The following is a 72,089-nucleotide window of genomic DNA, read 5'->3' as shown; positions in this document are numbered from 1 at the left end:
GCAAAGTTGACCCCTCCCACTACTCCGATTCAACATTGTACTTGAAGTACAATAAGATAAGAAAAACATTGAATGTATACAGATCTAGGAAGAAGAAATACAACTGTCTTTTGTCCACAGATAATATGATTACGCAACAATTCCTAGAAATTGACCAAAAAAAATCTCTGAAACAAGCAACTGATTATAGCAAGGTTGCAGAATACAAGGTTTATATACAAAATTCAACTGCTTTCCTATATACCAGCAATGAGCAATTGAAAATCTAAATTAGAAACAACACCATTTATATTAACACCAAAAATAAATACTTAGCCATAAATCTAACAAAATATGTATAGGATCTATATGAGGAAAACTATAAAACTCTGGTGAAAGAAATCAAACAAAATCTACATAAATGGAGAGATATTCCATGATCATGGATAGGAAAACTCAATATTGCTAAGATGTCAGTTCTTTCCAACTTGATCTATACATTCAACATAATCCCAGTCAAAATTCTAGCAAGTTATTTCGTGGTTATCAACAAACTATTCTAAAGCTTATATGGAAATGCAAGAGATCCTGAATAGCCAACACAATACTGAAGAAGAACAGCAAAGTCAGAGGTTGACACTACCTAACCTCAAGATTTACTGTGACTCTACAGTAATCAACATAGCATGGTATTGGTGACAGAATATTCAAATAGATCAATGTCACTGAATAGAGAGCCCAGAAATAGACCCACGTAAATGTAGTAAACTGATCTTTGACAAAAGAACAAAGGCAATCCAATGGAGAAATTCAATTAAAGGTACTGGAACAACTGGATATTCATAGGCCCTCCAAAAAAGAATCTAGAAACAGATATTACAGCTTTCACAAAAATTAACCCCAAATGGATCATGGACGTAAATGTAAAATGCAAAACTATAAAATTTCTGGGAGATAACATAGGAGAAAATCCAGGTAATCTTGGGTTTGGTGATGAGTTTTTAGATACAACCAAAAGCATAATCCATGAAAGAAAAGTTGATAAGTTGGACTTTACTAAAATTAAAAAATTCTGCTCTGCAAAAGAAAGAGAACAAAAAGACAGACCACAGACTGGGAGAAAATATTCGCAAAACACATGTCTTAAATGGACCTGTATTCAAAATTTTTTAAAAACTCAAGAAAACAAAAACCCAATTTAAAAAATGGGCAAAATATCTGAACAGGTACCTCAACAAAGAAAATATACAAAATGACAAATAAGTGTAGGAAAAGAGGCTCAACATGAAATGTCAGGAGGGCATTGTGCCCACCACAAAGAAGAAATGATAACTGTGTGATGGGATGGAGGTGGTAGTTAATATGATGGTGATAGCCATTTTGCAGTTTATAAAAGTATCAAATCAACATGTTGTACACCTTAAAATTACACAATGTTATGTGTCAATTACATCTCAGTAAAGTTGGAAAAAAATAAAACAAAATAGAACAAAAAGAAGGGAATTGCAAATTGAAACAACAAGATACCACCATACACCTATTAGAATGGCAAAAATCCAAACAACTTATAATACCAAGTGGTGGTGAGAATGTGCAACCAGAACTACTCTCATTCATTCCTGGTGGGAATGCAAAATAGTACAGCCAGTTTGGAAGATAATTTGGCAGTTTCTTATGAGGTGAAACACAGTTTTGCTATATAACTCAGCAATCACTCTCTTTGGTATTTACACAATTGAGTTGAAAATGTATATACACACAACAACCTGCACAAGATTTCTTACAGCAGCTTTATTCATAATTGGCAAAAACTGGAATCAATCAAGATGATCTTCAATAGGTTAATGAGTAAACAAACTGTGGTACATTTACACAATGGGATATTCTTCAGTGATAAAAAGAAATGTGCTATCGAGCCATGAAAATACACCCTAGAAGGAACCTTAAATGCATATTACTAAGTGAAAGAAGCCAGTCTAAAAAGGCTACATATGGGGTTGGCCCTGTGGCCAAGTGGTTAAGTTCGTGCACTCCGCCTCAGTGGCCCAAGGTTTCGCTGGTTCGGATCCTGGGCACGGATATGGCACTGCTCAACAGGCCATGCTGAGGTGGTGTCCCACATGCCACAACTAGAAGGACCCACAACTAAAAAAAATACACAACTAAGTGCCAGGGAGCTTTGGGGAGAAAAAGGAAAAATAAAATCTTCAAAAATAAAATAACATAAAAAGGCTACATACTATATGATTCCATATATATGGTGCTCTAGAAAAATCAAAACTATAAGTACAGTAAAAAGATCAGTAGTGGCCAGGGGTCTGGGAGGGACAAATAGGTGATACACCATGGATCTTTAGGATGTGAAACTACTCTGTATGATACCATAATAGGCAATATAAAACATACTTTTGTCAAACCCATGGACTGTACAACACAAAGAGTGAACCTTTATGTAAACAATGGATTTTACTTAATAGTAATGTACCGATATTGGATCATTAATTGTAAAAAATGTACCACACTAATGTTTCATGTTAATAGTAGGGTAAACTGGCAGGCGAGGGGATATATGGAATCTCTCTGTACTATCTGCTCAATTTTTCCGTGAATCTAGAACTGTTCTAAAAAAATAGTCTATTAATAAAAAATATATACGTAATTGAAATGAAGGGAATTGATGGGATTAATAGCAAATTAGAAACAGTTGAAAGAGAGAATTAGTGATCCAAAAGACAGATCCATAGAAAATATACAGAGTAAAGCAAGAGAGACAAAGAAATAAAAATACAGTTGGCAAACTTTTTTGTAAAGGCCAGATAGTAAACATTTTAGGCTTTGCGGGCTATATAATCTATATGGCAACTACTCAATCTCACCTTTACAGAGCAAAGGCAGCCACAGACAGTACATAAACAAATGAAGGCTGCTGTGTTCCAATAAATCTTTATTTATGAAAACAAGTGGTTGGCCCACAGGCCAGAGTTTGCTAACCTCTGATCTAGGATTGGCACTATGAGAAGGGTAAAATAATATAATTTAAAAGCTAATGTGTGAACAATATGAAATAAAAATACTTGTTTAATCAAACAGAGAAAAAGACAAGAAAGAAAGGAAAAGAAAACATAAAACAGATTGGCCAAATAGAAAGCAATGGTAAATTGGTAGACTTAAACACAAATATTTCCGTAACTAAACTAAATATAAGTGGAGTAAATAAAGTGAGGAGTAAATGAAAAAATTAAAGTAAATACTCCAATTAGAAGAAAAAGAGTGTCACACTGGACAAAAACAAAATCCAATTCTATTCTGCTAGCAAGAGATGCAACTCAAGTATAAGGACATATAAATATCTAAAGTAAATGAAGGGGAAAAAATACACTATACAAATATTAACCAAAAGAAAGATAAGAAGCATTAGTTGAGACAAAGGGAAGAATTTTATAATGATAAAAAGATCAATCAGCCAAGGAGGTATAATTCTAAATTTTTATGTAACTATCACACAGCTTCAAATACATGAATGGATAGAATTAAAGGTGAAATAGGCCAATTCACGATCATAATAGGGGATTTAATATACCTATCTCAGTAATTGATGGAGCAAGTAAACATTAAAAAAAGTGAAGATATAGAAGATTTGAAGAACATGATCAACAAACTTGACTAAATGGAAATATAAAGAACATTTCATTGAACAATCACGAGATATACATGATTTTTGACAGCATGTGGACATTTATAGAAATTAATCAAATACTGAATCATAAAGAATGTTTCAATTCAATTTAAAAGATAACAGAGTATGTTATCTGACTACAGTGGAATTAAAATAAAAATCAATAAGTAAAAGATAACTAGAAAATCCCCAAATACTGGAAAATTAAGCAACACACTTCTAAATAATCTATGGATTAAAGAAAAAGAGTCAATGTAAATTTAAAAATATTTTGAACTGAATGATAATGAAAATAAAAAATATCAAAATTTATGGATGCAACTAAAGCAGTGCATAGAGAGAAATTTATAGATATAATCTTTGTATAATGCATGTTTATAAAGGAGAAAAGTTAAAAATCAATCATCTTAGCAAAAGAACAACAAATTAAACCCAAATGAAAAAAAGAAGGAAGTAACTAGTGAAGATAAGAGCAGAAATTAATGAAATAGGAAACAAGTATATGACAGAGAAAATCAACAAAGCCAAAAGTTGGTTCTATAAAAAGGCTAAAAAATTGATAAGCCCCAGCAAGAGTGATTAAGGCAGAAAAAAGAGAGAAGCACAATATCAGGCATGAAAAAGTAGGCATTGCTACAGATCCCACAAATATTAAAAACTCAATATAAAAATAAATAGATGCAAGCAAAAATACAAAATTTGATTAGTCCTATACTTATTTTTTAAATTGAATCTGTAAAAAAATCTTCCCACAAAAAACACTCCAGCTACAGATGGCTTCACTGGTGAATACATCCAAATATTTAAAGAAAAAATCATACCAATTTTATACAAACTTTTCCAGAGAAGAGAAAAAAGGGAACAACTACCTGTATTAGAGTTCTCCAGCAAACAAAACCAATGGGAGATATCTATAGATATAGATTTGGATATATAGATATAGATATGTATATAAAGAGAGAGAGATTTTATTTTAAGGAATTGGCCCACACAGCTGTGGAGGGTGCCAAATCTAAAATCTATAGTGTAGGCCAGAAGGCTAGAGACTCAGGAAAAAGTTGATATTGCAGCTTGAGTCTGAAGACTGTCTGGAGATGGAATTCCCTCTTAGTCAAGGAACTTCAGTCTGTTTTTTCTCAAGGCCTGAAATTGATGGGATTAGGCTCATTCACATGGTGAGGAATTATCTGCTTTACTCAAAGTTTACTGACTTAAATGGTAATCTTACCTAAAAAATACCCTCACAACAACATCTAAACTGGTGTTTGGCCAAACATCTGAGTACTGTGGCCTAGCCAAGTTGACACATAAGATTATCCATCACACTACCCACCTTGTTTTACGATCCTGCCATAAATATGATACCAAACCTGAAAAAGATACTACCAAAAAGAATAAAATTACAGGTCAATCATTCTTATGAATATAAATGCAAAAAATTTAAACAAAATAAGAGCAAACCAAATTGAGAGATATAGGAAACAACACACAACAGTCATATGTAGTTTCTTCTATGAATGCAAAGTTGGATTAACATTTAAAAATTAATCAATGTAACTAGCCATGTTAATGTAACAGAGGAAAAAACTTACATAATCATCACAATAGATGCAGAAGAGGCATTTGATAAAATTCAACTTCCATGATTTAAAACTTTCAGCAAGCCAGGAATAAAACAGAGCTTCTGTAATCCGATAAACACTATCTACAAAAACAAACAAACCAACACTATAGTTAATGTTGAAGTATTGGGAGCTTTCACGTGAGATCGGCAACAAAAAAAGGATGGCCACTATCACCACTTTTATTCATCATCATACTGGGGATGCGAGACAGTGCGATAAGGGAACAAAAAGAGACCAAAGCTACAAGAATTGGAAAGGAAGAAAGATAATTATAATTCATATACAAAATGATTACATATGTAGAAAATCCAATAGAATCTATAAATAAACTATTACAATTAATAAATTATTTCAACAAGGTCGCTCGAGACGGTGGCAATATATTTTTAACAGTCAGCTCTATGCCTATATACCAGTAGCAAACAATTAGAAAATAAAATTTTAAAAACTAAGCCATTTAGAATAGCATTGAAAACCCACAATATTCTAGGGATAATTCCAAAAACATATGTGCAAGTCTGAAGATGAAAGTCCATACACTGTTGAAAGAAATTAAAGAAGACCTAAATAAATGAAGTGGTATACCACATTAATGAATTGGAGAACTCAGTATTATAAATATGTTAATTCTCTCCAAATTTATCCATGAATTCAGTGCAATCTCAATCAACATCCAAACAGGTAAGTGTGTATGTGTGTTTAAATTGGAAAGTTTATTTAAAAAATTATATGGAAATATAAAGGGCCAAGAATAAACAAGACAATCTTAAAAAAGGACAATAAAGAGGATTTATACTACCAAATACCAAGGTATATTATAAAGCTACAGTAATTATTCCAGGATTCAAAGACATTGGTGCAAGGATAAACAAATACACCAATGCACAGAATAGAAAGTCCAGAGATAGATCCACACATATATGGCAACATAATTTATCAGAAAGATGACATTGTAGTGTACTGGGGAAAGAATAGTCTTCTCAAGGAATGGTGTTGGGTCAACTGGATATCTATATGGGGAAAAAATGGAATCTTGACCCTTACTTCACACCACATACAAACATAAATTCTAGGTAATCATCTCACAATATATGTAAATCAAACCATCATGCTGTATGCCTTAAATTTATACAGTGATGTATGTCAATAATTTCTCAATAAAACTGGAAAAAAATAAATTCCAGGTGAATTGTATATCTAAATGTGAAAGTAAAACAACAAAGTTTCTAGCAGATAATGTAGATAATCTTCATGATCTTATAGTATGGGAAATTTTCTTTAAAAAGAATGCAATAAAATGAAGGAAAATATTGATAAATTTCTCTTTATCAAGACATCATTATGTAAGTGAAAAATCAAGCCACACAATCTTAATATCAAAACTTAAAGATGATATAAAAGAAAATTATAGATTAATTCCACCAATGAATGTACAAGCAAAAATTCTAAATATGAGAATAATAAATAGAATCTAGAATTATGGCAAAGAAATAACACACCATGACAAATCAATCAATTGCTACAATGAGAATTCAAACAATTGTCTCAGTCCCAATGTCCCTCTTCACTTGTATTTCATTTTATCCTTATATTATTTTCTCTATTTGTGCTCAAGAATTTTTTTTAAAGATTTTATTTTTTTCCATTTCCTCCCCAAAGCCCCCCGGTACATAGTTGTATATTCTTCGTTGTGGGTCCTTCTAGTTGTGGCATGTGGGACGCTGCCTCACGTGGTTTGATGAGCAGTGCCATGTCCGCGCCTAGGATTTGAACCAACGAAACACTGGGCCACCTGGAGCAGACCGCGTGAACTTAACCACTTGGCCACGGGGCCAGCCCCCTCAAGAATTTTTTAAAAGCTATATCTACATCTAACCCACTTTGCCAGACAAATTGTCACTTTCTCTTGCAGGTGCTGACAAAGATGTCTTGATTAGTACTGTTCATGTCTTCAAGATCTAATACTATGTTTTGTATTTGTAGGACACCAATGTCCTGTCCTTGGTCGCAAGGCACAAATGACAATACGTAACTTGGAGAACAGGATTAAGCAGCATATTTGAAAATGTTCAGATGCACTGCTTAGCTCATTCATTGTCAGGTATCCTGAGACTAAGTGTATTATGAGTACTTCACTTGCTGACTCAGAATTTTGGGTCCAGATCACCTTTTACAAATTATATAATTTTCATAGTCCAAAGTATATTGTATCTTATCCCCATGGTACTCTGGGGTCCTTCATAATAGACTCATAACACAATTATTACTATCACAACGTTTTCAGACTCTATGTGTCATCTCAAATCCACTTGGTCCAACTGCCACCCCACCCACCATCATGGGCCCTGCCAACTGCCTTACTTCCTAGCCAGAGGGAAACACAGCAATGATCCATGCTGTTTCTCCCACTGCCACTGCTGTATGAACCACAGCTTGAGGAATGACCTAACATACTGTCACCTAACAAGAAAAGCTTCAAACTAGCCAGACTAGACCCTCCAAAGTACAGTGGACTTAATGCTCTGGGTGAGGGGGTAGACTTTGACCAATGAAGACTGGCTACTCAAGAGAGCTGGCAGATAAACTCTTTTTCATTCATCCCACTTAGACAGACTGTTCTTAGCTGCAGTAATTTTATATGCCCTCACTGAAGGGATCATGTCACATAAAGTAATCCATTGTGTTTTGTTGAAAAGTTCTATCCGGATGGGAAACTCATACCCTTGTATTTTCTTACTCTCTTTTCTTACCTCACTTCCCTTTCCCCCTCACACACGCTTCCTTGTATTACACATCCCAATAGAGTATCACCAGGAAACTTTTGCCCTTGGCTCTCTTTCCTAGTCCTGAGCTAAGAAACCACCCAAACTATTAATTCTATTTTTAATAAAATGAGTTCTGTAATATAAGACATTACCAATAGTAGCTCAGTACACCATGCCTCAAAAGTAATAAACATAAAAATAATGTTTCTGAGAGTGATGTCAGCATTACGGCAGAGTGAGCTCTTCCCTTAGTCTCTCCCCCCATGAGCCAATGAAAAGGACATTCATAAACCAACAGAGGACATTCACCCAATACAATAGATGTCTGAGAGATCCACACAGTCATATGTCTCAAGGTGGAGTGCTGGACATCCCAGGAGGCATTGGAAGGAGGTAAAGGGATCTCCTCTCCCTCCCAAACAGCAGTGATCTAGGGTGCAAGACCTCACACGGCAGCTGTTGCTTGACTCTGAGAGGAGAGGGGGTAAAGGGCAGCCCTCCTCAAGAATGCCTTCACTCTTGGAGTTACCTCCTACCCCATGGGAACACTTCACTCTGAGGAAGCTAAGTAATCACAGGGGCATCTTCACCAAGCTGAGCAGCCCAGGAGGGCACACAGTGAATGCAGAGCAGAAGTGCCCAGGATCATGCACATGAGAGAAAGTGCCCCCCAAGTTGGTGCACCAGCTCAGTCAGTCGGTCAGAGCAGGGGATCCCCACCAGAGCATCTGTGTGCCTATAGGTGTAAAGCAGTGTCTGCCAGTGGGCAAACACAGACAGGCCCTGTCAGTACAGTTTCCAAAGGACAGGCACAGCTGCCAGTGATCACAGTGGGCTCAGAATACACAGCTCCTGCCCCCTGCTTCCCCCATGGCAGCAGGTGGAATCTGCAATCAGATACTACCACTATGCGATGGCACCCCATCAAATAGCATGAAGAGGTATATTAACACTCCGGATGAGAAGGAAAATGACACATACCCAGAAATCAATCCTGAAGTTACAGAAATTTACACTCTAAATGACAGAGAATTCAAAATAGGCATCATAAAAAAACTCAATGAGTTATAAGACTCAGAAAGATAGTTCAGGAATAAAATTAATGAACAGAGGGAATTCTTCACAAAAGAGATTGAAACTATAAAAAAAACAATCAGAAATGTTGGAGATGAAAAACACAATGGACAAGACAAAGAAAAATCTGGACTCCTTGAATAACAGAGCTGATATTATGGAGGACAGAATTAGTAATTTAGAGGACAGAAATTTGGAAATGCTTCAGATGGAGGTGGATGGAGAACCAAAACAAAAAAGAAATGAAGAAATTCTCCGAGAAATATCCCACTCAACTAGCAAATGCAACATAAGGATTACAGGTATTCAAGAGGGAGAAGTGAGGGAGAAAGGAGCAGAGAGCATGTTCAAAGAAATAATAGCTGAGAACTTCCAAAACCTGAAGGAGGAGCTGGAATTACAAGTAAATGAAGCTAACATAACTCCTAATTACATCAATGTAAAACGACATTTTCCAAGACATATAGTAGTAAAGCTGACAAAAGTCAATTACAAAGGAAAACTATTAAGGGTAGCAAGGCAGAAGAAAATAACCCACAAAGGAACCACTATCAGGCTTTCAGCGGATTTCTCAGCAGAAACCTTACAGGCTAGAACAAAGTGGAATGATATCTCAAAATTCTGAAAAACAAAAATTTTCAGCGAAGAATACCCTATACAGCGAAAATATCCTTCAGATATGATGGAGCAATAAAAACTTCCAGATAAACAAAAACTGAGGGAGTTCATTGCCACAAAACATCCCCTACAAGAAATGATCAAGAAGGCCCTTATACCTGAAAAAAAAGAAAGAGTTTACAAAGCCTTGAGCAAGGAGATAAATAGACAGACAAAATCAGAAAATTGCAATTCTCTATCAGAACAGATAAGCAAACACTTAATTATAACATTAAAGTTAAAGGGAAGAAAAACATCAAAAATAACTATAATTACTTCATTTGAACCACAAATTCACAACATAAAAAGGAATAAGTTGTGACAATAATAACTTAGACAGGGAAGAGGAAAAGAATGGAACCTGCTTAGACTAAGGAAATAAGAGGCTATGAGAAAATGGACTATCTCATCTACGAGATCTTTTATACAAACCTCACTAAACAAAAAATCAGAACAGAGACACTAATGATAAATAAGGAGAAAACCATCATAGAGAACCACCAAACTGAACTGGCAGTCAGAAATACATGGGACAAGAAATAAGGGAAATACAGAACAACCGGAAAACAAGTGATAAAATGGCAGTATTAAGTCATCATATAGCAGTAATCACTCTAAATGTAAATGGATTGGATTCTCCAATCAAAAGACACAGAGTGGCTGGATGGATTAAAAACAAGATCCAACAATATGCTGCCTCCAGGAAACACATCTCAGCTCTAAAGACAAACACAGTCTCAGAGTAAAGGGATGGAAGATGATACTTGAAGCTAATAGCAAACCAGAGAAAGCAGGTGTCACCATACTTAGATCAGACAAAGTAGACTTCAAAATAAAAAAGCAATGAGAGACAAAGAGAGGCAATATATAATGACAAAAGGGACATTCCACCAAGAGGTCATAACACTTATAAATATAGATGCACCTAACACAGGAGCACCAAGCAACTAACCATAAAGCAACTATTAACAGGCCTAAATGGAGAAATTAACAGCAAGACAATAATCGTAGGGGACCTCAACACCCCACTGATATTAATGGATAGATCATCCAGAAAGAAAGACAACAAGGAAGTAGTGGAATTAAATTAAAAAGTAGATCAGATGGACTTAATAGATATATATAGAATGCTCCATCCAAAAAGGGTAGAATACACATTCTGCTCAAGTACACATGGAACATTCTCAAAGATAGACCATATGCTGGGAAGGAAGGCAAGCCTCAATAAATTTAAGAAGATTGAAATCATATCAAGCATCTTTTGTGACCATAATGCTATGAAACTAGAAATCAATTACAACAAAAAAGCTGGGAAAGTGACAAATATGTGGAGACTGAACAACAGGTCACTGAACAACCAATGGATCAATGAAGAAATTAAAGGAGAAATCAAAAAATATCTGGAGACAGATGAAAATGAAAATACACCATATCAACTCATATGGGATGTAGCAAAAGTGATCCTAAGAGGGAAATCCACAGCAATCCAGGCCCACCTTAACAAACAAGAAAAATCTCAAATAAGCAATCTTCAGCTACACCTAACAGAACTAGAAAAAGAAGAACAAATAAAGCCCAAAGTCAACAGAAGGAGGGAAATAATTAAAATTAGAGCAGAAATAAATGAAATTGAAACCAAAAAGCAGTAGAAAGAATCAATGAAACTAAGAGCTGGTTCTTTGAGAAGATAAACAAAATTGACAAATCATTAGCTAGACTCACTAATAAAAAAAGAGAGAAGGCTCAAATAAGTAAAATTAGAAATGAAAGAGGACGAATTACAACAGATGCCACAAAAATACAAAGGATTATAAGAGAATGCTGTGAAAAACTATATGCCAAAAAATTGGACAATCTAGAAGAAATGGATAAATTCTTAGACTCATAAAGCCTTCCAAAAGTGAATCAAGAAGAAAGAGAATCCGAATAGACCAATCATAAATAAAGAGATTGAAACAGTAATCAAAAACTTCCCAAAAAGTAAAAGTCCAGGAGCAGATGGCTTCTCTGGAGAATTCTACCAAACATTCAAAGAAGATTTAATACCTATCCTTCTCAAACTATTCCAAAAAATTGAAGACGACAGAACACTTCCTAACACATTGTATGAGGCCAACATCACCCTGATCCCAAAGCCAAACAAGGACAACAAAAAGAAGGAAAATTACAGGCCAATATCACTGATGAACATAGATGCAAAAATCCTCAAAAAAATATTGGCAAACAGAATGAATCAATACATTAAAAGGATATACACCAAGATCAAATGGGACTTATACCAGGGATGCAGGGATGGCTCAACATCCTCAAATCAATCAATGTGGTACACCCTATTAACAAAATGAGGAACAAAAAACACATGATCATATCAATAGATGCAGAGAAAACATTTGACAAGATCCAACATCCATTTATGATAAAAAAAAAACTCTCAATAAAATGGGTATAGAAAGACAGTATTTCAACATAATAAAGGCCATGTATGACAGACCCACAGCTAACATCATACTCAATGGGAGAAAAATGAAAGCCATCCCTCTGAGAACAGGAACAAAACAAGGGTGCCCACTCTCACCACTCTTATTCAACATAGTACTGGAGGTTTTGGCCAGAGCAATTAGGCAAGAAAAAGAAATAAAAGGAATGCAAATTGGCAATGGAGAAGTGAAACTCTTGCTGTTTGCAGACAACATGATTTTATATATAGGAAACCCAAAAGAATCCCTCGGAAAACTATTAGAAATAATCAACAACTATAGAAAAGTGGCAGGGTACAAAATCAACATCCAAAAATCAGTTGCATTTCTATACTCTAATAATGAACTAATAGAAAGAGAACTCAAGAATACAATCCCATGTACAATCACAACAAAAAGAATAAAATATCTGGGAATAAATTTCACAAAGGAGGTGAAAGATCTATAAAATGAAAACTATAAGACATCATTGAATGAAATCTATGATGACACAAAGAAATGGAAAGATATCCCATGCACATGGGTTGGAAGACTAAATGTAGTTAAAATGTCCATACTACTTAAAGAAATCTACAGATTCAATGCAATCCCCTTCAGAATCCCAATGACATTCTTCATGGAAATAGAACAAAGAATCCTAAAATTCATATGGGGCAACAAAAGATCCTGAATAGCTAAAGCAATCCTGAGAAAAAAGAACAAAGCTGGAGGCATCACAATCCCTGACTTCAAAATATACTACAAAGCTATTGTAATCAAAACAGCATGGTACTGGTACAAAAACAGACACACAGATCAATGGAACAGAATTGAAAGCCCAGAAATAAAACCACACATCTACATACGGACAGCTAATCTTTCACAAAGAAGCTAAGAATGTACGGTGGAGGAAGGAAAGTCTCTTCAATAAATGGTGTTAGGAAAACTGGGCAGCCACATGCAAAAGAATTAAAGCAGACATTATCTTTCCCCACAGACAAAAATAAACTCAAAATGGATCAAAGACTCGAAGGTAAGACATGAAACCATAAAAATCCGAGAAGAAAATATAAGCAGTACGCTCTTTGACATCAGTCTTAGAAGGATCTGTTCGAATACCATGTCTACTCAGGCAAGGGAGACAAAAGAAAAAACAAACAAATGGGACTTCATCAAACTAAAGAGCTTCTTTTGCAAGGCAAAAGAAACCAGGATCAAAATGAAAAGACAACCCACCAACTGGGAGAAAATATTTGCAAATCATATATCTGACAGGGGATTAATCTCCAAAATATATAAAGAACTCATACAACTCAACAACAAGAAAAAACAAGCAACACGATCAAAAAGTGGGCAGAGGATATGAACATTTTTCCAAAGAAGATATACAGATGGCCAATAGGCACAGGAAAAGATGTTCAACATCACTAATCATTAGAGAAATGCAAATCAAAACTACAATGAGATATCACCTTACACCTGTTAGAATGGCTATACTTACCAAGACAACAAACAACAAGTGTGGGAGAGGATGTGAAGAAAGGGGAACCCTCACACACCGCTGGTGGAAATGCAATCTGGTGCAACTACTAGAGAAGACAGTATGGAGATTTCTCAAAAAATTAAAAATAGAAATACCACACGACCTAGCTCTCCCACCACTGGGTATTTATCCAAAGAACTTGAAATCAACAATTCAAAGAGACTTATGCATCCCTGTGTTCACTGCAGCATTATTCACAATAGCCAAGACGTGGAAGCAACCAAGTGCCCATCGACCGATGAATGGATAAAGCCATAAAAAAAGAGAACATCATCCCATTGGCAGCAAGATGGATGGACTTGAGGGTATTATGTTAAGCGACATAAGCCAGACAAAGACAAACACCATATGATTTCACTCATATGTGGAAGATAAACAAACACATGGACAAAGAGAAGAGATTCGTGGTTATCAGAGGTGAAGGGGTTTGGGGTGTGGGCATAAGGGGTAAAGTGGCACATATATATGGTGATTGACAAATAATAACGTACAACTGAAATTTCACAATGTTATAAACTATTATGACCTCAATAAAATTTTAAAAAAGAAAGAAGTTGGATCTCTATCTCATACCACCTACAAAAATTAACTCAAAATAGATCAAAAACCTAAATGTAAGAGCAAAAATTATAAGCCTCTTAGAAGAAAATATAGGCATAAGTCTTCATGACTTTGAATTAGGCAATTAGATTTCTTAGAAATAACAACAAAAATGGAAGCAACGATGACAACAAAAATAGATATATTAGATTTCACCAAAATTAAAAAACTTTTGAGCTTCAAAGGACACTACCAAGAAAGGGAAAAGACAGCCCACAGAATGGAAGAAAATATTTGCAAATCATATACCTGGTATGGGTCTAGTTTCTAGAATATTTAAAGAACACTTACAATTCAATAACAAAAAGACCATTAACCTAAAAAAATAATAATGTTTTTACTTATGGAGAAGAATAACATTTTGTAAGTAACCAAAGGTTAATAGAATATAAAAAGGCCTTCCACAAAGTACGCTGTTGGGGAAAAGATAAGTTTTGAGAATAGACATCTACTTCATAATGCACACAACTATATCTAACAGAAAAATAAAAAACATTGAAATGTGTTTATTAAAAGTTTGAAAGGAATAAGAGTTTATTTGTATAAACTAGAGGTAGGAAGGACTTTCCTCAGCATGACCAAAAACCTAGAAGCCATAAAGGAAAAAATATGAAAGATTTGCTAATCTATACCTGATCATCTATAAAGGAGGGGAAAAAAACATGAGCAATGCTAAATGAATTAGATATCCACCTACTTTGATGGCATGGACATCTAGTTAAGTCAGTTTGCCCTGATTCCCTGAGCTCTAAATAAACAATCTTCTGATGATAATTTGGTTTCTGATGTAGACTGAGCTTAAGGAGAGAATGTTCTCAGCAGCCAACATAATAATCTGGTCTACTGGGTATTACGTTTCTTATAGTAACATAAATTATCATTCTGGTTTTTTATCTTCAAAAAGAAATTCCACCCCATTTGATAACATGTCCTCTGCAAGCTTAGAAATGCTCAACAAGCAGGAGGCTCTAGGCCCAAACAAAGATGCTTGTGTTACACCTACTCTTTCACATTTTAAAATGCAAATGGTCAACAGGGCCAGAGAGTTACACTTAGCCCACTCTCAATGGTGGACTGAATTACATTTGCATGAATCTTTCAGGATAAAGTTACCCCTTCAACAAGGCTTCTTTCCCGACCCTTTCCTTCTCCCTCCCCCCAGGCCTGTCCCTAGACACACACATTGCCCAAGCTCTTCACACAAGACCCCAGAGGGACCCAATGGAGAGGCCAAGTGTGGAGCTATGGCACTCTGAAAGTAACTACACATTACCCTGCTTCACACATACCTCAGGGCAGGGCAGACCAGGGGCCATTCTCCTAGTTTTCTGCACCCCAGGATGGCAGCAAGATAGGTCTGGTGTAGAGGCAAGGAAGAGCCACAGTTTAAACAGAGAACCCAGACAAAACCTCCAGCCTGGGGTGTGATGTAAAAGGAATGTACAAAGACAGCATTGAAAATAGTCACAATCATTCCTAGAAAAGCCATTCTCAAGGGAGCTTAGCAGAGAAATTAACCAAACACAGGCATAAACACAAAATTTCCCTGAACCGCATCAATTTGCTAAACCTACACTTCGAATCTCTTTAGAAACAAGGCAAGTAAAATATGAGTTAAAAAAAAGTTTCCTGAACCTTGAAATATTATGCTTTGGGTGACAATTTATAAGAGAACTATACTCCATCTTTGTAAAATCGCCTTTGAACACATTTGCCTAGGATAGACCACTTATATTCCTAAAACCATTAGATAAGAAGAAAATCAAAAGAGCAAGATAACCTCCGACTTTCTAACTCCCTCAGTTTCCCAGGAGCTGCTGAAACCAGCAAACAGCCATTGATGATTAAGTATCTAGGTACTAAAGTTTTTTCCTTTCTGCAATTACTGATTATACCTTTTAGCTGTTTAACCCACCCATGGTTAACTGTGCTGCTTAAGCAATACGCCATCTGACTCCCACTAGGCTCCTATAGATAACATCTCCCTAGAGCCTGGGTCACCATGGTAATGGGTGTGTGAGCGGTTTTTCAGGAATTAGAACCCCTAGTCCACTTGAGGCCAGTTGAGACCACCAACTCATCAACTGGGCCCACGCAGATGTCCGATAGGTGACCTTTTGACGTCAAGAGGCTGAAAACTCCACCCTGAGATCATGCTAACGCCACCATTTTGTGAGCATGGGTCCTATGAAGAGGCATGGAGTCGGACTACACTTGCGCAGATCATCAACTACCTCACCTCTCCTCACCTCCAATCACCTCTCTCAGCATTTCAGACCACCTTGCCCCCATCCCGTAAATATCCCTGAGTCCTTATTTTCAGGGAAGTGAATTTGAGGCTCACGCTCTCGCTTCCTCACGTGGCTGCCTTGTGAGTAGACTCTCTCTCTACTGCAGTCTCATCTCAGTGTTTGGCTTTCTGGGCGGCGGGCAAAAATGAACCTGGTTCGGTAACACTGCCATCCTCTCTAAAGGGAGGACACTGCCTCCTCCCTGCCCCCATCAGCTACCACAATCACAGCCACAATCCTAGAACTGTGCCCTTCCCAAAATGATTGAGTGGCAACCTCCGATGTGAAAACATCGGGACATCAGCATGTGGCTTGCCTGGACCAGGAGTCACACATCTGTCTCACACTTCCCAACCTCCGGGTGATTCAGTTCTAAATAATACCAGGTGTGCGACATCAAAAGTGCATGCAGTGCACATAGGGCTGCGCCACGCTAAGACTGGTTCCTTCTCAGCCTCTGTTCAACAAGCGTTCCAAACAATCGTGGCATCCAGTCACATCCAGGGTCACCGTGTTACCACAGCAACAGCAATTATTATTCTGTACTAAATGCCCACTAGCAGATGACCTGGTGTTGTGGGAATTCAATGGCCACCCCAAAAGACACAGAAGCACAAAGACTACTGCCAAAGATCTCCCAGAAGGAGGAAATAAAGATAGAAGGGCGAGGGAGGGAGAGGGAAGAAGAATGGGAAGGAAGGAGAAGAGACCTGTGAGAGCAGATGGAGCTGGTCAGGCCTGGGCCCCTGCCACACGGAGGCTTTTTATTACTCAAAGTGAACCTCATTTTCACCCCAGGCATAAAAGTCACTCAGCACCCCGAGTTCAATATATCAATACAGAAGTTATTATTATTTGCTCCATACCCAAACTGCTTATCCTACCTGACACATAGGAATAGCAAGATAAATATCAGTTTGTCCATTGCTCACCTAAGCCTCACCTATTGGCAACTCCTAAGACTTTACTCCTTCTTCTGCACCTGGTTGTGTGGGTATCTATAAATTTATGGACTCAACATGAAGAATATCATTTCCATCACTGTCTTCATCAAGGGGAGTCTTGTGTTGAGTATATATGGAGGCATTAATACAGATGTTTGGCTCCATACTAAGCAATTTTAAAGCAACCAATTGCTCAAGTTTTCAAGGCCATTGGCACTGCCTCTTACTAATGGAGTGATCTTGGGAATCTTACCTTACTTCTCCAAATCTCATTTCTTCTGCAATAAAGGTATAATAATATTTACTTGACAGGAATGTTAAGGAGATTAACGGGGATGGGGGGAGGAAACTATGAAAAATGCCAAACACTGTCTGACAAATATTAGGTACCACCCACTTCTTTTCTTCTACAATATACATGTCTTTGGCATAAATACATTGATTATCTAACCTGAGTAATATTATTTAAAAAGAAGAAAACTCAAGGGCTTCTAATATTTTCTGAAGTTATTATTGTTATAATCTTACTTAAATATTTACACACCTAAAACTAGGCATAAACTTTGCTTATAGCTCTGGTAGGAGAGGAAAAATCTTTCCACTATCCATCTTGAGATATGGACTGAGACTGTGCCAAAAGACAGATTAACAAGAGAAAAGCACACAAATTTATCTAACGTAAGTTTTCCTTGGCTTCTATAAGTAAATGCTTATATATTAGGTTGAAGGAAGAGAGGTGATTGTATAAAGGTAACTCAAATATGGGGAGACTAAAAGAAGATAAAAGTTATTTTAATAAGATCTGTTCGTACAGAACTCTCTGAGTCTCAACTCCCTGTCTCTGGTGATAAGAATGTGTCTTTTCTCCTGGCATAGAGAGGACATCTTTCACTTGGGATCTTTATCTTCTGCCTTCAGGAAGAAAAGGGGAGATCAGAGCATCCTTCTATTTTTCAAGTGCTTTTAGCTCAAAATAATCCTTACATCAAAGTGGCATATTTTGGGGTGGCATATTCTGTGATCCCTCACTCTCATACAAAATATAAAACAAAAAAAGTCACAAACTAAAAATAAAACAATCAGAGGTTGGCTCCGTGGCCTAGTGGTTAAGTCCAGCATGCTCTGCTTTGGTGGCCTGAGTTTGCAGGTTTGGATCCTGGGCACAGACCTACACCATTTGTCAGCCATGCTGTGCTGGTGACCCACGTATAAAATAGATGAAGCTTGACACATATGTTAGCTCAGAGCTAATCTTCCTCAGAAAAAATAAAAATTAAAAAATTAAATAAATCAAGCTACAAAAGCAAGCAAATTTAATTTAACCTTAATTCCACAAGATTGATAATGTTGCTTTGGTGGCTCTAAATCACAATTTGCAACATGAATATGGTACTAATGGCAACAGGACAGGTCCTCTTGATTGAAACATTGCTTCAGTAGGGAGAGTGATGACTCCCCCTCAACCCTCTGCCAGTTTCCTAACTCAAACTACTGCAAAACTTCTATCAGGACAAAATTATGTACTTACTATGGAGCAAATGCATCCTTTATGTATTAAGTACATCTTCACATTTTTCTCATTGACTAGAAACAGAACTTTATTGATCTAAGATGCCTTTGATTATTAGATGCATGATTATTTTATATACCACTAAGAAAGAAAAAATATTTCTAGTTAAATTATGACACAATGCTAAGGTGCCATCGCCTGTAAGATGCATCATAACTTCAGAGATATTATAGTGCAGGAAAAAAGTCTACCTTATGATCAATGAATACAGTAGTGCTACTTAGTGCCTTGACAATATTTAACATAAACACAAAAAATTTGGCTCCCAAGTCATTGGGTGACACTTGAAAATACAGAATATATTTATAATGAATTTATTTAATGAAAACAAAACATTTATAGGGAATTTGTGGGACCCAAAAACATGTACCTGTATTCCTAGAATTCCACCACTCCTACTTTGAGAAATATTGGCTTAGGCTTCACGTCTAAACCACAGTAACATCACTTAGGCATCAGGAATGTTGTAAAAATTGATGAGATCACATCAAGGAAGCATTTTCCGGTTCTTAGAAGGGAACAAAGACTCTATTCCTCAGAGGAATTATTTTATCAGTTTATTAAATTCCACTAGGCTAACAGATACATGAAAAGGTGCTCAACATCACTTAGGGAAATGCAAATCAAAACCACAATGAGATACCACCTCACATCTGTTATAATGGGTATCATGAAAAAGAGAAGAGGTAACAAGTGTTGGCAAAGACATGGAGAAAAGGGAACTCGTGCACTGCTGGTGGGAATGCAAATTGGTGCAGCCACTGTGGAAAACAGTATGGAGTTTCCTCAAAAAATTAAGAATAGAACTACCATAAGATCCAGCTGTTCCAATTCTGAGTATTTATCTGAAGAACACAAAAACACTAATTTGAAAAGATATATGCACTCCTATGTTCATTTCAGTGTTATTCACAATAGCTCAAAAAATTTAAAAATAGAACTACCATATGATCCAGAAATTCTGCTTCTCGGTATATATACAAAGGATATGAAAACAGGATCTTGAAGAGATACCTGCACGCTCATGATTATTGCAGCGTTATTCACAATAGCCAAGATAAGGAAACAACCTAAGTGTCCATCAATGGATGAATGGATGAAGAAGATGTGGTACATATACATATAATACAATAGAATATCATTCAGCCATGAGAAAGAAGGAAATCCTGCCGTTTGTGACAACTTGGATAAACCTTTACGGCATTAGGCTAAGTGAAATAAATCGAACAGAGAAAGATAAATACTGTATGATATTACTTACATGTGGAATCTAAAAAAGCCGAACTCAGAGAAACAAAGAGTGGAGTGGTGGTTACCAGGGGCTGGGGGGCGAGGGGGTGGGAAATGAGGAGATATTGGTCAAAGGGTACAAACTTCCAGTTAGAAGATTAATAAGTTCTGAGGATCTCATGTACAGCATGATGACTATAGCTAATACTGTAGTGTATACTTGAATGCTGCTAGAGAGTAGATTTTTTTTTTTTCCTAAAGATTGGCACCTGAGCTAACATCTGTTTCCAATCTTCTTTTTTTTCTTTTTCTTCTTCTTCTCCCCAAAGCCCCCCAGTACATAGCTGTATATTCTAGTTGTAGGTCTTTCTGGTTGTGCTATGTGGGACACTGCCTCAGCATGGCCTGATGAGTGGTGCCATGTCCCCACCCAGGATCCTAACCAGCGAAACCCCGGGCCGCTGAAGCGGAGTACGTGAACTTAACCACTGGGCTACAGGTTCGGCTCCTACAGAGTAGATCTTAAACATTCTCACCACAAAGAAGAAATGGTAACTATGTGACAGCATGGAGGTGGTAGTTAATGCTATGGTGCTAGTAATTTTGACATATATAAATGCATCAAATCAATAGGTTGTATATCTTAAACGTACACAATGCTATATATCAATTATATCTCAATAAAACTGGGAGAAAAATCCACTAGCATATGGTAGAATGACACCTTAGAAAAAAGGTAAACCAAAAATTATCCACCTGTCTTTTAGCTAATTAAAGGTGTTCACTCATATTGATTAACTGCTACATTGCAGCACTATTTCAGCATTTTACATACATTACCTCATTTAATCACATAATATAAGGACTTTTTATTATCCACATCTTGACAACTCATCTATCATTTTAACACATCTCCCATTTTGGTCTAAATATTTTCCTGCTATGTGCTCCAAACATAGCCATATAAACCCCACCCACTCTCCCATTCTATCATCTCCCTCATTTCCAACCTAGCCTACACACATTTTTCTTTCCCAACAATTACACAAAAAATCAACACATATGTTACAGATAAGAAATCACAAATGAGGAAAAAGATTAGAATATTAAATTCATGCATTATTCTGTTACTCATAATCATTCTTATTTTAGTATATAGCCTTTCAGAAGTTTTAATGCACATAAATGTTTTGTATTTCACAAAAAGGGATATACTATGGCTACAGTCATGTAACTGGCTTTCCCATTTAAGATTACATGCTGAATTTTTTTCATGTAAATAAATGAAATGTCCATCAACATCTTCAAGAGCTGCACAATGTGTCGATGTGCAGACATACCTTACTTTGCTTAGCCAAGTGCCTATTCTGAGACGCTTAGGTCATTCACGATTTTTCAGTCTTCAAAACAGTGAAAAGATGCACAGCCTTGTATAAGCCAATTATTTGATTATTTCCTAAGGATCAATTTCTACAAGTGGAATTACTGAGTCGAACAGCATGCACATCTTGAAGGCTTTTGAAACGTGTGTCGAAGTGGACCTCGTCCTAGTGTAGGCTCCCACCAGCACAGTTTGAGAGTGCCCCTCCCCCCACACCCTCACCGCCCTCTGGGAGAGACATGGATCTTCTCCAGTAAGGTTACCAACAGCCCTCCTGATGGTTCCGTAAAAGTCCTGCCCCAACCAACCTTATGAAAGTAATCTGATAGAAGCACTAAAAATTATTCATTCTTCTAGTATATTTTATTATTTCAAAATAGTAACTAACGTATTCACTTACATGGACACCAGAGTTGGCCAAGAAAGAGGATGTTTTCCTATCAAATGCCCCCAGGACCCCAAAAGAAAATTGTCCCTCACTGTATGCCCCCAGAATAGGTTTCAGCACTTCTTCCTTCAAAGGGCCTCTCACCTCCTCCCTCCCCTTACCACTCCCATGGCCAGCACTCAAATTTCATGCCTTTATCATCTGGTAACTTCCTAACTGGTGTTCCACTCTCCAGTGGTCACTCCTGTCCCCACCCCAACTCCGACCCATCCTGCACACAAATCAACCACATCGTTTTCCTTTCATCCTGTCATTTCTCTGGTCACGAAAGCCTTTGGGGTCTCCCAGGGCTGGAGAATAACATGCAGACACCTCGGTTTAACAATCAGGGGTCCTCCACGAATGGGACTCACTCCAACTGCCAGACTGTATTTCCCACCACTCCCTTCCCCACACTTTGTGCTCCAGGCAGGCCAGCCTCCTCTCTGGAGCAGGATTCCCACCTCCATGCCTTTCTTCCCACCACTCCTCCCTCCTCCAATGCCCTTTTGCCCGTTATTCCCCAGTCCTTCAAGCCCAGCTTGCTTAAGTGTCCCCGCCTCTGTAAAACTTTCCCTGAGCCCTGTTGCCCACGGAAGTTTCTGCCACCCCTAAGCACTAATAGGAAGCAGCTGTCCGTGATCAGAGGCTCCTGGTTTTGTTGATATCTTCCTGTTTCCATACATCTTGTTTTCCCAAACAGATCATAAACTCAAGGACATGATAAAATTCTCTTTTTTTGCCAGTTAAAAGGCACAACTTTATTGATTAAACACAAGTCTAAGAGTAACAAATGTAAACTAATACAAAAGTGTAGCATATTCATGATTAGTTTGCTGTCCATTTAGTTAGAGGAAAGAGTAAAAATATCTCAATCTAGGTAGCAAGATGGAATCAATAAATGCTTTCTTTGTACAAGCTCTAGTATTCATTTGGCGTCTTTAGAATGGTCCAGCCTAAAACCAACCATCACAACCAGCATCACTGTTGATGATCTGTCATATTCATTATTCCAAAATAGAAGCTGAAAGGATCTCTGCCATATAAGCACAGTGAAAAACAAAGAATTTACAAAATGCGTTGTTCCCAAGTGCAAACTAAAAAAATAACCTCCATATTGTTTGCGACAGACCCCCAGTTAGAGTTTGGTCAATACTTTCAGGACTTTTACTTTCACCACCAGATCATTGTGATTTGCTAATGCCTTGATTTTCTTAACACACACTCCAGATTCTTTGAATAAGAAAAAAAGTGAACTTCTGCTGAATTCTTTCCTGGATGATGCAAGCCCTTCGTTTTTTATGTTGTCATTTATATTCTCAAATATGGTAAGGATATTAAGAAGAATCTCTCTGTCCCATTCTTTATTAAAGAGGGAAATCAATTCTGATGGTACTTTACAACTGACCAGCTCTCTTGTCATGGCTGGATTTTCAGTAAAGTTTATAATTAGTTTCATAATCTGAATCTTGGTGAAGTAATTCCCCAGGAATAACAAAGCAAAAAAGTCTGGAAAAGAATAGGAAAGCAAATGTTGGTAATGATTAGTGACAGTCATGTTGGTTAACAGTCTTAGTCCAGCCATCTGCACAGCTGAGTCCAGGCGACAGATCACGGTGTCATCACACACTTGACTGATATACGTCTTAATCTTGCCCTGATTTTCAGCATTCACACTCAAGTTATTAAGAGCATTGTAAGCCTTTTCCCTAATAATGGGATCTTTCGTCTTTATCATTTTTGCAATAATTGGGAGACCACCCAATTCCCGAATGGCATTTTGGTTAAATGAATATGCTGCATTGTTACCCAGAGTGACCAAGGCTACTTCTTGAATAAAAGGATCGTTTGATCTTTCCAGGATATTAAGGACCTTTTGAAGGTCAGTAGCACCCAGAATATCATCAATTTTATAGGGAAAGTTGAACTTGCCCCTGCGAACAGGCCAAGCTGTAGCTGGAGTCCTGGTGCTCTTACCTCGGGTCCTTCCCTTGGATTTCCCACTTGTCTTGCTCCCAGCCCTAGCCCCACTCCTGGTAGGGTGGCAGCCTCCACCCCGACCTCCTGGGCAGGGTAAACTCGGTGCAAGGAGCCTGGTCCCAAAGATGGTACCCAACCTGGTTCCTCTGCCCGCCCTTGCGCTTGCCTGTTCCTTCAGGGTGCTGAAAAGGGCCTTGGCCTTGGCCTCTAGACCACCTCCACTCTGGACCCCCAGATGGGCCTCCACCTTTACATCTGAACCTCTCTCAAGTTCCACGCCCACTTCAGCCTTGGCCTTTGAGTCACCCTGAACTCTAGCTCCGGCCCCTGCTCCAGCATTAGCCTTAGCTCCTTTCCCAGTCTGGACCCGAGTCTCTGCAATATCACTAGATTCCTCCTCATCGTCGTCTTCGTCGTCGTCCCAGATTTTGTCACTCTCATCTCTTCCCCAGGTCAGTTTGTATACGCAGTAGCAGGCACCAGCCCCAATCACCACACCAGCGGCCACACAGCCAGCTTCTCGAGTACGGCCCATTCTCGGGTGAAGGTCAGAACCGAATGTCTGAACTCAGGCAGAGAAGACTTGCTCTGGCCCAGAGGAGTGCTCCCACGTCAGAGAGGAGAGTCTTCAGCTACAGCTGGCAGGCTCAGCTGCAGCTGCAGATACAGCAGACCTAGGAATGAAAGAAAGATTTGAGGCTTCAGTCTCCTCCTTTTGTGCCTTTGCATGCAGACAGACTGAACTACAGATGGACGATCGGAGGGGAACATAGCGGGGACTCAGAGCATGGCATCTAGATCACTGATTCCTTTCCTCTATGGGGAAGGTAATTTTGAAAATTTTCCCCATCTTCAGATGCTCCAACCTCTTGTTCAACCACCCACCTGAGTATGTTAATTTAAGGTATCTAATCAGTTCCCCACCTCCCCTGCCCCTCCAGATGTCCTGGGGGCAGTGGCGTTCTCACATACACTGCCCGCGTCCAGGCAGCTTCTTGCTTTTCTTTTTGCCTTTAAGTGCAATGTTGCACTGCGTCCCGCAAACCTGCATATAAAGGGATGGGGAGGGGGATGCTGAGCGCTCAGGGGACAGAGGGTCCTCACCCAGGACAGGACACATGTCCCTATCCCAAATCCCTGGATCCCTGGCCCTCGTCCTGCACTGTGTAGCCCAATATTTCCCATCTTCAGTTACCCTCCTCTCCTAACAGAGCTGCGGCTTTGAAATTCATTATCTCCCTCCCCCGCCTCCTTTGATCGCCTCCAATCTTCCACCACATCCCCAACCCCCGAAAGTCACTTCCTCGAAGGTGACGCCATACCCCACTCCTTGTAACAAAATGGATGCTGGTGAAGAGTCTAGAAGCCTGAGAGGCATCATAAGCACAAAGGTCTCGAACTCCGCCCTTGCCTCCGCCACTCCCACCATCTCAGAGGTACCAGGACGCTCCTCCCCTGACCCGTTAGATCAACTTCCACTGCTCGGGAGCAATTTCCTTCCTCCCTCATCTCGGTTTCCGCCTCCACCAAACTTAAGGACTGACAACTCTGGGACTAAGCGCTTGATGGACGTATCAACACCGAGGACACTGTACCCCAAAGAGTAATCTGGAGCAAGGTCCTCCCTACTCCCACCCCAGGACTCTGGTGACACCCTCCTCCTCCCAGCCACTTCCCTCCCTGTCGTGTACCTACAGAGCACTTTCTTTTGCAAGCTCCAAAGTGGTATAGTGCAAGAGAAGGAGCAGGATGCGTAGGAGGTCCATAAGCCCGCTCGAGTTTGCAGTCTCCACCCCAGGGGAGCCCAAATCGTGCCACCACCCTCACTGTGACCTACTTGTTTCTGGACAATTTTCCCCTTCTTCCAGCTCCTAGGGTTGAATTGCCTTCAGGCGCAAGATCTACTGACACAGACAGGCGACACGGCAGAGACGGATGGCTGGGAGGATAGAACAGCACTTCGGAGAGTCCCGATACCAGCTTTTCTGAAGCAAGGTCCTGGTTGTCAAAGGGATTTCACCTTTTAGTCTCTCTCTCTACCCCCACATCTCAGGACTCCGCTGACATCAGCCCTCTTCCTGTATGGCGTCCACCCACCACTACCCCAGCCCCCACCACAGCCCCCACCCCCGGCGGTCGGCCATTTTCCAAGCAAAAACCACACCCCCTTCGAACTACTGGAAAGGGGGGAGGCGGGGCGAGGGAGTATGGAAAAACCAGAGGAGCGAAAGGAGACCAAATGATCTCTTCGATCCCCCTCCCCGACTCATTCCGACCCCTAAGGACCACCATTTTTCGTGCAGGAGCTGTCACATCCTTTTTCCTACATAAAATAGCAGGCAGATAACTGGAGAGTCAGTAATGGGCCCAAGTTAAAGCAAGGACCTCAGCCAACGCCCCGCTTCCAGGAGTGGCGGGGCAATCCCACCTTTACACTGCCCTGCAGAGATTTGGGGCAGATTCTTTATTCCTTTGCTCCGAGTGCTACAGCGCCCTACTGAGATACGTGGGGAATAACGGACAGACAGGCACACAGGCCCCAGATTCTGGATTGGTAGATGGACGAACACACAGGACCCGACTCCTAATTTCTGCCCTTCCCCCCTTCCCGCTACAAAGCCCTGGATGCCAAAGGTTTCGGGTTTCCCTTCTGGTCTGGGGTCGCCCCTGGAATCCGACCACCAACGTCCACCATTTTTGTTCTTGGAAGGGCCGGGGATAGTGCAAGAGTGTGGAGCTTTGTCCCTCTTCTGTCTCCACCCTCCTCTGCTACCCGCACCGCAGAGATCTCCCAGGCAGCGCCCAACCACACACAGACCTGCTGGGATCCGGGCAGCTACCACCTCCTCCTTTCCTGGCCACAGGCCCGCCCGCACTCGGGGCAATAGGGAGATGGCAACCGGACCGAACGAAGACCAGGATTAGAAGGACGTCTGCACACGTCGGCTCCCGCTCACGTGAAGGCCACGTCACCCGTGAGCTCAGGACCCCAATTACCACTCCCACCAGCAGTGCGGCAGGAGCCAGCCCACTCCTTTCCTTCCCCACCGCGTCGGGACCTGCCACTCATTTTCCTCTGCCAATCCCAGAGACCAGAAGTAGCTTCTCCTTGTGGTTAGGATATGCCTTTCTTTGGTTAACAGGGAGAGAGACTGATCTGCTCCCACGTCTACTGGTCTTTTCTTCCTATTTGAGGACTAATCTTTTTCCTTCTCCCGGTCCAACCATCTCTCCCTTTACGCTCTCACCGCCAGCCATGAAGGTCCAGCATTTCTCTTGCACCCCTATACGAAATGGGAGGAAAGATCTCAGAAAAGGATGTAGGTAGTGGGAGTGTCTTACTTTCTTAAACTTTTCTGTCCCTTTTTTAAAAAATCAGTAATGCATTACTTTTACATTGGGAAAATAAAATGATGCTATTTTCATTTGGATGAAGAAGAATGTAAGTGGGAGAGAGAAACCCAAAAGGCCTCATTAATTTCGTTATATTTATTTATATCACAGGGAAAATGTTTCTACTGGTTATAGCCAAACAGCAGCGTTCAAGACGTACTAACCTGTTTTAAAATTGAAAACTGGACTTTTTCATATGATCTATAAATCAGTTCACAAAGAGATGACTAGTCATGTAATCTTGGCCATTTTATGCAAATGATCTATTTCTTTTTCTACTTTTAGATCAAATTACAATTTGATAAAACAAAAGCAACACAATCCTGTCTTGATTAAAGAAAGACATGTATTTGATGTTTCAAAATCTTGGCTGACTGCCCTGCAAGCCTCTTGTGATTTGATAGCTGTTCTGAACACCTGCCCCTGGATTACATTGCAGTCTACTAAGCTGGAAGCAGCTGAGTGTGTGAGGGATGCGGAGATGGTCCAATGCTCCCTGCCCTGTGTCAAGAGGGGAGGGAGGAAGGTGCTGTCCCTCTACCCCCTCCCTCTCCCGGATCCCAGAACCTCTCATCGCCTGCAGTCAGGCACCTGACTCTGTTGCTCACTCCAAAAGTAGACACGGACAGGTGACCAGGGTGGGAAATGTCGCCTTTACTCAGGTGACCAACCTGGGTAAATGCCTTTGGCTTCTTTCCGCCCTCCCTCCCCCACATTCCCACAGAGGGAACTCAGGGGTGCACAGAGGGATTGCTGCTCCCACATAACACTGCAGCTGCGGGTTTCCAGGAAGCCTGGAGAAGTGATTGCTGGGGGAAGCACCCAGGTCAGCCCGCTCTGCCCTCATTCATGGTGCCCGAGTTAAGGTTGCTCCTAACACTGCTGCTACTACCACCTGGCCTGAGAGGTGCGGCCTGCTGAGCCTCTCAGCTCTGGCTTCCTTACCCAGGGCACTCAGAGAGAACCTAGCCTTGCTGCAGGGCCACTACCTGCAGCCCACGCCCGCCTCGGTGCCCGCTCAAATGTATGCTCTGAGCCACTGGACTCTCCCCACTGACCATAATGATTAACCTGGAGTAGGCGTGCTCAACTGGCCACCTCTGTGGTCTACCTGAAATTGTATCAAAGTTATGCACATACATAGTATGTTTATTTTAATGAGGAGAGAGGTCACAGCTCTCATCAGATTCTCACAGGCATCTATGACTTTAAAAAAATACTAAGAACTACTTGCCTGGAAAAAAAGATATATATTCCCTCAATAAAAATCTATCTCTGTCTGTCTCTCTCGCTCTCTTGCTATACATTCTCCTAATTTTTTTAAATGTGTAAACAATACAGAAATGTATAAAGTAGAATGTGAAAGTGCCCTGCAATGCCTGTTCCACCAGTAACCATTTTAACAATTTCCATCTTTCTTCATGCAAATACAAAGAGTGTCTGTATGCATATGTGTCAAGTTTCAAATTGAACAACAATATACAGAATGAAACGTGTGACATTTAGTGACATAAAGTGCAATGAATCTGCCCTTTAATTTGAGAACTGACATCTTTAAAAATTGAGTCTTTCTATCCATGTCAACTTTTATGATCTTCAACAAATTTTACATTTCTTTAGGTAGGTCATACTCATTACTTGTTAAATTTATTCCTAGGTATTTTATTGTTTTGTTGCTTTTGGGAATGACATTCCTTTTATGATTACATTTTCTACCAGGTTATTGCCTTCTAAGGAAAAATAATTAACTATGATATATTTATTTTTAGTGACCTTTCTTAATTTTTCTGATACTTTTTCACTTGATACCTTTGGTTTTTCTAGGTATGCATACATAATCATCTGCAAATAATGATTTTTTTATTTCTTCTTTTCCAATATTTATATCTCTTATTCTTTCATTTTCTGGATGTACTGCATTGACCAGCACCTCTAGGACTAGTTGAGTAATGGTGGTGGCTGAGGGCCTCCTGATCTTATTCTTGAAAGAAATGGGAACACGCTTCATATTTTACCATTTAGTAAGACATTTGCTGTTTGTTTCTAATGTGTTCTTTATCTGCATTTGTTTGATTGGCGGGGGGATGGTTAAAGGCTGCACTTTCGTAGCCCTTTATATAAGACTGAGAAAAATTCAGTTGTCCACATCATAATATTGGGAGGGGAGAAGACAGGGGGCAATTGCCACAATTGCTATGCTTATTGTGAATATGTTGGTGAGCAAAAACGCACTGACTCTGCTCTCATGGTGGAAAAAAGACCTTAATGAAATAATCACACAGACATACGAACCAGGAGAAATACTGTGAAGGAAAGGAACACTGTTAATAGAGAAAAAGAAGCGGCAGAGTCTGGGGATCAGAAAAGGCTTCCTTTGAGAGGGGAAAGGAAGTAAAGTTTTGAGCTGAGATGAAGAAAAGTAGGTCTTAACTAGGAAATGAGAGGAGTAGAAAATAAAAATGTTCAAATTCTCCACCCTTCTGATAACCACCATGATAACCCATCTACCTCAGTCCTAGGATGATTCCTGTGAAAACCAGTGCTAACTTTTCAATGGACTCTTTCCAGGTTTTGTTGTTGTTTTATATATACCAACAAAAAAATACATATGTAGATACATTATATGGGAGTGTGGGTACATATGTATCTTTTAAAAATAATTTGGGATCATAGTATGCATACTATTGTGCAAACTATTTTTTCACCTGATATATTGATATCATGTACATTGTTTTATCAAAGACAATAATATTCTCTAGTGTGGATTTACCAAAAATTTAACCAATCTATTACTGATTGATATTTAGCCTCCTTGCAATCTTTGTCTATCACAAAAATGCTACAACGGAGACCTCTGTACACATATATGTTGGCAATTGTGGCATTATTTCCTTAGGATAAATTCCTAGAAGTGAAATCACTGGGTCAAAGTGGATGTTCATTTTAAATTTTATCCGTGCTGCCAACTTTCAACTCTTAAATTTTGATATATATTAATTCCATGTTGTTCTCTAAATTAAAAAATTTAGATTTCTTTAATTACAAGTGAGATGAAGCATCTTCTCACAGGTTTGTTAACCATTTGTATTTCTCATTTTTCCACTAGGTTTTCATCCTTGCCTTATTAATATATAAAAACATTCTGTAAATTGAGGAAATGACTGCTTTGTCATAAGTGTTATATTTTCCCAGTTTATAATTTTCTTAGGATTTCTGCTATAGAGAATTTTTTAAACTTTATGATACAAAATTTATCAATTCTGTCTTAACATTTTTGGGGGTTTGTGTCCTGCTTAGGAAGGCCTGTATTTTGATAAATTTTTGGTCCATATGAAATTTGTGTGTGTGTGTGTCACTGCTTTTATTATCAGTAAGGTGCCAGCAGTTTTACACACCATTGTTTTTGTACCATTTGTATGAATGTTAACATAGTATTAAAAGCAAATAACATCTCAGTGTTATTATGAATACATTTTTTTCCCAGCTTTATTGAGCATATGGAATTATTCTTTTCTAAATAGTTAGCAAATTGTCCTAGTGCCAATTATCAAATAATCCCTCTCTAGCTCTTTGATTTAAAATGCCACCTTTATCATAAGCTAAATATCCACATACATTTGGATCTATTTCTCAGTTTTCTATTATATTCCTTTTGTCTGTTATTTTTATTTCTTTTTATGTATCAAACTGTTTTAGTTATATTATCTTCACAATATCTTTACTATCAGGGAAGATAAGGCCTCTCTAATTACTCTTCTTTTTCATAATTTATCTGCCTCTTCACATGTGTTTATTTAGAGATAAAATGTATTATTTTGTTAAATTCCTCTCTAAATCCTGTTTTTATTTCAATTTGGATTACATCTAATTTATAAGTTAATTGAGGAATAATTGGCATCTTTACAAGAATATCTTACCACCTCACACCTGTGAGAACGGCTATTATCAAAAAGATAACAAAGAACAAGTGCTGGTGACGATGTGGAGAAAAGGGAACCCTTGTGCACTGTTGAGGGGAATGTAAACTTGTGAAGCCACCTTGGAAAACAGTATGGATATTCCTCCAAAAAACAAAAATAGAACTTCTACAAGATGCAGCAATCTCGCTTCTGGGTACATGTCCAAAGGAAATGAAATCCGGATCTCAAAGTGATATCTGCACCCCGATGCTCATTGCAGCATTATTCACAACAGCCAAGAAGCACCAAAGTATCCATCAAAAGATGAATGGATAAAAAAATGTGATGTGATATATAGACAGACAAAAAGATAATGGAATATTATTCAGCCATAAAAAAGAAGGAAATCTTGCCATTTGTGACAACATGGATGGACCTTGAGGGCATTATTCTAAGTGAAGTAAGTCAGACAGAGAAAGACAAATACTGTACGACATCACTTATATGTGGAATAAAAAAAGCCAAACTCATAGAAATAGAGAGTAGAGTGGTGGTTGCCAGGGGCTGGGGGGAGGGAAAAATTAGATGTTGGTCAAAGGGTACAAACTTCCAGTTAGAAGATGAAAAAGTTCTGGGGATCCAATGTACAGCATGGTGACTATAGTTAACAGTACTGTATGGTATATTTGAAAGTTGCTAAGAGAGTAGATCTTAAATGTTCTCACCACAACAACTACAACAAAAAACTTAATTATGTGATATGATGGATGTGTTATTGTGATAATCATTTCATGATATGTATGTGTAACAAATCATCATGCTGTACACCTTAAACTTACACAGTTATATGTCAATTATATTCCAGTAAAGCTGAGAAAAAAAGAATATCTACCTATCCAAAAACCCAGTTTTTCTAATTATTTGTCTTCATTTATTTTTCTCAGCAGAATTTCTAAATTTTTAAAAAATAACTCCTAGGCCATTGCCTGGCACACTCTAGGTTATCAACAAATATTTGTTGAGGGAACAAATATGTCTTGCAGACTTTTTGTTAAGTTTATACTTAAGTAGCTTACCCTTTCCCATGGCTGTTGTAAGATGAACATTTTCTTTATCTTATATTTTCTGTTATTGTATTTATATATGAAAGCGATTGGTTTTTGTATTGATTGTATAACCAGCCTCTATATGGAGTTCCTAAAGTTTCAAATAGTTTTTAGTTGATTCTTTTAGATAACCTTGCCTCCTCTTTTCCAATATCAATGTCACACTTTTTTCTCTTGGATAATCGCATTAACCAGTACTTCCAGAACAATGTTAAATAATTGTGGAAAAACTGGCTCCGTGTCTTTTCATTTTTATTGGAATGCTTCTAGTGTTTATCCCTCAAGCATGAAGGGCTTCTTATTAGAAATTTGTATATTTTTATCATATTAAAGAAGTATCCACCTATTCTTATGCCAATATGTTGTATCCAGAAGGCATCTGGCTTCAAGTACAATTTGATTAAGATTCTAGCTTCATTTTTTTCTACGATTCTCTCTGCAATGCCCTTCCTTACATATAAACTTCGTCCTCAAGCTGGTCACTCTGATAGAACCAAAATAGCTATAATAGTTCTAGGCTTTACATCATCATATCTTTAACAGTAAGAGTCCCAGCATAAAAAAGAATCCAACTCAGCTGGTTCAAGATATTTGAATGTAGGGGCTACTCGAAAAGGTATATGCAAGGTTAGGAGACCAAACAGGGGATTTTGAGGCACCCAGAGATTAGCAATAGCAGGAAGCTGTTACCTCAGGCCTAAAAGGACATGAGAAAGAAATAGTACTACTGGAGCCTAGTGAGAGCTAGAGCTATGGAGGAGGGACCTTCTGGCAAGAGTTGAAGTGTTGACCCATCACTGCCAATATTTATTGACAGTCACTGCCAAGAAAACACAGCCCAAATCAGAGAGGGAGCATGGAAGAAATACCTTGTTTTCTCTCTTCTGCCCTCTAAAATTCTATCAGTGCATTCTATTGGCCAAATCCAAAGGGACTCCAACCAGGAATGGAGCCTAGGGGATACAATCCATAAGGGTCAGCCTCTCAGGGCATATAAGAAGGCAGAGAAAGGCAGAAAATGGGTCAGGAGGTGGAGCAAAATAAAGAATAACCAACACAGTCCATTCTTTTTGCCACTCAGCATCCATTCTTGCCCTTTGCTCCAATGAAGAAACTCTCATCTCCGACAGGGAGGCAGGAACAAAAAGTCCCATTAGCCACTGTACTGTCATGGAGCAATGCTAATTCATACTCTCCACCCGAAACCTAATTTATAACAACCATCTCCAGCATTTTTCATATATCAGAGAAAGGAAGGAAAAAACAATAAATTATCAACAAAAATACACCTAGCTGCTACAGTTCCCCTCTGTAGCTGGTCACGAGGCCAAAAGTCAATAATCATAACTTCACTCTTCCACCACCTATTTCATATTCCCCTTAGCTTGTCAAAGTTCTGTCCCTAATGTAGTGATCCTAACCTTCAATCCTGTCTGTATTGGATTTCTGCATCATTGACCAGGACTACTGGGCAAGTTAGTACTAAGAGGTACCCCAGTGACTATCTCTGGGCTCAAGCATACTTCTTGTTCTCATTGTATAGCAGCAACACTATTTCCTCTTAATAACAAGATCCAATCACTCCAGCCAGTACAGTAACCCCTTTATCTGCCTGGCAGTTCAATAGCATGAAGAGACCAAAATGGCCAGGGTGCAGTTTCAGCTTTCAATTTCATGGAACCATGGCTTTATTCCCTGGTGGAAGTATTCATTCCTTGGAAAAATAGAACCTCCAACCTGCTGAGCCCGAGGTTGTGGAGACGAAAAAATATATTTCTTCATTGGGTTAATTGGTATAATAGTTAGAGGGGCCACTCCCTCTTCCACCTCTCCATTCCTAGACCTGTGTATCTTCACTATGAGTGAAATAGTACCTTATACAGGTCACTGGTTTTAAAGCAGCTATTGTATCCTTGTAGTACAGCACTCTCAATCCGGAACAGCTGACTCCATAACTAAGCCTTCAGTACATCATTTACTTTTCTATCAGGCAAACTGCTTCTGCATGATGGAGTAAGTGATAAAGACTAGTGACTCTTTGGATATGACTCCATTATTGTACTTCATCTACCATTAAATGAGCTCCTTAGTCAGAGACAATATGGTATAGGATACTCTGGTGATGATTAAGGCATTCTGGAAGTCCGTGGATGGTGGCACTGACAAAATCATTGTTAGCAAAGAAGGTAAATGTGTGTCTGGAATATATATTTATTTCCATGAGGAAAAATTTCTGTTCTCACCATGATGAAAGGCATACGATATAATAATCCTACCACGATGGGGCTGATTGGCACCCCGAGAGAAAAATGCTTTATTATATTGAACAGTTCATCATCATCTTATTTTGTTGTCAGGTTGGGCAGTCAGCAGTGTTAGTACAAGATCAGCCTTGGTGAGTGGAAGTCCATGTTGTTGAGCCCATGCATACCCTTCATAACATTGATGCTAATCTGACAACGATAGCACAGAAAAAAAAAATAGGGACCATTATCACTATTCTATTCTTTTACTACAATGCTAGAGTGAATTTACTAATATTTTATTTGGGATTTTTGCATCTATATTTATAAGTTAGATTGATCTTTGGTTTACTTTTTTAGTTCTATTCTCTGTTTTGGTATAAGTCTTATAAAGCCTTATAGAATTAATTGGTTAGATTTCCACTTTTTCCTATGCTCTAAAACACTTTAAATTATATAACAATTATTGGATCCTTGATGATTGTTGTGGTAGAAAGAATAATGTTCCGTCAAACATGTCTACATATTGGAACCTGTGACTATGCTGCCCTATATGCCAAAAAGGACTTTGCAGGCGTGATTAAGTCAAGGATATTGAGATAGGGAGGTTATCCTAGATTGACTGGGTGGTCCCAATGTAATCACAAGGGTGTTTATAAGGGAAAAATAGAGGCAGAAGAGTCAAAGAAGATGTGATGACAGAATTAGAGGTCAGAGTGATATGGGATGATGGGCAAAGGAATACAGGCAGCCTCTAGAACCTAGAAAAGGCAAGAAAATGAATTCTCCACCAGAGCATCCAGAGGGAACACAGCTCTGTCAATCCGTTTTAGAGCTCTGATCTCCAGAACTGTAAAATAATAATTCAGTCTTGTTTTACACCATTGAGTTTGTGGTAATTTGTTATAGCAGCAATAAGAAACTAATATGTTGTTGTTTTTTAAAAAAGAACAGAGAATGAAGTCTTTTATATTTACCCAGATGTTTACCATTTCTATTGCTTTTCTTTCATTTCTGAATTCCAGATTTCCCTCTGGTATCATTTCCCTTTAGCCTGAAGAGCTTCCTTTAGCATTTCTTTTAAAGCATGTCTGCTGGCAACAAATTCCTTCGTTTTCCTTCATCTGAGAGCATCTTTATTTCATCTTCATTCCTGACGGATATTTTTGCTGGATATGGAATTATGTGTTGGCAATTCTTTTCCTTCAACACTTTAAGATGTTGTTCCACTGTCTTCTAGTCTTCATTTTTTAAAAGAAAACTACGGTCTTTCAAATTGTTGTTCCTGTATTGGTAATGTGTTGTATTCCTCTGGCTACTTTCAAGGGTTTTTTTCTTCAATTTGGTTTTCAGCAATTTGATAAGATGTATCTAGGGATGGTTTTCTTTGAGTTTATCCTGCTTGAGATTCATTGAAATTCTTGAATCTGTAAATTTATGACTTTCAACAAATCTGGGAAATTTTTGACAGGTATTTCCTGAAATATTTGTTCTATTCCAGGAGAGGCACGCCAAGAAGAGCAGAAGCTTCCACCCTTTCCCAGCATCATTTCACAGAGCAGGAGTGTCACTCAGGTAAAAGCAGATCCCTAGTCCAATGGTTCAGGAGTTCTTCCCAAGAGGAAAGACAGGATATAAGGATGGAGAACTCTGCAGCTTTGCTTGAGGGAACTGACTGAATTTGGAAAAGGTAGTAGAAAATTCCATGCCTACAAGCATTGTCAAAAACAATGGAGATCTCAGTAGAGAAGAATTAAGAGGAGGCTGGTAGCACTAATACAAGAAAAATTTCAGAATAGTCACAAGCTTACCAGAGAGAACAAGGGAAAGAGACAACCAATAAGAGCCCTCCTGGGATCATATACAACTGCAGAGGTCAGGAAGTGTGTGTGCATATGCTAGGCTGCATCCACCTAGGAGAATCAGAAAAAGGCATGGAACAGGCTTGAAGGGATTCCCCAAGCCACACACAGATCCATAAACACAGGGCAGAAGCTTCACTGGCACAAGGAGCTTAAACACAAGCACTAACTGACCAAGCCCAAACTCTGACCAAGCACTGATTGAACCGTAAGCTACTCTGACAGAGGGGTGAATCCCAGAAAGCCAAGGTTAAAAATAAAATCACAGAGGGGTCAGCCCTGTGGCCAAGTGGTTAAAGTTCTGCATGCTCCGCTTCAGAGGCCCAAGGTTCACAAGTTCAGATCCTGGGTGTGGATCTACTCCACTCATCGGCCATGCTGTGGAGGCATCCCACATACAAAGCAGAGGAAGATTGGCATGGATGTTAGCTCAGGGCTAATCCTCCTCAAGCAAAAAAAAAAAAAAAAAAAGAGGAGGATTGTCAACGGATATTAGCTCAGGGCGAATCTTCCTCACCAAAAAATAAAAATAAATAAAATAAAATCACAGTCATCCTTGGCAGTGTGGAAGAATATGTGAATCCCCAAAGCTATGCCCTTTCAGGAGCAATCAGAGAAGGAACCTCCAGGCTAATTGTCCCTGGTTGAATGGAGGTGGGGCAAAATATGTAAACTCACCAAATTGTGACAGCAGCCTCCAAGCTACACATATATCCAATTGTAAAGGGTAAATATCTAATTGGCTAAGGGGGATTAAGCACAACCTTTGACCAATAAGTTATTTATGCTAACGCAGGGGAGAAACCTAGGAAGCCAGACTAAAAGATAAAAACAAGAGGAAAAGATCTGACCTGGGACACCAGAGGTGAACACTATGGGGGGAAATAGACTTCACAGAATTAGTCCTGCCAAGTCAACAAACAAATAAACAAATGACTGAGAAAATAATAACAACAACCACTGGGAGGAGGATCAGTACCCAGGGTTGCTATAATATATTATCTAAAATATCCAGCTGTCAACAAAAAATTAAAATACATACAACAACTACACAGGTAAATATAAAAGACAGTACAAATATTTTTTGTTATAACTATTTGTTCTATCTGATTTAAAAGACAACTTCATAAAGCAATATGAATAAATCTATGTTGATGTACATACAATGTATAAAGAAATGTAATTTGTATGATAATAGCAATACAAGGAGTAGGGAGGGAATGAGGCTATTAGGAGCAAAGATATGAAATTAAGTTGGTTTGATCCAAACTTGATTTTTTTTTAAGTTAGGTTGTTAATTATAATCCCCAGGGCAACCACTAAGAAAATACGTTTTAAAATATAGTAAAAGAAATGACAAGGGAATGAAAATAGTACACTAGGAAATACCTATTTAATATAAAAGAAGGCAATAATAGAGGATTTGAGGAACAAAAAAGACATAAGACATATAGAAAACAAATAGCAAAATGGCAGATATAAATCCTACCTTATCAGTGATTGCATTGAACATAAATGGATTAAACACTCCAATTTAAAGGCAGAGATTGGCAGAATGGATTTTAAAAATATGATCTAACCATATGCTCTCTACAAAAGGCATTCAGATTCAAAGACACAAGTAGGTTGAAAATAAAAATACAGAAAAAGATATACCATGCAAACAGTAACCAAAAGGGATCTGGAATGGTTATACTAATACCAGAAATATTAGGCCTTAAGATAAGTATTAGACACAAAGAAGGTTCATTTATAACAATGAAAGAGTAAATCCATCAAGAAGATATAACAATTATAAACATATATGTACCTAATGATAAAGCTGAAAAATACATAAAGCAAAAACAGACAGAATTGAAGGAAAAACAAAAATTTATACAAGGAATAACAATAATATATCATTTATGTCAACTACTATGTGCCAAGTACTACTCTGTGTGCTTAATCTTTCACCACAGCAATCCTAAAAAATAGGTATTATTGCTATTCCCATTCTAAATACGGGGAAAGTGAGGTAGAGAGAGATGAAGAGATTTGTCCAAGATCACATAACTATTAAGTGACAAAACCAGGATTCGAAGCCCAGCTGTCCAGTGGCAGAGTCTACACTCTTAACTACTCATGGCTCAGCTATGAATAATATTTATGTAGACATGATATAAACACTAAATATTGATTTAATAAAATATAGTGATATAACAATATATTGGGAGTACGAGATAGTATATGGGGTGGCAATGTAAGATAAGTGACCCTTTCCATTGTAGGGAGTCATAACTGATATATAAAAACTAAAAATCAAGAAATAAAAGTATAAACAGGTCATATAGAAATATGGAGGTGATATCAGAAGAAATAGTTAAAAGATTTGAAAGTGATTGTCTCAGAGGAACAGAAATCTGGGGTGGGGAAGGACGAAGCAAAGTTCTGGTGGACTTTTTCTTGTTGCTGTTATAAGTCTATGGTACTCTGTAACTATGAAAATTACATTTTTAAAAACCAGGTTCTAAAACTGAACATAGAATAGGACTCCAATTCTGCATAAAGAATGTACAGAAAACTTGAGGACTGTTATGGACTGAATGTGTGTGTGTGTGTGTGTGTGTCCCAAAAATTCATATGTTGAAGCCCTTACCCCTAATGTGGCTATATTTGGAGACAGAGCCTCTAGGGAAGTAATTAAGGTTAAGTGAGGTCATAAGGGTGGGTCCCTAATCCAATAGAATTAGTGTCCTTATAAGAAGAGAGACCAGAGAGCTCACTCACTCTCTCTCCACATGCACAGACCAGAAAGACCACGTGAGGTGTGATAGCAAGAAGGCAGCTGTCTACAAGCCATGAAGAGAGCTCTCACAGAAACCAAATTTACCAGCACCTAATCTTGCACTTCCCGGCCTCCAGAACTGTGAGAAAATAAATTTCTGTTGTTTAAGCCACCCGTCTGTGGTATTTTGTTCTAGCAGCCCAAGCTGACTAATCCAAGGACATTATGCTAAGTGAAATAAGCCAGTCACAAAAGGACAAATACTGTATGAATCCACTTATATGAGGTACCTCGAATAGTCAAATTCAGAGACAGAAAATAGAATGGTGGCTGCCAGGAGCTGAAGGGAGAGGAAATGAGGAGTTGTTGTTTAATGGGTACAGAATTTCAGTTTGGGAAAATGGAAAGAGTTCTGGAGATGGATGGTCATGATGGTTATGCAATGTGAATGTACTTAATGAATTGAACACTTAAAAATGGTTAAGATAGTGACTGTTTTGTGTACTTTACCACAATTTTTTTAAAAGGGAAAAAAAAGAATGTACAGAGATATGCATTGTAATATTGATGGGAGGCTATCCCCTGAGTTTCAATTCTGCACTGCCCCCCCGCCAATGTCAAACCTGTATCGAGCTTCCTCGGCATTCTGTCCTCAGCTTTTCAATCTATATCCCTTGCTGGGACTACGTGACTCACTCCCTGGATTCAGTTATCACCTATAATACATATCTTTAGTCAGACCTTTCTTCTGAGCTCTGGATCCATACTTTTCAAATGAACACTGATCCTCTCCGCTTGGAAGTCCCATAGGCACCTCAAGTTCAAAGAGTTCAAACCAGATTCATTCTTTTCCCCTCCCAAATATGCTTCTTCATGTTTGAAAAATAGAAGAGGAAGAGAAATGTTAATACCCTCCCTCCTTCATCCACTACTCTAGATTGTCCTCTTTGCTCTACACTATACTGCCTTAAGGGCCAATCAGTTCATGTGTTTCCCAGAAATGGGCCTTTTTGCCCAAAAGAAGGACTGCATTTTCATCTTCAAACAGTGATGTTAAATTATTCCTTATACGTGCATGACCCAGCAAAGCCACTGTATCCCAAACCTTAAAACAACCCCTGAGCCCAGAATCCGCTACAACAACAACGCTAGAATAAGAATCTGAGGACCTGGGGCCACAGTCAGATCCAGAACCGGCTATACCACTTAACTCTCCAAAACTTCTAGAAACGGTATCGTTGCTATCCAAGCTTCAGTGCTACCCTTAGAACTGAGCACAAGTGCCCCTCCTAAACCCCAAGTTTTGAAGGGTCCTGCATATCTCATACACACACACACAGAGAGCACACATTAAAGAATACATGGGTGCCTGTGTCACATGGGATCTGGTGCTCATTGTTGGCACAGTGCAATTCATAACCATAAACATCTGCACTTTGACTAACACTGTTCAGGCTCGAGCAAAATGCTTCTCCACATCTGTTTCCCTGTATCCTCTAAACAAAAACCAACTGTGTCCTAATGCCTTGAAGACTTGTGGATTGTGTCACTGCTGACATAAGAGAAAGACATTATTTCAGAGTGTAGGGAAGATTCGAGCAGTAGAAACACTTAGAGAAAAAATAAGCTAACTTGCCAAAGCCTTTTCTCAGATACATGAATCTAACAGGGTTTTTCTCAACAAACTATCATTTCCCAGTAGTGTCCATTTTCTTGCTTGTCTTTATTTTCCAGTTTTTAGTTTCAGAGGTAATAGAAAATTAGTGCAGTATTTACAACAGCTGCATATGGAGGCTAAAGAACATTTCACAATATTAAGCAACTCATATTACTCCTGATTTTAGGATGGATGGATAGGTAGATAGAGAGAGAGTTGATAGGTGATAGATATGACATGTGTAAAGCATTGTCATAGATTGGATTCCCCAGGAAGCAGATTCTGAGACAAAGATTAGAGTGTAGGAGGTTTATTAGAGTGCTCCCAGGGTCAACACTCATGGAAGGAAAGGGAGGAAAGAAGCAAGAATAAAAAGAGAAAGAAATGAAATTTCAGTGCACTATCAATGGAATGCTTTAGCACACCCTGTAAGAAATTTTGAAGATAGGCTGAAACTTCAAAGCTATCTCTAGTAGGGGCAAGAGATCTGGGCCTTTGTATACAGCATCAGTGAGTCATTGGATGTGGGCCACCCTGAGAATGGGATGTGATCTTGAACAAGACAATTCTCAGCTGAAGCAATCCCTGAAGGAGGCTGACAGTCAAGGACTTTCTGATGGCAACATTCCTAACAATTGAAGTAATAAGAGCCTTATTGTTAAAGGGAGTTCTAGCCAGGGTATTGCAGTGTCCACCACAGTCCACCCCTTGTGCCTCCCAGATTCACTTCATGTAAGTCCTGAAATCAGCTCTTCTAGGGGTCTGGTGGGTCTCTCTTTCTGGGGGAAACTTAGGACAAACTACACACCCCAACACTCAAGCTGGTCTCCAAGCCGCAAATGATTTTCTCTCTCTTCCACTATCAAGTATAGATCCCCATCACTCTTAGGGTCTTGGCAGTTTAGCTGGTGGTATAACCTAGACCCTCATTCCTGGTAACTATGGCTTTCTCAGACCGAAGTTACTATACTTGCTAATATCCACATACCAAGCCCACCAAACTATGAACAATGCTTGGGTTTTTCCTTCTCAGTCAACTTATCAAAAGAGATCCTCCGTGAGCCCACAGGTGTAAGGTAAATGAAAGGTGCTAGAACAACAGTGATGAATATCATGGAGCATCTGCTCTAGCTGATTGTGCAGGTGCTTGTGTCTTCCAGTTCTGCTCGGGTTTGACCCTGTGTATAAAACTTCCATCTTGTTGCTGGGCCTGCCCACCCTTACACCTTGGTGGACCTGACAGAACTCGGCTCACGACGGGCAGTTCTGGCTGCATGGTCACTTGCATGGTCACTCGATATTCTATGGCCAGGTATTCCATCTCTACCAGGGCATAGTAGCATATCAGAAGCTGTTTTTAAAAGGTATATAATTCTCTACTGCATGTGGTGTGGCTTTGCTCCAGAACCGAAGTTCTGGACTAAAGTTGTGACTTTCCCATTAGGGCTTACCAAAAACTCAATATGGCATCTTTTGCCAACACAGATACTTCTAATACCTTAGGGTCTATCTAATGTATGGGCCAAGTGGCAGACTGCTTGAAACTGCAGCCAGGATCTGTTCTCGGGCCTTCTCTTGCTCTAAGCCCCACTCAAAGCTGGCAGCTTTTTGTGTCACGCAGTACATGGGTTGAAACAATAATTTGTTTCAACAGGTATGAAATGTTCTGCTTCCAGAACCTGATGAAGCCTACCACACGTTGGAATTCAATCTTTGTAGGGAAGGTGAAAAATGCAATAATTTGTCCTTTACTTTGGAGGGAATCTCCTGGCATGCCCCAAACCATTCAACCCATAAAAACTACACTTCATGTAGCCAGCCCCTGGATCTTTGTAGGTTTTATCTCCCATCTTCTGGTGTACGTGTGTCTTACCAAGGCCTCCAATCTGCTAGCCACTTCTTACTCCTTTTGGTCCAATTAGCACGATGTCATCAACATGGTGAACTAGTATTATATTCAGATGGTCCAGATCTCTTCAGACTATATTATGACAGAGGACAGGAGAGTTAGTAGGGCCTTGAGGAAAAACTATAAATGTATACTGTTGCCAATTCTATGTGAATGTGAACTTTTTCTGATGTTCCATTCTTATAGGGGTAGAAAAAAAACACATTTTCCAAATCAATAGCTGATTACTAGGTACCTAAGGCCATGTCATTCTGCTCTAGCAAAGATAGTGTATCTGACGTGGCAGCTGCACTTGTGTCACTACTTGGTTGGGTTGGCACTAGTCTACTGTCATCTACCAGGCTCTGCCCACGTTTTGCAGGGGCCCAAACTGGTGCATTAAATGAAGATATGATTGTGACCACACTCCAGCATTCTTTAGGTCTTTAAAGGTGGCACTAACTTCTGCCATCCTCCCTGGGATGCTATATGTTTTCATGTGCTATCTTGGCCGAGGAGATGGAAGGCAGTTTCAAAAGCTTGTAGAAGGTCTTCTCATCTATAAATAGCTCTGACCCCACAGGCCAAGGAACCAGTGTGGGGCTTGCACCAACTATCAAAATATCTATTCCAATTATACATTCCTAGACCGGGAAAATAACTAACAGGTGAGTCTGTGGACCCACAGAACCACAGTGAACTAGGCCAGGAGCCCATTTAATACCAGGCTCCCATCTGCCCCTATTCTAATAAGAGGACTGTAATGACACTTTAGGTCTCCAGGTATCAATATCAACTCGGAACCAGTAGCCATCAGTCCTCAAAATGTCTGGATATTCCTCTTTCTCCAGTGCACAGTCACCTGAGTAAATGGAAAAAGAGGAGGATCATTACTATGTATGTGTTGTAGGGTCCTTCTTCCCGAGCACCCAGCCTCTCCTTCAAACAGTGCATTCTAGATCAAAAACTGACTTAGGACCAGAAGCTGGGTGGGGGATTTTGACTTTTTATTGAGGCAACTTCCCTCAGACTCCTGATCATCTTTGATTTACTTTGACTGTACAGGTTGTTGGCTGCCTATTTTCCCCAAGGCGCTGTGTTATATTAACCACCTGTATTCTCTCAGCTACCTCTTAACCATCTATTCACCAGGGGCACTGTATTCTATTAATCATCTCCACAGCTCTCTGCAGGTCAGGCCTCCCCGCCTGCCACTCTGAGCCTGCAGTGCATTATGGTATTTGCATCCACCTGACTTCTGACAGTTGAATGCAGTCATCCTGCCTCTATTGTTTCAGGGCCACCACCATTTCTATCAGTGATCCTCGTCCTGTAACATCCTCTCCTACTCTGAGCCCTGGCCTGAAGAGCAAGCCACCACTGAAATTCTTAGTGAGGCTGGTGCCCCTCTCACCAGTGCATTCCTTACACCTTTGGCAAATGGTGTAGTAGTAAGTTCATATGATCTCCTGTGGTTTCCCAGGGTGTTAAATCCTGTATCTTGGGAGAGAACTCTCACATCAATTAATTCTCTCTTATCCAATTCTATAATCCAGCTCCCTGGATGAAGGCCCTCAGAACTCAGCCCCATGCTTACTCCCTCAGCACCTGCTAGTACGTGCTGGCTAGGACCTGCGACTCCTTCTTGGGGTAATCCCTTTCCTTCCTTATTAGGCCCAGCACATCCCCAGTGAGGTTACACTGTGACTTAACCCTAGATAAAGGCCCAGTGGCCAGGAGGGGAGGTGGAGGCAGATTCTGAAGGAAACATACATCATCTTACAAGGGAAAGACCTCTGTGTGTTCAAGCAAAATGAAGCTCTAGCCCTTAATAGGAAGGAGTGAGACACTTCTGAATGCTCAAGGGGTTCAGGGAAATCTCAGGATACAAGATTTTTAGGGACATCAATTCAGATGTTCCCATACCATGTGTCAGGATCCCCATTCCTTCCTAACTAGGACCCTCATCTTGGCATAGCAGATTTGACTTGGTTGGGATTTTAACATTTATTGAAGCCTGCTTTCAATAAGTCTTCAGCCTGATCTTCAGATTTTTCTATCCTCTACCTGGAAAAGATGAGGACCTCTTTATATGCTATGAATAAAGCCCTCTGGCTTTCACACATAGCTTTTAATTAATTGTTGATTAATATAATTCAGTTTTTCATTATTTTTTTTCTGAAGATCAATCAAGCTCAGCCATAGCCACCCAATTTTCCAGGCTTCTTTATATTTAATATCTCCCATATATTTCTCAAAGCTGCTACCGGGTACCAGTGAATGCATTCCCTTCCACCAGTGCCATCCCAGTTCACCAACAGTGAAAGCCCTAACAATTCCTCTGCCACCTGTTCTAGCTGCCTGTCTACTTCACCTACCACCAATGATGGGGTCCTCATTGCCAGCTGGGCAGCAGGTGATCCATCTCCAAAATGTCATCATAGTGTATGCTCTCCTGAACCACTTCTTGTACCAACTGTTGTAGGTTGGCTTCCTGGAGAGCAGACTCAGAGACAGAGTTCAGCATGAAGGGCTTTGATTAGGGAATGATCTTGGGATCAACACCTGTGGAAGGGAAAAGAACGAAGAAGGATTGGACAGAGGGAAAAGTTAAGCTCTCCCATTTGGGGCAAGAAAGCCATGTCGATCAGTCATTGGATGGGAAGTACCCCAAGAAGGGGGTATGACCTTGGGGGAGCTCTCTTAGCAACTGAAATAATAATATCTTTATTCCTGAAGGGAGATTATGGCAGCAGATTGCAGAATCCATCACAAGTTTGACATTTTTTCCACTGGAAAGTTGGTGGCCATTGAATGCTAGAATTGAGAACAGCTTTACTTTTAAAATAGTTAATAAGATTTAAATTTTCAAACATTTACAGCTTTATTTAGCATTTTCATTTATACTTTCCAAATATTTACACATAAATATGTGAGCCTCCATTTACACTTTTTCTCTAGTCCCCTGAAATGCTATTGACAGGCCTGCTTAGCCTGAATCCATCCATTTCCTTTTGGTAAATTATGCAAAAAAAAAATCCTGGTTTATTATATAAAAACCAGAAAATAGAGATAAGTAAAACATAGATAAAATCACCTATTAATCTAACACCCATAGGAAACTATTAACATTCTCAGTGTATACACCAAAGTGTATACATAGAAATAATTTAAATATATACTTTTTCCTCACAAAAAGTATAGCATGTGCTTTGGCAGCCTATTTTCCTCACTTAAAATTATATGCAGGGCCGGCCCCATGGCCAAGTGGTTAAGTTCACACGCTCCGCTTCGGAAGCCCAGGATTTCGTGGGTTCAGATCCTGGGTGCGGACCTGGCACCGCTCATCAAGCCATGCTGAGGCGGCATCCCACATGCCACAACTAGAACGACCCACAACTAAAATATACAAGTATGTACTGGGGCGCTTTGGGGAGAAAAAGGAAAAGTAAGATCTTTAAAAAAAAGATTATATGCAGAATTTTTTCCAAGTAAATAGGTGTAGATACCCATAAACATCTTTAAGAGCTGCACAATGTGTCGATGTGCAGACATACCTTACTTTGCTTAGCCAAGTGCCTATTCTGAGACGCTTAGGTCATTCACGATTTTTCAGTCTTCAAAACAGTGAAAAGATGCACAGCCTTGTATAAGCCAATTATTTGATTATTTCCTAAGGATCAATTTCTACAAGTGGAATTACTGAGTCGAACAGCATGCACATCTTGAAGGCTTTTGAAACGTGTGTCGAAGTGGACCTCGTCCTAGTGTAGGCTCCCACCAGCACAGTTTGAGAGTGCCCCTCCCCCCACACCCTCACCGCCCTCTGGGAGAGACATGGATCTTCTCCAGTAAGGTTACCAACAGCCCTCCTGATGGTTCCGTAAAAGTCCTGCCCCAACCAACCTTATGAAAGTAATCTGATAGAAGCACTAAAAATTATTCATTCTTCTAGTATATTTTATTATTTCAAAATAGTAACTAACGTATTCACTTACATGGACACCAGAGTTGGCCAAGAAAGAGGATGTTTTCCTATCAAATGCCCCCAGGACCCCAAAAGAAAATTGTCCCTCACTGTATGCCCCCAGAATAGGTTTCAGCACTTCTTCCTTCAAAGGGCCTCTCACCTCCTCCCTCCCCTTACCACTCCCATGGCCAGCACTCAAATTTCATGCCTTTATCATCTGGTAACTTCCTAACTGGTGTTCCACTCTCCAGTGGTCACTCCTGTCCCCACCCCAACTCCGACCCATCCTGCACACAAATCAACCACATCGTTTTCCTTTCATCCTGTCATTTCTCTGGTCACGAAAGCCTTTGGGGTCTCCCAGGGCTGGAGAATAATATGCAGACACCTCGGTTTAGCAATCAGGGGTCCTCCACGAATGGGACTCACTCCAACTGCCAGACTGTATTTCCCACCACTCCCCTCCCCACACTTTGTGCTCCAGGCAGGCCAGCCTCCTCTCTGGAGCAGGATTCCCACCTCCATGCCTTTCTTCCCACCACTCCTCCCTCCTCCAATGCCCTTTTGCCCGTTATTCCCCAGTCCTTCAAGCCCAGCTTGCTTAAGTGTCCCCGCCTCTGTAAAACTTTCCCTGAGCCCTGTTGCCCACGGAAGTTTCTGCCACCCCTAAGCACTAATAGGAAGCAGCTGTCCGTGATCAGAGGCTCCTGGTTTTGTTGATATCTTCTTGTTTCCATACATCTTGTCTTTTCAAATACATCATCAACTCAAGGACAAAGACATGTCTCTTTTTTTATGCTTAAAACACACAACTTTATTGATGGCATAAAAATAAAGTCTCAAATGTATAAACATAAGTCCACACAAAGGACCAAAGATTACCTTACTTATGAAGAATCTGTTCAGTTCCTGCTCATGAAGCATACTAAAAATATCTCAATCCAGACAAAGTAAAAATCAACACATGTATTTTCAGTACAAGTTTGAATTCATTTGGTGTTCATAAAATGGTCCAACTATAGACCATCATAAGTAACATGAGTTTTGAAGTTATAATGCAATTTACAATGTGCATTACTTCCAGGCTGCAAAACCAAAATATTACTCAAATTTTTTGGAAATACAAAACTAATCAGAGTTTACTTAATAATAGCTCAACTCTTTCTTTCACCTCAGGGTCATTGTATTCTGCCGCTAAGACTCGAAGTTTCTTGGCACATGCTTTAGGCCTTTGGAATACAAAATAAAGGGAATTTTTGCTGAACTTGTCCTGGGTAAATACTTTTGCTCTTCTTTTAAAATGGTAATTTATATTTTCAAATAGAGAAAGAGCATTAAGAATATTCTCTTTTGTCTCTTTCTTGCTAAAGATATTAATCAGTGATGTTGGTGCATTAGCAATTAGCAAATCTTTTGTCATAGATGGATTTTTAGAGAAATTCAAAAGCATTCCCAAAATATGGTCTTTAGTTTCTCCACTTCCCACAGTCAACAAACGAAGAAATTCTGAAATATAATTTGTAACCATATGCTGATACTCACTGATAATAGTCAGGTGCTTTATCAATCTTAGTCCTGCCAGCTGCACATTTGAATTCAAGGGATAAGTGACGGTGTCTTCACATACTTGATTTAAGTATGTTTTAACCTTCCTATGATTTTCAGCAGCCACTGAGATGTTATTCAGTGCATTTAAAGCCTTGTGCCTAACACTGGGGTAGGGATTATTGAGCAAGCTTTCAATAATTGAGATTTTGCCTGCATTACGAATGACTTCATGGGAAAATGGATAATCAGGACTGTTATAGAGAGCATTATTGGCTATTTCATGAATAGAAGGGTCTTCAGTCATCTCAATCATGCAAATGAGTTTTTCAAGCTCTCTTGGATCCATGTTAGCTTCGCGTTTACAGCGGCAGGCCCAGGGCTGAGTTTTCTCCCCAGACCTGATCTGCTTTCTGAGCTCATCTTCAGGTGGGAAGCAGGACTCATTTTGGTATGGAAATTTCATTTCCGTCCAGATCATGGCTCCTGCCCATGACCCCATTCCTGCCCCTGGGACCATGGATGGATATGTGCCTCTTGACTCAGCTGACTTTTTGGCTTTAGTGTTAGGTGTAGATTTGTCCTCACTTCTGTTTTCATTACCATCCCGGAACCAGGACCTTTCATCAACTCCACCAGCAGCCTCAAGCTTATCCTTGATGCCAGCCTTACGCTCAAAATTGATATCTTTCTCACTCTTGGATCTGGACTCATTACTGTTCTCACTCTCAGCCCAAAACAAAGACCTTAAACTGATCTCCTCAATATCAGGGCTGGATGCTCTACTTAGCTCATCCTCATCTACATCCTCAGCCAAAGTCCAGGACCCCATGCCAGCCCTTTCCCCAGCCCCAAGCCTAGAACCTGTAGTGGTTGCATTTCCATCCCAGAGCCAAGACTCTTTCCTGGCCTCAGCCCCAGCCACAGGCCCAGCCTCAGGCCCCACACAGGAATCCATACAGGCCATCTCTTCAGATCTGATCCAGGACCCAATATTGGTCTTGTCCTTAGCCCCAAATCTGCAACTAATGATGGCCTCCTCCCCAGCCCCTGATGTGGATTCAACACTGGCCTCATTTTTAGCTCCAGGCCTGGATACAATACCAACCTCTTCCCCTCTCCAGAACCAGGACCCTGTACTAGCCTCACCCTCAGCCCCAAACCAGGATCCTTCATTGGCCTCTGTACGAGCACTGATCTGGGACCTTCCACTGGCCTGGTCCCCAGCCCTAGCCCAGGATCCTCCACTTGCCTGGTCCTCAGGCCTCAGCCTAGACCCAGCCCAGGACTTTCCACCAGTCTGATCCCCAGTGCCAGCCTGGGAGCCTCCTCCACCAGCCTGACTCTCAAATCCAGTTTTGGAACAGCTAACAGCCTGATCCCTAGCCCCAACCCAGGACCTTCCACTGGCCTGACTCCCAGTGCCAGCCCAGGACCCACCACTGGACAGATCTGTCAGCCCTGAACTAGACTCTCCAACAGCCTGATTTTCAGCACCAGACCAGAACCCTCCTCCACTGGCCTGATCTTCAAAGCCAGGTTTGAGACAGCTACCAGTCTGCTCCCCAGCCCCAGCCCAAGACCCTCCACTGACCTGACTCCCAGTGTCAGCCCAGGACCCACCACTGGACTGGTTCAAGGGCCCCAGACTAGACCCTCCAACGGCCTGGCCACCAGCCCCACCCCAGGACCCTCTTGCATTGGCCTGACTCCCACTGCAAGCACAGAACCATCCACTGGACTGATCCTCAGGCCCCAGCCTGGACCCTCCACTGGCCTGGTCTTTAGTACTAGCCCAGGAATCTCCAGTGGACTGGTCCCTGGGCCCCAGCCTAGACCCTCCACCAGCCTGGTCCCTACTGTCAGCCCAAGCCCTTCTTCCACTGGCCTGATCCTCAAATCTAGGCTTTGCCCCACCACCAGCCTGATCCCCAGGTCCAGTCCAGGACCCTCCATTGGCCTGGTCCATAGCCCCAACCAAGAACCCTCCACTGGCTTGGTCCTCAGAGTCAGACCAAGACCTTCCTGTGGACTGATCTTCAGGCCCCGACCTGAACACTCTACCAGCCTGGCCACCAGCCCCAGCCAAAGACCCTTCTTCAGTAATCTGATCCTCAAATCTGGGCTTGGACCCACCAGCAGACTGATCACCAGTCCCAGCCCAGGAGCCCCCACTGGCATGGCCCATTGCTCCAACCAAGAATCCTTCATTGGCCTGGTTTCCAGTGCCAGCCCAGGATCCAACACTGGACTGGTCCACAAACCCTGGCCTAGACCCTCGACTGGCCTGTTCCCCAGCTCTAGCCCAGGACACAGCACTGGACTGGTTCTCAGGCCCCAGCCTAGACCCTCCACTGGCCTGCCCACCAGCCCCAGCCCAGGACACATTTCCACTGGCCTGATCCTCAAATCTAGGCTTGGATCCCCCTCCAGACAGATCACCAGTCCCAATCCAGCTCCCTCCACTAGCCTGGTCCACAACTCCAGCCCAGTATCCAATATTAGCCACATTCCCAGCCCTAAGTTCAGCCCAGGATCCTCCATTAGCCTGAATTCCAGCCCCATCCTGGGACCTTCCACTGACCTGTTCCTCAGCCCCAGTCCAGGACGCTCCATTGACCTGGTTCTCAGTTTCAGTCCAGGACCCTCCAATGGCCTCTTCCCCAGCCCAGGATACTCCACTGGCCTGGCCCCCAGGCCAGGAACCCTCACTGGCCTGACCTCCAGCCCAGGGCTCCCCAGTAGCCTGGTTCCCAGTAGCAGCCCAAGACCCCCCACTGGCCTGGTTCTCAGCCCCAGTCCAGGACCCTCCAATGGCCTTGCCCCCAACCTCTGCCCAAGAACCCCCACTGGGCTTGCCCCCAGCCCAGGACTCTTCACTTGCCTTATTCCCAGCCCAGATACCCCCACTGGCCTGGTCCCCAGCTCCAGCCCAGAATCCAATACTAACCTCACTCTCAGCCCTAGCCCCAGGCCAGGACTTAATGCTGACCTCATCACAAGCCCCACCCCAGGACTCAATACTGGCTTCATTCTCATCATCAGCCCAGGACATGCTATTCTCCCAGTATCCATCCCTGGCCTGAAACCTAAATTTGATCCATCGCTCAGAAGCAATCCAATCCTCAATACCAATCCCACTCCAGTAATAGTCATGGACCCTAGACTGAGTCTTTCTGCAGGCCTGAGTGTCTGTCCCACCCTCACTTTCAGACGTGGACATGGCCTTAGCCTTGGGCTTTGCATAGGCTTCATCTTCTCCTGTGGCTTCTGCCTCAGACTTAGGTATAGCCTTGTCTGCTGTCCCAGGCAAGGTCTTACTCTGGGAATGGGCCATGGACTGAGGCTGGCCAGAGTCCATCATAGCTACCCCAGCCTCTACCTTAAACTCAGCATTGAGATTGCCCCTGACCTTACTCCTGGCACCAAGCAAGGCATCAACCTGGGAATTGGCCACAGCTTGGGGCGGGGCTGAGTCTGTTGCAGCCAGCCCAGCCCCTGCCTTAGACACAGCATTGGCATTTCCCCTGACCTTCTTCCTAGCACCAGACAAGGCTTCACCTTGGGAAGTAGACACAGCCTGGGGCTGGGCAGAACCCATTGTATCTGCTCCATCCTCTGCCTTGGACACAGCATTGGGATTTCCCCAGACCCTATTCTTGGCACTAGGCAAGGCCTCACCATGAGAACCGGCCACAACTTGGGAATGAGCAGTGCCTACTGTCTGAGTCTGAGCAGAACATGTTGTATCTGGCCCAGCCCCTGCCCTAGACACAATATTAGGATTGCCCCGGACCTTATTCCCGGCACCAGGCAAGGCTTCACCTTGGGAATCAGACACAGCTTGGGGCTGGGCAAAGCCTGTCGTATCTGCCCTGGCCTCTGCCTTAAACACGGCACTGAGATTCCCCCTGACCTTATTCTTGGCACCAGGCAAAGACTCATCCTGGGAACTGGCCACAGCCTGAGGCTGAGCAGAAACTGTTTTATCTGCTTGAGGCTGGGCATTGCCCCTGACCTTTTTCTTAGTACCAAGGAAAGCCTCACCCTTTAAAATGGCCACAGCCTGGGGCTGGGCAGAGCCCACTGTATCTGCTCCAGCCTCTGCTCTAGACACAGCGTTAGGATTGCCCTGAACCTTCTTCCTGGCACCAGACAAGGTTCCACCTCGGGAATCAGACACAGCCTGGGGCTGGGCAGAGCCCATTGTATCTGGCCCAGTCTCTGCTTTAGACACAGCGTTGAGATTGCCCCGGACCTTATTCTTAGTAACAGACAAGACTTCACCCTGGGAGTTAGCCACAGCCTGGGGCTGGAGAGAGCCCACTGTATCTGGCCCAGCCCCTGCCTTAGACACAGCATTGGGATTACCCTTGACCTTATTCTTGACAGCAGGCAAGGCCTCAGCTTGGGAACTGGCCACAGCCTGGGGCTGAGCAGAACCTGTTTTGTCTGTTTGAGCCTGGGCAGAGCCTGTTATATCTGGCCCAGCCCCTGCCTTAGACACAGCATTAGGATTGCCCCTGACCTTATTCTTAGTACTAGACAAGGCTTCCCCCTGGGACCTGGCCACAGACTGGGGCTGGGCAGAGCCCACTGTATCTGGCCCAGGCCCTGTCTTTGACACTGCATTGGGATTGCCCCGGACCTTCTTCCTGGCACCAGGCAAGGCTCCACCTTGGGAATTAGACACAGTCTGGGGCTGGGCAGATCCCATTGTATCTGCTCCAGTCTCTGCCTTAGACACAGCATTGGGATTGCCCCGGACCTTCTTCCTGGCACCAGACAAGGCTTCACCTTGGGAAGTAGACACACCTTGGGGCTGGGCAGATCCCATTGTATCTGCTACAGTCTCTGCCTTAGACACAGCATTGGGATTGCCCCGGACCTTCTTCCTGGCATCAGACAAGGCTTCACCCTGGGAAGTAGACACACCTTGGGGCTGGGCAGAGCCTATTGTATCTGCTCCAGCTTCTGCTTTGGACACAGCAGTGGGATTGCCCTGGACCTTACTCCTGGCACCAGGCAAGGCTCCACCTTGGGAATTAGATACAGTCTGGGGCTGGGCAGAGCCCATTGTATCTGCTCCGGTCTCTGTGTTAGACACAGCATTGAGACTACCCCGGACCTTATTCTTGACACCAGACAAGGCTTCACCCTGGGAATTGGCCACAGCCTGGGGCTGGGCAGAGCTCATTGTATCTGTTTGAGTCTGGGCAGACCCCACTGTATCTGGCACAATTCCTGCTTTAGACACAGCTTTGGGATTGCCCCTGACCTTATTCTTAGTGCCAGACAAAGCCTCACTCTGGAAATTAGCCACAGCCTGGGGCTGGGCAGAGCCCACTTTATCTGCTCCAGCCCCTGCCTTGGACACAGCATTGAGATTGCCTCGGACCTTCTTCCTGGCACCAGGCAAGGCTTCACTTTGGGAATTAGACACAGTGTGGAGCTGAGCAGAGCCTGTTGTATCTGACCCAGCCCCAGCCTTAAACATAGTACTGGGATCGCCACTGATCTTGTTCTTAGTCCCAGGCAAAGCTTCACCCTGGGAGCTGGCCACAGCCTGGGGCTGAGCAGAGCCCATTGTATCTGTCTGAGTCTGCGTAGAGCCTATTGTATCTGACCCAGTCTCTGCCTTGGACACAGCATTGGGACCCCCCCTGACCTTATTCTTGGCACCAGGCAAGGCCTCACCCTGGGAATCGGCCATAGCTGGGGGCTGACCACAGACCCTCTGTTCTGCCTCAGCCCCTGCCCTAGGAATGGCATTAGAATCACCCCTGCCATCAACCCTGGAATCAAGCAAAGCATCAGCTTGGGTCTTGGCCCCAGCCTGAGGCTGTGCACAGATTTTTGTGTCTGTCCCGACCCCTGCCTTACACTTGCCTTTGGCTTTGCCCCGAGTCTTACCTCTAGTACTAGGTAAAGCCTCAGTCTGGCTCTTGGTGGAAGCCTGAGACTGTGTCTTTGTGTCTGTCCCAGTCCCTTCCTTAGACATGGTGTTGGCATTGCTGTTAGCCTTAATTTTGCCATCAGGCAAGGCATCGGGCTGAACATTGGTCACAGACTGAGGCTGTGCATAGGACTCAATGTCTGTCCCAGCCCCCACTTTAGACATGGCATTGAGATTGCCTCTGCTCTTATCTCTGGCATTAGGCAAGGTCTCAGCCTGGGAATTGGCCCTCACGTTTGCCTTGGCCCCTGTTTTACACATGGCATTGGAATTGCTTCTACCCTTAACCTTGGCGTCACGTATAGCCTCAGCCTGAGGACTGCTTACAGCTTGAAGCTCAGCAGCAGCCCTCATGTCAGCTCCAATCATTGCTCTAGATGTGACACTAGTATTTTCCCTGCCATCCACCTTGACACCAGATATTACCTCAGCCTGTTTCTTGGCCACAGTCTGAGGTTGTGTAGAAGCTCTCATACCTGCCCCAGCCCCTGCCTTACACATGGCATTGGTATTACTCCCAGCATCACCCCTTGCCCCAGACATGGCCTCAGCCTGGGCCTTGGCTACAATCTGAGGTTGGGCAGAAGGCCTCATGTCGGCCCCAGACCCTGCCTGAGACAAAGTTTTGCAATTCCCCTTAGCCTCAACCTCAGCACCAGGCATGTCATCATCCTGAATCTTGGCCACAGTATGAGACGGTGCACAGGACCTCACATCCACTCCAGCTTCTGTCCTGGACATGGTATTAGGATTTCCCTTATTATCAATTGTGGTACCACGCCTGGCTTCAGACTGAGTCTTGGCCACACTCATAGTCTCTTCCAGGGCTTTTGCCTTGGTCTCAGCCACAGTTTCAGTCTTGTTTATGGCACTCATCTTGGCCACTTCCCTGGTCACTGCCAAGGCCTTACCCTGTGTCACCATTACTCTGTTCACCTCTGTCTCTTTTTCAGCCAATATACGAGCTTCTGCTTTGGTCTGAGTCATTGCTTCTTTCTTGGTCTCTGCCCTGGCAACCAATGTCCAAGCTTTAGCTTTGGTCTGGGTCACTGCCTCCTTCTTGACTACTCTCCCAGCCTCAGAGTCAGTTTGGGTTACTGCCTCTTTCATGGCCACTTCCTTGGCTTTGGCCTTGGCCTCAGTCAGAGTCACTAGCTCTGTCATGACCACTGTTCCGACTACTGTTTTGGCCTCAGATTGGGTCTCTGTCTCCACCCCAGCCATTGCCTCGGCCTGAAATCTGGCTTTGGGTCTGGCTTTAGCAGTGGCTTTAGTCCCTACTTCAGGTCCAACCCCACCTCCTTCTCCAGTTTCTGCTCCAGACTTGGACTTGGGTCTAGTCTCAATCTCTGTCTCAGTCATGGCTTCACTCACGGCCAAGGTCTGGTTCTGCACACCAACCACAGTCTCCATCTTGACTCTGGACCCATTTCTGGCAAGTCTCCTCACACTCTGGGCTCTTCCCTTGGTTAATCTGTAAATGTAGTAGCAGGTACCAGCCCAGATCACCAGTCCTGCAGCCACCCAGCCCACTTCCTGAATGCGACCCATGTAATCACCCCTCCTGAAGGCACGAACAAGGTACAGGGGGGCTCAATCAGGCTGGGGAAAGAGGGTAGTAGGTCTGGGTGTAGGCCTGTGAGGGTGTTGGTCTTCAGCAACTCAAAGGCCACTACGGCTGCCACTGGAGGTGGACCTAGAAGTGGAGGAAGGAAATGGACTAAAATTTCTCTTCTAATTCTGTGCATCATACAGATAGATACACAGAAGGACAGGAAAGCGTAGAAATGATGCGCTTGGTGGAAGAAAAGGATGGTTAGCAAACTCTCTCTCCATCCATTTATTTTATCCCTTCCCCATCTTCCCCAGTGCCTCAAAATTTTCCCCCTAGGTACTTCCGTACACATTTCCTTACACCAAAAGAACAGTGGATAGGATAGTGAGAGGGCTGACTATGAATAGGAGAGACTGAGAAGCCCTCAGACCATGATTTTTACTGGACCTACTTTGGTCACCACTCCCACAGGCCCCCACCCTCATACCAACCTGTAATGATGGATGCAGTTCCCTCCTCTTTCCTTCTCTTGATTGGTGACACACCCTAAAGTAGATCTATAAACTCACGAGATCTGCGGACCTAGAGACAGACAGACAGACAGATGAAGGGACAGATGGGAGTGGAGATTTTGTTCTTGATGTGACAGGCATATTATTAGCAAACTACCTCTCTATCCCCCTCAGATCACCCCACTCCCTGTACCAAAATAAAGGTGAGGGTGTAGGGTAAGTGACAGGAATGGCGGGCAAGATGGCTGAGAAAGGGAGAGGCTGAGGATCCTCCAGACTAGACACTGGCCCTACTGGATGCATGCTGGTCTCCACCAACACACCCCAGAGGCCTACTCAGGCAGTCCTCATCTTCTTACCCGTCTCTACAGATCAGGGGCAATTTCTTCCTTATTTTTTTGCTTTCAGTGATCTCAAGCCCTACAGCAGACCTGCAGGTAGATCTATGGACAAGTAAACAAACAGGAGGTTAAGAGACCGAGTCCTTCGTAGAACAGACAGGCACCCTGATCCCCGACCCCAGTAGCTGCCTTGCCAGAGCCCATGTCCAGTTTGCTAATGTGTCCCATCTTGTGGTCCCCCCCCAAGTCTTCTCTCAGTCACACTTCAGCCTACCTTTACCCCAACATTCCTACTGTTTCCTGCCCTGAAATTGGTAGGGAGTATGGTAACACTGTGGAAACCCGGCAGAGTATAGGAGAGGCAGAAGTACCCTTCACTGAGATCCTCTCAAGTCTCTGCCACCTTCTGTGCCCACCCTCTTCTGTCGTCCCCAGGCACTGCCCACCTTCACACCAACCTTCATGGTTCCAGGCCAGTCTCCCCCTTTCCCTTGCTTCCACTGGTAAACAGCCCTACGGTAGGCCCATGGGAAGAACTAGGAACAAACAGAGAAAAAGGAGAAGGTGAGTGTTGAGTGCTTGTGACATCCCAGCATCTAAGACACAGGTCCTAGTGTCTGTCTTACTGGATTTAAAGACCCACTCATAGGCAGGCAGAACCTGGGGCTTCCCCAGCACTGAACCGGGCAGGGTGGGAAAGGGAGGCAGGAAAAATAAAGGGGGGGTGGAGACAGAGGCAAATTGTTTTAAAACAACCTGTAGGATTCTAGAGCTTCTCCCAAAAGTCCATTATTTCCTTCACCAAGATGATCAGACAGGCGGGAGGAATCTGGAAAACTGGAAAACTGCGAGATAGATGGAGGCCCCCAGATCACATACTCTAGATTCATAGCCTACTGCCATCCACTTCCCCTTAAACCAATTCATAGGCGTCTCCAGCAGATGAGACAAGGTGTGGGGGAAGGCTTTTGCTTCTGCAAAATCACTATCCTTCCCTTGCAAAGGCTATCTCAAAAAAAATAGTAATGTTCTTTGATACAACAATTTGTACTTTCTCAACATTATCTGAAGTGCAAATAAAAGCATCTGTAGCAAAGTTCGCTGTCTTTATTGGTCTTCAACACAATTTAAGTGAAAAATCCGAAGCTCGGTAAGTAAACGCAGTTTAGGGAAAGTCCCCTAGCCAGCCCCGCCCCATATCCCGAGCCTCGGCGCCTAAGTTCCTGTCATAGAGAATTCACATAGAACTTCAACAGTTCACAGACAGGGCCCGTGCTCACATTAACCTCCACAGATCCTGTGCAGTTTTCTCCTCTCTTTCTTCCCTCGCCTCGCAACAAACAGTGCCACACCGAACTACTGTCCGTCAGACAGGAGAGAGTAAAGGCACTGACTGCTTGGACCATCACCCAGGACACAGATCCCAATACACGCCTTTCTGGATTCAGGAACCAGGTTATCAAACGTCCCTCCCCGCATTCCAACATGCCACCCCCACCATCCCGCCGTCCAGTCCCCAAGGCCCACCATTTTCTCCGCAAACGCCACTGTGGCATGTCCCTTCCACTGAAATGAGCAGGAAGCTGAGTAGACTTGTGAGGTCAGCGATTAGAGTCAGAGAGAGATACAATCTCTGTATTTCCCTCTTGAGACTCTCCCCTCCAGCATCCGCCCGGTCAAAGCCCTGCACAGACGTAGGCAGGGGGAGGGGAGCTCGGGAGAATCAGGGGCGAAGGCTCCTAGAACTTGAGCCCGCTTAGTCCCCGACCCCCGGACCACTAACAGGGTCGGCCGTCCGCTGCCGCGCTGGCCTCGGCGGGCGCCCGGACGCTTACCTGCTCCGCTTCCCGGGCCTGATGCCAGCCCGCCGTGCGCAGGGCAGCGGGGAGCTGGTACCCAGACGGGAGTGACGACTGCTCCGAAGGCTGCGTCGCTCTGCAGCTCCCGGTCACGTGAGGGCCCCGCGTCACCGCCGAGCTCTCCCTCCTTCCCACACCCCCACCGGCCGGCCGGCGGGCCGGCGGGGAGTTCAACAGGAGCCCCCTCGCCACCTCCGCACATACGACTTCCTCCACCACCCGTCTGTGCACGAGGCCCCAGCGCGCAGCGCCCTGTCACTCAGCTCGGTCCTCTCCAATCTGAGGGCCCCCAAGTGGCCTCACCGCCCTGTGGTTGGGGTCTGCCCTTCTCTGGTTACCAGGGAGGGTCTGCATCTCACTCACCCCCAGGTCTTAGCTCCAAGCTTTCTGCTGCTATTTTGAGGAATTCTCTCTTTCTTAGGCTATAAGACCAAAGCTCACCATCGGGTACCTTGCTGCGTCAAAATGAGCTGGGGAAGGGATGTCAGGAAAGAAAGTAGAGAGTGCATGTAGAGGCTTAACTTTCTTATGTTCCTTTTTCTTTTCTTTTAGCATCGCATTCAATGTTTTTGTAGTTGGGAAATGCAGCCAAGCCATTTTCATTCAACACTGAAAAATTATGTGGTAAAGATAACAAAAGACTCATTTGTTTACAGTGTTTTTTGCCACATTAAAAAATGTTTTCTAGTTGCTATAAACTATTTCACAGCTTTCAAAACAGACTAGTAATTGTTGACATTTTAAACACAAAATTTTGCTATACGAGACCGCACGTTTTCAATGTGATCTGTAAGTTAATCTTTGGAAAGACATTCAGTTTTCTAATCTTGGCAGTTTTCCACAAGTGATTTACAACCTTTTGAAGTTCTGGCTGAACTTATGACCTCATGTCAGATGTCTGAGAACTTCGTAGATGATGCATCTTCCAGCGGAGACAGTGGTGCGGGTCTGTGGGTGACTGTGAATCCTTGCAGCACCCCTGAGATCCATGTCATTTTTCCCTCACAAAAAGCACAGTTTACAGGATCCCAAGCAGTCACCAGGAGAAAGAAGCCTTTTCATTCCCTGCCTTGTCACAATTTCACTGCACCCCGAGCCCCTCAGAATAATCCCAGAACTCAGGAACAAAGTATGCAGAAATTAGTCCCCAGACATCCAGCTGTTCCGGCTGGGGAGTTACTCTAAATATAGACCCTTCAGGCAGCCTCTTTGTTAGAACGTTGAAATATGACACCCAGCAGGAAGCTCCCTGGGTGAGGGGCCCCTGCGTGCAGGAGGCCCTTTCAGGAGGAGCCAGAGAGCCCAGAGAGCCATAGAACCTCACTAATGGCTTTTCAGAACTCAATTGCCCGTGACCAGCTTCTGTTCTCCACTAAATAGAAAGATTCAGATATTGGTTACATAAACATTTAAAACTTTAAGGTAAACAAACAAAAAAACCATAAGCATGAGATGTCAGAAGGCTAATTTGTAAAAACTCTTACAATCATTAATAAAATGATAACAACCCGATAGAAAAAGGTGCCAAAGACATGAATGGATTTGTTCACAGGAAAGAAATACAAATGACCAATAAACATACAAAAAGATGCTCAACTTCAAAGAAATGCAAATCAAAACAACTATGTCTTACCGTTTCACCTAGGAGTTTATCAAAATTTAGAAATTTGATAACATTGTTGACTGGTTTGTGGAGAAACGGGCACTCCCACACTGTTGGAAGCAGATACTCTGATGCAACCTTTTTATGGAGGGCAATTTGGCAAATTCTATTAAACAATAATTATAATATCTCACGAATTCTTTGACCCAGCAATTCTATTCCTAGGAATTTGGCAAGGCTATATACCAACACAGTTTCACATAAAACAACTTTTTAAAATCTTTATATACTTACATATCTATTGTACTACCTGTAAAGTTTTTAAAAACTGACACACGGTGCCGGCCCGTGGCCAAGTGGTTAAGTTCCAGCGCTCCTCTTCGGGGCCAGGGTTTCGGTGGTTCGGATCCTGGGCGTGGACATGGCACTGCTCGTCAGGCCGTGCTCAGGGAGCATCCCACATGCCACAACCAGAGGGACCTTCAACTAGAATATACAACCGTGTACTGGGGGGCTTTGGAGAGTAGAAGAAGGAAAAGAAACAAAAGAAGAAGATTGGCAACAGTTGTTAGCTTAGGTGCCAATCTTTAAAAAAAAAAACTGAAACATGAAATGTCCATCGACAGGGGAAAGATTAAATACATTATGTTAAATTTATACAATAAGGCTGATTAAAAAAAGATTTAGCTCTATGTATCCTGATGGAAAGATACTTAGGGCATTTTATTATTTGCTGTTTATTTTCTGTAATTACACACAAATTTCATGAGAATACATTCTAGGATAGGATTCAAACTCAGAAGCACTAGTGCTGGTTTGACTCCACTATCCTCATCCAAAGTACAATTATCCTCCTTTGTTATAAATTTGTTGTTAAATGCTTTTCTGTACATTATATACACATACACGACTTATGAAAATATATAAACGGGATCATATTTAACATACTGTTTTGCAACTTTTTTTTCACTTAAACTTATATCTCAGAGAACTCTTCATGCCAGTACATTTAAAGCTGCTTTGTTCTTTTTCTACATACTATTCCATAGCTTGGTTATACTATTGTTTATTTAATCCCATTCCACCACCACCCCTTGCCGATTGATGAACTAAAGTTGTTCTGGATCTGGGGCTAAGAAAAACAAGGCTACAATGAAGAACCCGGTGCATACAGCTTTGCCCACAAGGGGAAAAATTTCCTTAGGATATTCTACTATAAATAGAATTGTTCAGCTAAGGGTATGAAATTTTATACATTTGATACCGCCCAAAGAAGGGTATGAGCTTTTGTATAGTTAATGGATAGACCACCAAATTGCCCTCCAAGAGGCTGGGCAATTTCCACTCCTGTCAAGCACGTGACAGGACCCCCTTCTCCATGTTCTCATGCACACTGTAAATTAGCAATTAGTGCCAATCTAAGAGATAAAAAAAGGTATGAGATCATCCTTTTAACTCACATTTTCCTAAATATCTATAAGTTTGAGCATCATGTCATATGCCTATTAGTCATTTGCATTTTTTCTCTAAGAATTAGTTAATATCCTTTCAATATTTTTCTATTCAGCAGTATTTTTCTCACTGATCTGTAGTTCCTTATGCATATCTACATAATATTTTTCTGCTATATAGGTTACACATATAGTCTCCCAATCTGTCACTGACATCTTAATTTTATGATATTTTTTATACTCAGAATTTTTACATTTTGATGTAGTCAAATATATTAACTTCTTCCTGTATGGCTTCTGGATTCTGTATATATATATACAGACATACATATACATATATATATATCTCATGTACATGTGTATATATGTATGTACAATACATATGTATCTGCGTATATATGTATTCAAATGTATGGCCAAATTCCAGTACTATTCATATAACAGTCCAGCACTCCTCAACTAATTCAAAAAGCTGACTTATCAAGTGTTAAATTCTCACTTATGCTCAGATATGTTTCATGGATTGACTTTTCTGTTCCACTGACGTATGTATATATGACTGTCTCAATAGCATGCTTTTAATTGGTACAGCTTTGTAGCAAGTTTTGGTATCCTTCATTGCTCCACTTTATCAAACTATTTTTGGATATGCTTGGGCATTTCAAGTAAAGTTCCAAGTTTTATTTTTAAAAAATCCTCTTGGACTTTTATTAGGATTGCATTGAATTTATAGATTAACTTGGGGAATAATTAAAATCATCATAATAAATTATTATTTTCATACAAGGTCATGTAGTATTTTTAAAATTTATTCACATCTTCTTTTGTGCCCTTCAATAAAATCGTACAGTTTTCTCCATGTAGATTTCACATGTTTCTTATTCCCAAATATTTCATAGTTTTTGTTAATATTGAGAATGGTGGCTTTTTGCACATAATATTCTTTCTCCATTTTTTATGAAAATAATTTCAGTTTTTATACAAATCATGCATGCTCATTACAAGAAGCAATGCAATGCAGTAAAGTACAATGAAGAAAGATAAAATATCACTCAGATTCCAGCACTGTGAAATAACCATCAAACTTTCAAAGAACAATCAAACTTCGTGGAACATTATATGTTCTTTAGATCTGAACACTTCATTCTTTCTTAAGAATATATATATTCATAATATGTGTGTGCAAATATAGATATAATATCTCCCTATTTCCTTTAATTTCTTCTGTTTTTTTCATCTCCAGTCAATGTGATTATCTCAAGCCCCTTCTCTGTCCATAATCCAACTTTTAGCAATGTTTTTCTACTTCAGCTGTTTATAATTTATTACTTCTATGGTAATGTTATTTGGGCCTAATTGGTTTCTTAGTTTGCAGTCTTCCTTTTTATCTAATTCTGCTGTTTATCATCTCATCTTTGAGCTCTTTTTTTATTAAATCTATACTCTTATTAAGTTCTTCTATAGCTTAAAGTACTTGGAAATTTCCTTCTGTGCTTTGAGGTATGTTTTCTTCTTGTTTAGGTTCTTTGTCTTTCTCATAATCTATCTTATGTGGCTTCTGAGGGGCTGGGCAAGGTTAAGAACCTGGCCACCCTGTACCACTATGCTCAGTGCTGGAATCTCCTTTTCTTTACTTGCCTGTGACTTTTTGAAGTTTGTGTAATTGAAATGTGCCCTATTCTTTCTTCGATTGCTGATGATGACCCCCACTCCACACCCACTGATTTTTTGCTCCGTTTTTCTTTTTTTGCATTTTGTTAAGTATTAGGAAAGATTCTGTGAGGCGGTGTCTTTTCCTCTATTCCAGCACAGAAGCTTCTTCTAATCCATTTTCTAGCTGTTCATTTTTGGTGCAAGATAACAGGCCACCATAGTAATCTTTATTAATAGTTTTAAAAGTTTGTCAGTTCATTCTCTCTGATCTTCTAGAGAGACAATTGTGTTGTCAGTAAATGACAGCTTAATATTTTTCCTTTCTGCTATTTTATACTGCTTATTTCTTCTTTTTGGCTTATGCACGGAACAAGAACTTCAGAATAATGTTGAATAGTAAAGGTGATAACAGACATCTTTATAGTCAGGGTCTAGCTCCTGACTATAATGGGAATACTTAGTGTTTCATCAAGCACAATGTTTCTGTACATCTCTGCCACAAACTCTTTGCCAAGTTAAGGAAACTTCCTCCATTCTTAGAATGCTACGGGTTGTTATCAGTAATGGATGTTTAATTTCAACAAATCATTTTATAGCACCAATTAGGATGATCATATTTTATATGATTTTAATATTATTTTAATATAGTGCATTACAATAAAACTGTTCAAATATTGAACCACACTTGAATCCTTGGGATAAATCTCACATGATGATGGCTATTTTTTAATACCGTGCTCGATTTCAATTTGCTTATATTTGATTTCCCATTTTTGCACGTTTGTTGATGAAATCAGTTCATAGGTTTCTTTTTTGTGCACCATCCTTTTCCAATTTTTGGTATTAGGATTATACTAGCCCTATAAAATGAATTGTCAAGTTTTCTATGTTCTGAAAATAGTTTATATAATAAGAGAATTTTCTACACATTGAAGATTGGAAGAACTTTGCTAGAAAATGTCTGAGAACAGTAAATGTCTTTTTTTCCTTTTGTTTTTTTTTTTAAGCAGTAGCTCTTTAACTATCTTTTAACATTCTTCCTTGGTTATTTGTTTATTCAAGTTTTCTACTTCTTCTTGAGCCAATTTTGATAAGATATTTTCTTAAAATATCATCCATTTTGTCTGAAATTTCAAATTTAGTGGTAAAAAATGTGATGTGTTTTCCTGTATTTTTTCCAAATGTCTTCTGTGTTTGTAATTATGATTCCCAGTGTTGTTTATTTTCTCTTTTTTTTTTCTTGATCAGATTTGCAAACTTTTTTTCTCAAAGAATAAATTCAGGTTTTATCAATCAATTGTAGCGTGATGTTTTTTGTTTCTTATCCCGTTTTCAATTCTTTTTTTATCTTTATTTTTTCGTTCCCTCTATTTTCTTGGGATTCAGTTTATTATTCTTTTCCTGCATTCTTAGTTGAGCGCTTAGTTCTATTATCTTAAATCTTTCTTGTTTCCTAATATGTATTTGAGTCTATAAATTACCCTCTTGAAATTTCTCTAACCACATCCCACAGGTTTTACATCTGGCGTTGTCACTTTTATTCTCATCTACGTAATTAGAAGTGATGACTTTTATTTCCTCTTTAACCCAAGAGTCATTTAGAAAAGTCATTTTTCATTTTCGATTGGGTGGGAGTTCTTTGTATTAATGTTTAAGTTTATTTCATCATGTCATGTCACCTCCTCTTCAAGGCCTTCCTTAATCTTGCAGTTTAAAATAGCCCTCCAGCCTCTATAACATCATCCAGTTTAATTTTCATTAAAGGACTTAACACCTGTCTTTTTGTTTATGTATTATTTGATTCCTTTCTCTAGGATGTACGCTCCTTGGGAAGAGGGACATTGTCTCATATTCATCTCCACATTTTCAGTACCCAAAACAGGCCTGGAATACAGTAGACATTCAATAAATATTTGCTGAATAAATAAATTATGTTCAATAAATGTGAACCCTATGATTATTATTTCTACATTTTTTTTTAGAAATTGGTGGGATTTAACTGTTGAATGAGCATGTTCTAATACATGAACAAATTTTATAAATCAAGCGCATTTGAAAAGAATGTTATTTTCTGTTGTGTGCAAAGTTGTTTGTATTTGAGAGATTAGTGAAAGTTCGTTGATTGTGTAATCCAAATCCTCTCTATACTTGCTAATCTGTGGATTACTGAAAGACGTATGAGAAGCTTTCGACTATAATTGTGTATGTAGCAATTTTTCTTTATATTTATATCGTTTTGCATTGCATTTGTGAAGTTATATCATTAATTGCACAAGAGATTATTAGTGCTATGTTTTCTAGGTAATATAACCATACTTATTAATATTAAATATCCTTCTTTGACCCTTTTAGTCCTTTCTGTCTGAAAATTTACTCTGCCTTATATTGATAATGCTACATTTGCTTTCTTCTTATTAGTTTTTGCCTGGTTTATCTTTTTATTTAGTACAACATAGAGGTGGATTGTGTGTGTGTGTGTGTGTGTGTGAGGAAGATTGGCCCTGAGCTAAAATCTGTGTCAATCTTCCTCTTGTTGCTTGAGGAAGATTGCCCCTGAGCTAACATCTGTGCCAGTCTTCCTCTATTTTGTATGTGGGATGCTGCCACAGCATGGCTTGATGAGCAACGTGTAGATCTGCGCCTGGGGTCCAAACCTGTGAACCCCAGGCCGCCAAAGTGGAGCATGCGAACTTAACCACTACACCACCAGGCAGGCCATGGAGTTTTATTTCTATGTTTAACACAGTCTGAGAATCTCTGTCTCTTTTTAAGTGATTTAACCAATTCACATTGTGATTATGATATATTTGGATTTATTCCTGTCACGTGTTTTTACTTTTTCTATTTACTATGCTTTTTTGTTCCCTTTCTCCCCCATGCTTTATGTTGGATCAATTTATTTTACCTATAGTCGTCTGGAGGTTATTACATTCTATTTTTATTCCACCACCTTTATCAGCCCTGATAACTTTTATTCTGAAGATACTCACTAAGAAGTCTTGATTTCTACTATTTGCTCTCTCTGAATCTGATAGCCTGCTCCATATCACTTCTTTCAGAGGGACCACTGCCTCTTCCAGTTCTTAGTTAAAAGTAAAAGCTTTACTTTTTTACTTTTTTCGCTGAAAGTAAAATCCATAGCCATAAGGTTTCTAGCATAAAACATAGAGGAATATCTTCATGACCTTGAGGAAGGCAAAGATGTCTTGGACAGGATACAAAAGCACTAATCATAAAACAGAGAATTGGACTCTATCAAAAGTTAAATTTTCTGTTCATCCATAGACATTATTAAGAAAATGAATAGGCAAGCCACAGATCTGGAAAAAATATATATGCAGTACATATATCTGACAAAGGACTTGTATCCAACATATATAAAGAATTCCTAAAAGTCAGCAATCAAGAGAAGAACCCAATGTAAAATCAGGCACAAACTTGAATGGAAAATTTGGCAAAGGAAGGTACTCAATCCTCAACATATTTGGTAATCAGGGAGATGCAAATTAAAACCACAATGAGATATCACCACACACCAATTAGAACAGCTAAAACCGAAGACTAACAACATTGTATGTTAGTGAGAATAGAGAAACCTGAACTCTAATATATTACATTACATCCATTAGGGGTGTAAAATGGCACAACCACTTCGGAGAACTTTTTCACAGTTTCTTCAAAAGTTTAACATTCACTTACCAAACAATCAAGCAATTTCACTTCTGGGTATTTAGTCAAGAAAAGTGAAAACATTTGTCCACACAAAGACTTGTACATGAATGTTTATATCAGCTTAACTAATAATAGCCTAAAACAGGAAACGACAGGAGAAAGGCTCAGCAAATTGCTATACATATATCCAATAGACTACTACTCAGTGATAAAAAGTAATGAAATACTGATGCATGCAACAACATGGATAAATCTCAAAAGCAGTATGTTGGATGAAAGAAGCCAGACAAAAAAGAGTATTGTAGGATTCCATGTCTATGAAACCCAAGAACAAATAAAACTAATTTGTGATGATAAAACTCAGAAAGTGGTTGTCTGGAGAACAGAGAGGAATTAACTGGAAAGAGGTAGGAAGGATCTTTCTGGGATGTTGGAAAACTTCTATATCATGTTTTGTGTGGTGGTTACATGGGTATATACCATTGTTAAAATTATTCACACTGAACATTTAAGATGTGTGTGATATATTGCATGTAAATTATACTTCAATGCACCCAAATTCCCTCCCCAGAGAGAGTTGCCTTATTAATTTGAGTGTATCATAACAGACCTTTGTCTGTGAATTGCATACACATATATGTACTTATAGAAATATTGTTGGGGGCATTGTATTGTACATGTGTTTCACAACTTGATGTTTTTCACTCATCAATATATCTTGGAGCTTTTTCCATGTCAGTAAATGTGGATCTTTTAAGCTGCTGTATTATATTCCATAGTGTGACTATAGTATGGTTTATTCAGCCATTCCTCTGTTAATGGACCTTTGTGTTTTCTTTAATTTTTAGCAATAACAAACAACGCTACAAAAATTATCCTTGAAAATGTTATCAATCAGAAAACTGAGAAGTGGTATGTCAACATTGCAGATTACATTTTGCTATTAAGTAGTGAGGCTGTGCATCTGTTCTTGTGTTTATTGGTCATTTGTAGCTCTGTGAATTGCCTGCTCACATCCTTTTGTTATTTGCCCGTTGTATTATCTTTATCTTATTGTTTTTGCAGAAATGTTGTATTTAGTGTGGATAGCACTTGTTTCTCTGTTTTGTATGTTGCAGATATTATCTTAGTAATTTAATTTTTAATATTGTTTATGTTGTCTTTCCATATACTGAGGTTTTTCAGTTTTGATGTAGTCAAATGTGTCAGTCTTTTTCATTTATGGCTTTTTTCCTTCCTCAGCTGAAGTTTATGAAAAATACTCTCCTACATTGTTATAATACTATCATAAGTATTTTTAAAAACTGAAGTTCCATTTGGAACTTAATAAGCGGTATGATATAGGGGTCTGACATTTTTTTCCATATGGTTATCCAGCTTCCCAAAAGCATTTATTGAGGAGTCTATCCTTTCCTCCACTGATTTGAAGTATAGTCTTTTCTCTATATTTAATCCCCATATATACTTGGATCTATATGAGAATGTGTAGGTTAAACACAAGAAGCATATTTTACATACTACTCTGTACTATGTTTTTTCTCAAATTAATTTATAAATTTAGCACTATTCAATCAAACCAATTTTTTTTAAGTGACACCCAAACTAACAGTTTAAACTGGAACAGAATTTCCTATATTTTCTAAAGCTGGTTGGACAAAACTAAGACTGAAGAAAACCAAGGCAGAGCATTCCCGGGAATAATCAGTCACATTACAGGAAAAGAACTGGGCATTTGTCTACTTTTCCGGTAGAAATCATATTTCAGATAACCAAATAACCCAGTTAATGAGGAAACACTTCCTTTTAGATTAGTTGAGTTTTAACTAATAAGCACAGAAGAATGTTAAGATTCAAAAATTATCATTTTGTGACCCCTCCAATGAAATAATTGATTCAGGCAAGAATCAATAGTTGCTTAAGTCGTCAGATGTTAGTCATGAGAGGAAAAACGTAACTTTACAAAAGGAATTATATCATCACCACCTTGACCCAGTTTAATTTGTTTGACTGGGTTTTTTCCCTAGATTCTTGAGATAGATGCTTTGATGGTTTATTTCCAGCTTTCTTGATTTCACAGGGGGTTTTTTTTAAGTCAAATTTATTGAAGTAAAATTCACTTATTTTAGCCATAAAGTTTTGTGAGTTTTGACAAATGTATGCAGTCATGTAACTACTGCCACAATCAAGATATAGAATATTTTCATAACCCCAAAAAGTTCCTTCGTGCTTTTTATAGTCAATCCTCTTTCCCCAACCTCAGCCTCCGGAAACCACTGATCTGATTTGTATGTGTCTAGTTTTGCTTTTTCCAGAATGCTGTATGAATTAAATCAACCTCTTGTGTCTGAGTTTCATTTAACGTAGTGCTTTTGAGTTTCATCCATATTGCTACTTGTACTAATAGCTCGATTTTTTCTATTGCTGAGTAGAATTCCACTGTATATATGTAGCACAATCTCTTTATCCATTCACCAGTTGATGGACATTTGGGTTGCTTCCAGGTTAAGCCAATTACCAACGAAGCTGCTATAAATATTTTTATACCAATCTTTGTGTGGACTTCTGTTTTTACTTCTCCTTGGATAAATACTTAGAAGTGGGAATGTTGTTACCATTTGGTAAAGATATGTTTAACCCTATAAAATCGGTTTTCCAAAGTGGTTGTACTATTTTACATTCCCACCAGAATTATATGAAAATTTCAGTTGCTCCAATACTCACCTGCACTTGGTTTTGTCATTTTTTAAAGCCACTTTATTTGGTGTGGCTATTCTAATCTTTTGTCCTTATTTTTAAATTGGAATTTTTTTCTTATTATTAAATTGTGAAAGTTCTTTACTTCTTTATATATTCTGGATACAAGTCCAGAATTATATTAGCTAGTTTGAGTTGCAAATATTTTATCCCAATTTGTGGTTTGGCTTTTCATTTCTTAACAGCATCTTCCAAACAGCAGTAGTTTTTAATTTTGATAAATGCAATTTATCTATGTATTGGTTATAGTTTGTACTCTTTCTGTCCTATCAAAAAATTTTTGCCGGACACAAGATTACAAAGACTTTCTGTTATGTTTCCTTCTAGACATTTTCTAGTTTTAGCCCTTAGGTTTAGGTAGATGATACATTTTGGGTTAATTTTTGTGTAAGATGTGAAATTCATTTTTTTTCATGTGGGTGTCTAATTGCTTCAGCATGATTTCTTGAAAAGACTATTCTTTTTCCACTGAATTACCTTGGCATTTTTGCTGAAAATCAATGAACCACATGTGTGGTTCTGTATCTGGACTCTTTATTCTGTTTCATTGATCTATATGTCTATCTTTTCACCAAAACCACACTCTTTTGATGACTGTACTTTAGAGTAACTCTCAAAATCAGACAGTGTAAGTCCTCCAATTTTGTTCTTTTTCAAAATTGTTTTGGCTCTTCTAGGTCCTTTGTTTTTCCGTATAAACTTTAAAATCAGCTTGTCAATTTCTAATCCAAGAAAAAACCTGTTAGGATTTTGCACCCCACAAATTCTGATGTGTCATAATTTCATTAATGCTCAGTTCAAAATATATTCTAATTTCCATTTTGATTTCTCCTTTGACCCATAGGTTATTTAGAAATGTATTTCTTAATTTAAAAACATATAGCAATTCTCAATTTATTTTTTATTAATTTCTAGCTTAATTTTCACAATGGTCAGAGAACATACTCTGTGTTATTTCAATCTTAGTTTGTCAAGACTTGCTTTATGCCATTTGTGTAGCCAAATTTTATAGATGTTTCTTTTTTACCTAAAAAGAAATTGTATCTTGTAGTTTTAGAACTCAGGGTTCTACATTTGTTAATTATATTAGGGTTATTAATTGTGCTATTGCATATGTTTTATATTCTTGCTGATTTTTGTCTTTATTATTTGACCATTACTGAGAGAAGTCTGTTCAAAATCTCCCATTATATTTATACAGTGGGATACTATACAGCAATGATAATGAACAAACTGTAACCACATGCAGCCACATGGATGAATCTTACAAACACAATACTGAGTGAAAGAAGACAGGGACAAAATAGCACGGAGTGGATGGTTCCATTCAGATAAAATTCAAAAACAAGCTAAACTGATATATTTTTAGAAGTCCAAATAATAGTTACTCCTGGTAGAAGGAAAAGATTTAGTGACTGGAGGGGAACACTAGTGGGGCTTCTGGGTGCTGGCAATGTTCTTTTCCTGATCTGGATTCTGGCCACACAAATACACTTACTTTGTGAAAATTTACCAAGGTGTACATTTATGGTTTGTGCACTTTTCTGTCTGTTATATTTCCAAAAGCTTACTTTAAAAAATAATCAATGTCACTAGTGATCAAGTACCTGCAAATTCAAGTAGTGAAATATTCTATTTCTCGCCAGAATTATAATTCCCAGTGTTTGTGTTGAGATAGATAAATGGATAATCCTTTGCATGATTGTCAGAAGTATAAACTAGTATAATTTTTCAAATGGCAGTATGAAAATATGTATTAGAAAGTTTTAAAAATGTGTATGCCTTTGAACCCAAGAATTTAATTTCTGGGAAAGCATCCCAAGGAAATGATAAGACAAATACACAAAGATATATCTACAAGGATACTCACTGCAGAGTTGTTTAGAATTCTATAATTCTAACTACTTGAATATCCGATAGGAGATAGGTTAAGGAAATCAGGACACTTTCATACAGACTACAGCGAAGCCTCTAAAACTATAACCGAACCAAAGCTTTTACATGGAAAATTATTTATGATATACATTACTTTGAAATAAAAATAGGTAATAAGACCATATGTATATTATGATTTATTTTTTATTCAAATACATATGCATATATACAAATATACTGGGAAAAACTCCAGATGGATATATATAATAAATGTTAACGGCTTTCTCTGAGTACTAGGGATTTAAATTGTGGGAGTTGTGTTCTTCTATTTCT

At 40.5% G+C, this 72,089-nt stretch overlaps 1 protein-coding gene across 20 annotated transcripts; it reads right to left on the bottom strand.

Annotated features, from left to right (window-relative positions):
• Nucleotides 1-22,952: 22,952 nt before the first annotated feature.
• LOC103543964 (armadillo repeat-containing X-linked protein 1) lies at nucleotides 22,953-58,938 on the bottom strand. 20 transcript variants are annotated; one of them, XM_070605961.1, is made up of 8 exons: nucleotides 58,725-58,938; nucleotides 57,336-57,425; nucleotides 56,908-56,991; nucleotides 56,528-56,618; nucleotides 45,389-45,575; nucleotides 43,779-43,872; nucleotides 42,996-43,103; nucleotides 22,953-24,872 (listed from the first exon to the last, which is right to left on the bottom strand). In XM_070605961.1, exon 8 carries the CDS (start codon nucleotides 24,731-24,733, stop codon nucleotides 23,357-23,359), a length of 1,377 nt encoding a protein of 458 aa, XP_070462062.1. In that variant the 5' UTR covers nucleotides 24,734-24,872; nucleotides 42,996-43,103; nucleotides 43,779-43,872; nucleotides 45,389-45,575; nucleotides 56,528-56,618; nucleotides 56,908-56,991; nucleotides 57,336-57,425; nucleotides 58,725-58,938; the 3' UTR covers nucleotides 22,953-23,356. The 20 variants fall into 20 exon arrangements, with proteins under 20 accessions (XP_070462062.1, XP_070462054.1, XP_070462060.1 ...); XM_070605953.1 differs by lacking the exon at nucleotides 43,779-43,872 and adding an exon at nucleotides 26,036-26,196 and having other exon boundaries at nucleotides 58,725-58,855; XM_070605959.1 differs by having other exon boundaries at nucleotides 57,348-57,425; nucleotides 58,725-58,855.
• Between the last annotated feature and the right edge of the window lie 13,151 nt (nucleotides 58,939-72,089).

The sequence above is a fragment of the Equus przewalskii genome, chromosome X (genome assembly GCF_037783145.1).
Source record: "Equus przewalskii isolate Varuska chromosome X, EquPr2, whole genome shotgun sequence".
Taxonomy (NCBI): Eukaryota; Metazoa; Chordata; class Mammalia; order Perissodactyla; family Equidae; genus Equus; species Equus przewalskii.
The sequence above is the reverse complement of the archived record's forward strand: the minus strand, read 5'-3'. Positions and strand labels throughout refer to the sequence as shown.

Excerpts from the sequence above, each read along its gene's own strand:
- LOC103543964 (XM_070605945.1), bottom strand. The coding sequence starts at position 56,032 with ATGGGTCGCATTCAGGAAGTGGGCTGGGTGGCTGCAGGACTGGTGATC.